Here is a 70357-nt window from a genome sequence, read left to right on the forward strand (position 1 = left end):
TGTCACTGAGGTTTAGAGGGGACCTTAAAAAGTTGACTTAGTCCAGGGATAGCAAGCCCTTGATGCATGAGTCAACACCCTCTCATCTGCACCCACGGCAGACATCATTAATCAGGGCACTCTTTCCTGTTTAGCTCAGTCTCAACCTCAGAATTCTCAAAATTGTGACTCAGGCAGCCGCTTCCAATCGATCACCCTGACACACATACAGAAAGCGTTTTCCCACTGGGCTGGCCCATATCGCACATTTTGCATGAGTGGAAACCAGGAACTAGAGATGTCAGGCGAGCCCTTGGCCTCTTGGTCCACATGTAGCCTAGGGCCTGCCCCCTGGTCCCTGCACATGGTTCAAGATGATCAGGATTCTGATTTGACTTGACCTTGGACTTTTAACCCTTTGCACTCGCTTGCTTTTTTCTCAATTCCTTTATTCTAATGCTAACCGTGTCGAGTCACACTCGACATCGGAGTGCAAAAGGTTAAAAGTCCCCAGGAGACTCTATCTTGCAGCAAAAGTTGGAAGTTTTCTGTCTATAATAGTGTTGACCAAAAAAAAAAAAAAAATAGTGTTGACCATATTTTCCTGATGTACAGAATTACCTGTTAAATGCATAATGCACATTGGTAAAGAGATCTGTCTCTCCCTGGAAAATAGGATTCAGAAGGTCTGCCCTGGGGCCCAGGGACCTGCATTTTAATAAGCATCCCAGGTGGTTCTCATTACTTGGGAAGCTGGGCCATATCGCTCTGAACTGGCTGAGCCGGACTTGCTTTGGAAAACCCAAAGAATGAAGCCAGTCAGCTCCTGAGTGTCGGGAGGCAAGGAATGATCTGGGCTTTGTCTCTTTAAACGGTTGCAAAGACTTCTGTCCATTTACCAAGCAGTTGCCTTTCTTCTTTAAGTTTCCAGACTACCTTATTACGTAATCCATCTTGAGAATTTATAAGAATAATATCATCCTCGTGCCTGGCTTATGTAGAAAAAGGGCCAGCAAGGAGATAGATAAAGTAGAGCACAGAGTTACAGATGAAATGAAAATTATTTGTCTAAAATAGACAAGCAATTTTCTCTAATGTTCTGTTCTCTTCTTTGGTTGTTCTTTTGAGGGCTCAAGAGCCTTTTAAGGTGGAGCAAATCTGGGGGTGGTTTTGAGGGAGACGATTCGCCTTGAGTGGCTGAAATTGTGGGTAGAGATCTCTGGGAGCAGGGCCCAGGGGAAACAAGCCTTCCATGCCAACACCTGGGCCCGGAGACACCTTGCACACCATCTGGCCCCAGGAGGGGTGGGGCGAAGCATTGAGATGGGTGCCTTTCACCCACGTGAACATTCTGCAAAGTACGGTTAACAGCTCCATTTTACAGACGAGTAAACTGAGGTTCAAGGAAATGACGCTGTCTTTGGCTTAATCTAGGAACTTCTTTTCTCACTCTAGAAGGGAAAGGCAGCAATTAACCCAATTCCCAATACGGTCAGGAAGAGCCAGGCCCTCTGGAACATCAGGGTGGGAATGCTATTAGCTTTTTAAAAATGGAAACTAGCCGAAACCGGTTTGGCTCAGTGGATAGAGCGTCGGCCTGCAGACTCAAGGGTCCCAGGTTCGATTCTGGTCAAGGGCATGTACCTTGGTTGCGGGCCCATCCCCAGTAGGGGGTGTGCAAGAGGCAGCTGATCGATGTTTCTCTCTCATCGATGTTTCTAACTCTCTATCCCTATCTCTTCCTCTCTGTAAAAAATCAATAAAATATATTTAAAAAAAAATAAAAATAAAAATGGAAACTAGAATCCTTTCCCCTCCTCTAATTATACGTAGTAATGTAAAGAAGTAGCCTAGAGAATTACAAGTAGCAGATTCACCACCTAAATATAATTTGTCCTTGAGCTAAGGCTAAAGTGGGTGGCAAATCTAGAGCACAAAAGAAATGGGTCTGGCATTAAGAGCAGGCCACGCACAGGCACCCAAGGCCTTAAAAACACACAGCCCCCTCTGACCCAGCAGTTTCACTTCTAGGAGGTCATCCTCCCAGAATAGCTGAGTAAATGAGCCAGGGAGTAATTACAAGGCGATACTGTTTACATTGGAAAAACTAGAAATAACGTAGTTGTTCAACAATAGACAATACAATATAGCACATTCATATAGGCAAGTACCACATCACTATGAAAACAGTGATGTGGAGGTGTGTCTGTTGACACAGAAAACACTTCTTCACACATTTGCTGAGGGAGGAGGAAAGCCTGTATATGTGATTGTGGTATGTTGAACAAACAAACAATATTCCAATAGTGATAAGAGATATATACATATAGGTGTCCCAAAAAAATGTGTACACACTTTAACAGCTGATAGCTCAATTTTGAAAATGAAATGTATTTTAATAAACACTGCCTTTATAATTTTTCAAAGTGCGTTATACATGTTTTTGGAGGGGGGTGGGGGGGAATACCCTATGTATTACATAGACACCAAAACTTTGACATTGGGTTATTGAATCATTATCTCTCTATGGTGGGGTTAGAGAACATTCTATTTGCTTCTTTTCCCCCCATTTATCCCAATAGGCTGATTATTTATACCTGACTCGATTTTTCCCAGCTTATTGAGGTATAACTGACATAGAGCGCGGTGGAAGTTTAAGGCGTACATGTACAGCATAATGACTTCACTTGCATGTGCTGTGAAATAATTACCACAATAAGTTTAGTTTACATTTCTCATCATATAAAGACTTGTTTTTTTCCTTGTGATGAGAATGCATAGGGTCCACTTTTGCTTATCTTTCAAATGTATCATATAACAGTGTTAGCTATAGTCATCGTATGCATTATATCCCCAGTACTTACTTATCTTATAACTGGAAGTTTGTACCTTTTGACCACCTTCCTTTAGTTCCCCACGCCCTCACCCTCCCTCCACCCCACCCCCCACCTCAAGTAACCACAGATATGATTATTTATGAGTTTGGGTTTTTTTTTTTTTGGTTTGTGTGTTTGGTTTTTATATTCCACACTAGAGGCCCGGTGCACAAAATTCATGCACAGGCGGGGGGGAGGGGGGAGGGTGTGTGTCCCTCACCCCAGCCTGCACCCTCTTCAATCTGGGACGCCTCGAGGGATGTCCGAATGCCCGTTTAGGCCCGATCCAATAGGATCGGGCCTAAATGGGCAGTCAGACATCCCTCTCACAATCCAGGACTGCTGGCTCCCAACTGCTCGCCTGCCTGCCTTCCTGATTGCCCCTAACCACTTCTGCCTGCCAGCCTGATCACGCCCTAACCACTCCCCTGCCAGCCTGATTAATGCCTAACTGCTCCCCTGCCAGCATGTTTGACCCTAACTGTCCTCCCCTGCAGGCCTGGTCACCCCCAACTGCCCTACCCTGCAGGCCCGGTCGCCCCCAACTTCCCTCCCCTGCCGGCCTGGTCACCCCTAACTGCCCTCCCCTGCAGGCTTGATCGCCCTCAACTGCCCTCCTTCCAGCCCTGGTCCCTCTCAACTGCCCTCCCCTGCTGGCCATCTTGTGGCGGCCATCTTGTGTCCACATGGGGGCAGCCATCTTGTGTGTTGGAGTGATGGTCAATTTGCATATTACTCTTTTATTAGATAGGATATAAGTGAGCCTCTTGGGACTAACCCCCACATCCCACCCGCACCGTTTTCTCCTGTGCTTTCAGTGCATACAGTATTTGTCTTTCTCTGTCTGACTTGTTTCACTTAGCATAATGCCCTCAAGGTCTATCCATGTTGTTACAAATGGTAGAATTTTCTTCTTTTTTATGACCAAGTAATATTCCTCTGTGTGTGTGTGTGTGTGTATGTATGTGTGTGTGTGTGTGTGTGTGTGTGTGTGTGTGTGAATTTTGTAAAAATATGTTTTTATTGATTTCAGAGGGGAAGGGAGAGGGAGAGAGAAACATCAGTGATGAGGGGGCTCTCAAAAAGATAGAGGGATTAGCACTGCAGGGAATAGAAATGGGGCTTGGAGCCAATAGGCTTTGGGCAATAATATTACCTGGTTATTCAAACTCACAGGTTAGTGAGGCTTTGGGGCACAGGGGAAATACAGATGGGGAATCTCCACTGTGCCCAGTGGCTAGCCTGGCACCTGGCCCTCAGTAGGCCAAGCTCCATGGACATATAGAGAATGACTCAAAGGAAGAGGCCTGGGCAAGGGGCCAGTGCATGGGGAGGGGGCGCCCCTGGCCCGGCTCCTTCTGCATGAGGACTGCAGGATCCCAGGAAACCAGTTGTTAAGGAGCCAGCAGCCAGCTACCAAGTTAGACAATGAGAACTTGCGTTTTCCTGCCCTGTTTACCTTGTGTTAAGTACACAAAATGATGTCATTTCTGTACTTATTCAACTGGTAGGGTCTCTCTGGGCCCCATCAGGGGTCACCCTCCCCACTCCAGTCACCCCAACCCTCATCAGTGTGGGTGGGCCTTGGGGAGAGCATGGAAGCCAGTCAGTGCCACACCATAGCTGTCTCCCAGCCCCCCATTTCCTCTCCTCCCCCTCGCATGTTATCGCTCACCAGGAAGGCTGCAATGGGGTCTAATTGGCCCCCCTGCCACCAGCCTGTCTCCTCCAAACGCTTCACCCCTCGGCCAGAGGAAGCTGCCTACATGGCATCCTGCCTGAAACCCTAGATTGGCTCCAGTTTCATGTTCCAAAAACTTAGCCTGACCCCGGCCCGGAGATCCACCCACCATCCAGCTCCCGCCCGCCTCCCCACTGCACCCAGGGCTCCACACCTCAGCCCCGAAACCAGCCAGAGCTGCTCCACATCCTCGAAGGCTGACCTTCCCTCCCCAAGATCTTCACTCCCCGGGACTCCTTTCTCCTTCACGCTGACTCCTCCTCAGCCTCGGGGAGCCTCTCGGGACTAACCCCGCGTCCCACCCGCACCGTTCTCTCCTGTGCTTTCAGCGCATCCTGCTCGGAAGAGAGCAGTCCGTGACATTCAGACACTGTCAGAGGCTGTAAAGCCTGTGAGACTCAGAGCAGGCCCTGAGGTCTGGAGGTCACCTGCATGGGCGGGGGGGGGGGGGGCGCGGGGGGGGAACGTGGTCAGGGCAGGCCGGTGAGGCTTCCAGGAGGAAGGAGGAAGGGGAGGAGCCAGGACTGCCAGGGGGGCCAGGAGGGGCCCCTCGGGGGTGAGGCAGTGAGACACCACCTCATGGTGACCCTAATGACCTTTACCCCTCCCCTCCCTCTCCCTCCCTCCCTCCCTCCCCCTTGCCTGGCTTTGGGACAAGGGCCTGAGCTCTTGGACACAGTCTCACAGCTGCGTCAAGCATCCTCAGGGTACAGCGTGCACTGGGTCAGGGAGATCGGGCAGAGCAGGAAGGGGTAACCTGCACCTTGGTCAGGAGAGGGGCACGGTGGACAGTGGGTGGTCACAGCAGCTCCGGAGACACTCAGCTCTGGGCCTCAGGAAGGAACCAAGGCTGGGGAGGTGCCCCGTGGAGTACAAGGAAGGAGGGAGGGCTCCTTGCACGCTGTCTGATGGTGAGGGCAGAGGTGCAGTGTCCACCGCGGCCCTGGGCTGGTTTCCTCTGAGGCGGCTCCACTAGGCTCAGCTGGAAGGTCCCCCCCTCCTCCCCGCCAGAAGGACAGGAGGGCCGAGGCCTGGAGCTCGCAGCCTCTCTGGAAGCAGCGTCCCTTCTTGGGTTTTGAGTGTCTGCTCCGGGCGCAGACCCCATGTGGCAGAGGCTGAGGATGGGGACCCTTGCTCTGGGCCGGCCCCAAGCCGGGGCTGGAGCTAATGGGAGAACAAGACACTCCCTCAGCCTTGTCCGGTGCAGAGACAAACACAAAGCTCAGAAACCCTTCAGTTCCGTCTGAGATGCACGCTCAGCCGAGGCGGGTGGGTGGTGACAAACACTGACAGCCAATGCACTACCCTCCTCACAGCACCCCTGACAGGGCACGGAGCTCCCATTTCACACACTCAGAACTGCCCATGCGGAATCTCAGCTTTGACTTCTGTTAAATGGGCTTATTGATACCTGTGTTACAAGGCTCAGTGAGACTGGACAGAAGCCCTCCTGGCCACGGGGCGAGACAGTAGGTGGGAGCAGGGAATTTGGACAGAGGAAGCGAGTTGGGACCCGGTATGGTAAGAGTAGGTTTTGTTCTCTGGGGCCAGACTTCAGGATGCCAGCTGGGCCTCTGGGCACTGCCTTCCCCTGCCCCCTCCCCGCCCTTCCAGGCCCAGCACAGGCCCAGCGCCTGGTGTGCCCACCACCTCCTCTGGCTCAGTTCCTGGGCGGCATGGGCTCCGGGCTCGTTGTCCTGGCCTGTTCTAGCCTTGACCATCCTGAAATGGGAGAGCTGGTCCAGTCACTGCGAGTCTGCAACCCCCCAGCAGGCGGAGGCTCTGGGGAGGCCTCCCTGCATCCAGGGCCTGAACTCGCTGCCCCCATCCCCTGCCTGGCCAGCAGCAGCGGCCACTTCCTCCCCGCCCGGCTGGGCCAGCAGTCGCACTGCCTATAAATAGAAGAGTGAGATTCCTCGTGGCCGGTGAATGGCGCTGACATCCTGCCTCGCCTGGCTGAGCCCTGAGTCACAGCCCGGCAGGAGGCCCGCCCGGGGCGGACCAGGCCTGCACCCCCGACCTGGCCTCAGAGGAAGCGCTGGGGCGGCGGAGAGCCCCTGGGGAGGCTGAGAGAAACACGCTGGCATTTCCTCCCCAAGAGGCCTGCGGGCTGGGCACTCTGGCTGGCTCAGGAGTGAGTGTGCACGGTGTGTGCCAGGTAGGGGTGCCGGGCTCCCCAAAGCACAGCACCCCCTCTCCTGAGTGGATGGGAGGGAGATACCCAGGGAGCCTCATCGGTTCTCTTGCTCTGGCTTTGCTAATGTCAAAGCCAAAGCCAAGCCCACACTGAGACAGACACACCCACACCCGCTCAGCGAATCCCTGGGCAGCCTGGGAAACAGGCCTGGGCACGGGTAGGAACCGGGACGGCTCCGAGGGCCAAGTGGCAGGAAGGGCAGGCACGGCCCAGAGCAGGAACCGGCGGCAGGAGGCAGAGCGGGTCTCCAAGCCTCTTGGTCGCTCTGCCCAAGAGTCAGAGAGACGGAGATTCTCACTGGCCACGTTGGGGTCCCATGTCCACACGGGCAGGGTGGAGGGAGCCTGGTGGGCTCTGTCTGGGGTGGGGAAGAGGTAACACCCCCAAAAAGCAAAGGCCTGTTAGGAAGCAGAGAGCTTTGGTGGCCCAAGCCCAAGCCCAGCAAATGTCCGTGGAGAATTCTCAGGCAGAAGAGCGCCCTCTCCGAGGTCTTCCCAGCCCCTACCCAGCGGTTCCCCCCACTCACCCCTCAATATTCTCCATCTCCCACTCCAGTTCTCTTCTTTCTAGCTCAGGGCACAATCTAATTTATGGAATGTGCTTGGTGTTGTTTTCTTGTTTATTTCTCTCTCCCATTAGATCCACTAGATTATGCTCCCTGAGGACAAGGGCCAGGCTAGTGTTTGTTCACTGCTGTGTGCTGGGCACGTGCTTGTTAGATGAATGAATGAATGAATGAATGAATGAATGAATGAACGAATGAACGAACGAACAACCTGTGTGCTTGAGGGCACACACACTCACTCCCACACCTATTCACCCACTCACACTCACTCACAGACTCACTTATACCCACATTTGCATTTCTCACGTTCATACACACACACACACACACACACACACACACACACACACACACACACGCCTCTTCAATTATTTGAGAAGCTTGAGCAGCCCCCTCCTTCCCTGTCACCTCCAAGTCTCCCCCACCTGGGTGCCCCTAGGACAAGGAATCCCAGCTGTGGAGATGGATACGCTGCAGTTTGGACCCTGAGTCCTTCCTAGGAACAGGGACACATTCTGACTCAGATGTGGAAGGCCAAGCGTTTCTCAGGCCAGAGGGACTGGGCTGGGGAACGTGCGCCTGCCCCGTCTGAAAATCCTTGCTGATCCCCTGTCGTCCACAAGTTGTCCGCACCTCAGTGGCATGGTTTTTCAGCCCAGGCCACAGCCTGGGGCCACGGGGAACATCTGCACTTCTCCACACAGGCTGACCCCGCCACCTAGAATGTGTTCAGCTCCCTTCACCCAGTCCCCGTATCTTACTCGCCTTGCAAACTCCTAGTTATACTTCAAGACCCATCCAAATACCATCTCCTTGCAAGACTGTGAGCAACATTAACAGTTTTGCCCCTTCCTTCCCCAAGTTGTCTTGAAAGTTCTAGAAACACAGATGGGCTTGGTGATGTCCTTAGAGACCCACATAGTGTGCATCCTAGGAGTGGCTGGAAATGCGTTGGGTACTTTTCCGTTGCCACAGCAACCAGGACTGATGGCTGGCATCTAATGAGCTGGGGACAGGAATGCTAACTACGAAGAACTGTCCATCCGAAAGGTCAGCAGCAGCCCACTGAGAAACACTGCGCTGCCCTGTCAGATGGGGAACCCAAGGCCCAGGGAGGGAGGTGTCTTGTGCTCACGCAGCAAATTGGGCACCAAGGTGGCTGGTGCCCACTCCCGTGGGGGGGCACTGGCCTGGCCACACTGCAGTGCCAGGGATGTCGTGGGAAATGTGACTGAATGCCATCAGCGGCTGCACCTTCTCCCGCCCATGCTGGTGGCTGACGTGGCTGTGGCCGAGGATGTGCAGGAATGTGGAGCCAGCATCCCCTGGGGAAGGGAGAGCTGGGCTTGTGAGCTGGGGCCGGAATTCTACAATTACAGCGTGAGCTCATCAGACACCAAGAAAGCCACCCTTTAGATCTGAGCCTGGGCACTAGTGACTGCAACACTCAGGGCCCAGACTGGCCACGGGAGGTGGAGAGGGAGAGAGGCAAGGCCTGGTACCCCCTAAGTCAGCCCCCCAGCCCTGTTCCCAAAGGGGTGGCTAGCCTTCCCTCAATTTCCCACTGTCAGCCTGGGTCACCTTGGAGCCCTGGAGGAACTTCTTAAAACTTTCTAAAAACTGCAAATTAGCCCTGGCCAGTGTGCTCAGTGGTTAGAGCATCAGCCAGTGGACCAAAGGGTCCTGGGTTCAATTCCTGGTCACGGGCATGTACCTCGTTTGCAGGTTCACCCTCAGCCCCAGTAGGAAGGGGCACATGCGGGAGGCAACCAATCAATGGGTCTTTCTCACATTGGTATTTCTCTCTCTTTCTCTCTCGCACACACCCCTGTCCCTCCCTCTCTCTCTTCATCCCTTCCACTCTATCTAAAAATCAGTGGAAAAAAGTATCCTGGGGTGAGGATTAACATAAAATAAATAAACAAAAAATCTGCAAATTATACACACAGCTAGAGATGAGATTATAATAAACCCCCACATCCCTATCACTCAGCTGTGACAGCCATCAACCTGTGGCTCATCCTGCCTCATCCAGACCCACCCTCCTCCACACCCCTCCTCCTCTGTCATTTTGAAGCAGATCCCAGGCATGATATCATTTCATCCATAAATATGTCAGCGGCAAATCTCTAAAAGGACTCTTCCTTACAAAAAAATGAAACCGTAATCACATCATCATTATCGCACACGCAAATTAATAGTAAATTCTATGTTAACAAAGAGCCGGCCCTGGTTGGTTTGGCTCAGTGGATAGAACGTCAGCCTGCGGACTGAAGGATCCTAGGTTCAATTCCGGTCAAGGGCACATGCCCAGGTTGTAGACTCGATACCCAGTAAGGAGCGTGCAGGACACAGCCCATCAATGATTCTCATCATTGATGTTTCTCTCTCTCTCTCCCTCTCTGAAATCAATAAAAATATATTTTTTTTAAAAAACACAAAGAGCTGGTATATGTTCAAATTTCCGGTGGTCACATAATAGATTTTTCACAGTTGGTTTAAATTTTGATCCAAATAAGGTTTGCACATTGCATTGCAATCATCAGTTTGACTCTATTAAGTCTAGAGTTTCTTTTTGTTTGTTTCCATTTATTAATTGGAAGAAACCAGTTGTTTGTCTTTCAGCGTTTTGTTCCAGCTGGACTTCGCTGGCTGCTGCCCTGTGGCGTAGTTGAATGTGTTCCTCTAGCCCATAAAATGGTAGTTCGAAGCAGAGGCTGGATCAGGTTCAAGTTTGATTTTTGTGTGTTTTTTGGCAAGACTACGTCATTAGATGGTATTGAGGTCTATTGGGTTGTACGTGGTGTCTGAGTCTCTCTGTTTTTGTGATATTAGCAGCCATTTCAAGCAATTAATTTCTGAGGGACTGCAAAATAGTGCCATATTCATTCTTTCTGCATTTATTAGCTGGAATCTGTCTATAGAAAAATTTCACTCTTTTCTATTATTATTTGATTATGCAGTGATTCTGTTTGAAAGGACTTTTCAAGTTTATCTACTCCCCCCGTGAGCCCTGGGGTGAGTGGTCCAGAGAGGGCAGGCCCCTCACTAAAGGGCACACAGCACATTGGGAGCAGGGCTAGAACTCAAACGCAGGTTTGTGCACAGGACTGGTCTGGAGGCAGCCTGCTGGAGCAGAGGGACTGGGTTCTGGGAACCAGAGGCCCGGCCTTGAATCGAGGACCTGCCACTGAGACCCCATGGGACCTCGGGCAGCTCATCCAGCCTCCATGCTCTCCGTCATGCGGGGATAATCCCACTTCCCTTGTGCAGCCCAAGTTCACCGACTTTTCCTTTTGTAAGAAGGGCCTAGGCCTAGGTCGCCCAGCCTCTCCAATGGTTACATTCACAAGCCTACGTAAGGTCTGCGGCCTCTCACTTTGATTTCTCACGGCTGCTTCAGGACCTGCCGAAGGACCCTGCCTTTCCTCCCAAGTGCCCAGCAGGTGCCCGCAGACAGAGTTTCCTCAGAAAGCTCAGGCCTCTATCAGCAAGGTGGTGAGCTCTGGACTGGCCACAGAATTGTGGGGGCTTTTGTGAAAAAAAAATGATTATGAATTTCAAGGCAATGACAGCAAAGCATCAGAACAAGCAAAGGGTCCAGTCTGGGCCAGACCCTGTGTGTAACTTGCACAGGTCCCTGGCCCGCAAAGCCAGCCCTGCTGGAGCTCTGTCCCAGGGGTGAGGTGTGTATGGGGGTCGGGGGGAGGGGCCCATCTCATCCATTTCAACAGAACGGAGAGTGTGTAAGTGGGGACACGCTAGCCATACCCAACTCAAACCCCAGTCCAACTGGCTTAGGTTAAAATAGAGTAAACAACTCTGGCCAGGTGGCTTAGTTGGTTGGAGTGTCATCCCGTGCACCAAAGGGTTACAGGTTCAATTCCCCGTTAGGGTACATATCTAGGTTGCAGGTTCAATTCCGGTCAGGGAGGCAACCAGTGTCTCTCTCAATCTTTCTCTCTTTCTTTCAAATCAATTAAAATATATCCTCGGGTGAAGATTAAAATAATAATAAAATACAGTAAACAGTATTTCACGATTATAGTCACGCAAATGCTTTCAATCTTTTCAGTCAACATGGGGACGAAGCAGGAAAAACTTGATTGTGGAGCAAAAGAAAACATGAATGTCAATAACACAGCGTGAAAACTTATTGCCAACCCAGGTGGCAGGCCAACAGGCAGAGGAGGTGGTAGGGACACCATGTTTACTCTTATCCTAAAAAGCGTGGGCCAAGAAAAACGCCTCAAGTTAAACAAAAGAAATAGATGTTTACGTACAGATAATCAGTAGGTACATAGTAGAAGTATTGTAAATTTCAAAGTCGAGAAGGAGGTAGGACTGTGACTTAAATTCACATGTACCTTATAGAGAAATCAATAGATTTGGTCTAAAATTATAAATGAAGAAATAACTATATAAGCATATTATCTAGAGTTATGGAGGTAACCATTAGAAGAAATAGAAAAGGAAATGTGTCAAATAGTTTGTGGAATGAAGAGGGAAGAATCGGGTGGAGTCTGCTGCGTTCCCTTCTAAGCTCTTTTGTACTGTATTTTGTTACCATGTTCTTATATTATTTTGATAATAATTAAAAGTTGAAAAGGGGATGAGAATCAATTATCACGCATGGAAAGCCAGAGGGGCTGATCTGAGCTGACTGCTTCAGGGCCTCTTTCTCCCAGACCACCGATAGCTGTGGAGTCAGATATTTATGGCTCATATTCCAAGAAGGGAAATTCAGAATATTTATTCCAGGGAAGGGTTTTGATTGGATCACATGCCCACCCCTTGGACCAATCAAGGGTGTGCTGGACTGTGATTGGCCTCACCAGGATCATGTGACCAGTTGGTTGCCAGGAAGGTTGAAAAACCCCAGGGCCAGATAGAGGGGTAGGGGAGCAGTTCTGGAGGGAAGAGGGGGGGGGGCGCTGTCATTGGAAGAAAGGGAGAAGGCACGCTGGGGGACAAACTAACAGATACCCATGACACTGAGACTACCATGGGCCAGACTCTGGTACAAGGTGTGGAAGATGTAGTGATGATTGCAACATGGAGCTCTTATTGGGAGTTAGGATAGGAGGTGGAAACAAGGGAATGAATTGCTGTTACCCAAGGGAGACTGTGGAAAGAACTACATGATATTCACCCAAGATCCTATGGGAGCCAACAGACCATGATACACTGCCAACTGGGGCATCAAGAAGTCTTATCGATTCCAATGGCTTCCCAGAGGCTCCCAGCTACAGCACAGTGACTTGGGGCCCGATCCCATTTCTTCTCAGGGAAGTTACTTCACCTCTCTGAGCCTGTTTCTCCAGAAGAAACAGATTTCAATTTAGCAATGAGATTGGTTTGGGAAGTTGAGTAGAGAGCTTGCACTTCCTCACCTGCCCAGTGTCCCAGGGCCACCTACCTACTTTGCCAATTTTTCTTTGGAGATAAATAAACTGCTTAGTTTCAACTTACCTTAAAACCAACAGACAACAGTGGCTTGATATCTGGTATTGTGATCCCTCCAACTTTGTTCTTCTTTCTCAGGATTGCTGCAGCTATTCGGGGTCTTTTTTTGTTTCGTATGAATTTTGGGGGAGTTTTTTCTAGGCCTGTGAAATACGCCATTGGTATTTTAATGGGGAGTGCATTAAATCTATTGATTGCTTTAGGTAGTCTGGACATTTTAATGATGTTGCTTCTACCAATCCATGAACTCGGTATATTCTTCCATTTGTTTATGTCTTCCTCTGTTTCTTTTTTTCAACGTTCTATAGTTTTCCGAGTACAGGTCTTCTACCTCCTTAGTTAAGTTTATTACTAAGTATCTTAATTTTTTTGGTGCCATGGTAAATGGGAGTGTTTTTGTTGTTTCTCTTATTGTGGGTTCATTATTGGTGTATAAAAAAGCCGTAGATGTCCAGGTTCTCAAAATTGCCTGGTACTGGCACAAGAACAGACATATAGACCAATGGAACAGAACAGAGAACCCAGAAATCGACCCAAGCCATTATGCTCAATTAATATTTGACAAAGGAGGCAAGAGCATACAATGGAGTCAAGACAGTCTCTTCAATAAATGGTGTTGGGAAAATTGGACAGATACATGCAAAACAATGAAACTAGACCACCAGCTTACACCACACACAAAAATAAACTCAAAGTGGATAAAGGACTTAAACGTAAATGGGAAATCCTAAAAATCCTAGAAGAAGCCATCAGCAGCAAAGTATCAGCCATATGTCGTAGTAACATCTTTACCGCTACAGCTCCTAGGGCAGTGGTCGGCAAACTCATTAATCAACAGAGCGGCAAACCGCGGCTCTCGAGCAGCATATGGCTTGTGAGCCGCAGTTTGCCGACCACTGTCCTAGGGCATTGGAAACTAAGGAGAAAATAAACAAATGGGACTACATCAAAATTAAAAGCTTCTGTACAGCAAAAGAAACCATCAACAAAACAACAAGAAAGCCCACTGCATGGGAGAACATATTTGCTAATGTTATATCCAATAAGGGCCTAATCTCCAAAATTTATAGGGAACTCATACATCTTAATAAAAGGAAAATAAACAATCCAATCAAAAAATGGGCAAAGGATTTAAAAAGACACTTTCGAAAGAGGACATACAGAAGGCCACAAGAGATATGAAAACATGCTCAAAATCACTAATCATCCGAGAGATGCAAATCAAAACAACAATGAGGTACCAGCTCACACCTGTCAGAATGGCTATCATCAACAAATCAACAAACGACAAGTGCTGGTGAAGATGTGGAGAAAAAGGAACCCTCCTTCACTGCTGGTGGGAATGCAGACTGGTGCAGTCACTGTGGAGAACAGTATGGAGTTTCCTCAAAAAATTAAAAATGGAACTCCCATTTGACCCAGTAATCCCACTTCTAAGGATATATACCAATAAATCAGAAACACCAATCAGAAAGGATATATGCACCCCTATGTTCATAGCAGCACAATTTACAATAGCTAAGAGTTGGAAACAGCCTAAGTGCCCATCAGCCTATGAGTGGATTAAAAGACTGTGGTACATCTACACAATGGAATACTATGCTGCTATAAAAAAGAAGGAATTCTTACCATTTGCAACATCATGGATGGACCTGGAGAGCATTATGCTAAGCGAAATAAGCCAGTCGGAGAAAGATAAATATCACATGATCTCACTCATTTGTGGAATATAATGAACAACATAAACTGATGAACAAAAATAGATCCAGAGACATAGAAGCATCGAACAGTCCGTCAATCTTCGGAGGGAAGGCAGGGGAGGGGAGGGGTGAGGAGGGTAAGAGATCAACCAAAGGACTTGTATGCATGCATATGCATGCATATAAACATAACCAATGGACACAGACATTAGGGGGGTGAGGGCATGTGCTGGGGGTTGAGGGTGGCCAATGGGGGAAAAAGGAGACATATGTAATACTTTAAAGAATTAAAAACAAAAGACAGTCCTTAGGGTTGTTTCATTATCCAGCCTGTAGGAGACTACCAGAACATTATCCAAATGCCTAAAACAACCTAATTATATAAAAAATGTCAACATACATCCCCATGAGAATAGAAACTCCCTGAAGGCAGGCAAAGCATTATTCGTTTTTTTGCGTCTCTCCCTGGGGTACCTCGTGTAAAGGACAGCCTCCCTCCCACGCAGTTTCCTTGAAATGTAATTAAAACATAGCACTGTGTAAGTTTAAGGTGTACAGCATAGTAACTTGTATATATTATGAAATAACTAGAGGCCCAGAGTGCAAGCTCACTTCTGCTTGCCTCAGCTGGCCGCCCCACCCATCGCCACTTGTAGCTCTCGCCCTGCCCTCCACTGCTGGTAGCTCTCAGCCACTGGTAGCTCTCCGCAGCCAGTAGCTCAAGCCCCGCCCCGCCCACCGCGAGAGTCACTGCTCATTTGGTCCTGATGCTGTTACAACGTCAAGACCACAGGCCTTTTATGATATATATTAGAGGCCCGGTGCACGAAATTCGTGCACGGCGGGGGGGGGAGGGGTGTCCCTCAGCCCAGCCTGCACCCTCTCCAATCTGGGACCCCTCGAGGGATGTCCAACTACCAGGATTGGGCCTAAACAGGCAGTCGGACATCCCTCTCACAATCCAGGACTGCTGGCTCCCAACTACTCGCCTGCCTGCCTTCCTGATTGCCCCTAACCACTTCTGCCTGCCAGCCTGATCACCCCCTAACCACTCCCCTGCCAGCCTGTTTGATGCCTAACTGCTCCCCTGCCAGCCTGTTTGCCCCTAACTGCCCTCCCCTGCACGCCTGGTCACCCCCAACTGCTCTCCCCTGCAGGCCTGGGTCCCCCCCAACTGCCCTTCCCTGTAGGCCTGGTCACCCCCAACTTCCCTCCTCTGCCAGCCTGGTCACCTCTAACTGCCCTCCCCTGCAGGCTTGATCGCCACCAATTGCCCTCCCTTGCAGGCCTGGTCCCTCCCAACTGTCCTCCCCTGCTGGCCTGATAGACCACAACTGCCCTCCCTTGCAGGCCTGGTCCCTCCCAACTGTCCTCTCCTGATGGCCATCTTGTGGTGGCCATCTTGTGTCCACATGGGGGCAGGATCTTTGACCACATGGGGGCAGCCATCTTGTGTGTTGGAGTGATGGTCAATCTGCATATTACTCTTTTATCAGATAGGATAGAGGCCTGGTGCATGGGTGGGGGCCAGCTGGTTTGCCCTGAAGGGTGTCCCGGATCAGGATGGGGGTTCCCTTGGGGTGTGGTGCGGCCTGGGAGAGGGGCCTGTGATGGTTTGCAGGCTGACCACGGCCCCCGGCGACCCAAGCAGAGGCCCTGGTATCTGGGATTTATTTATCTTCTACAATTGAAATTTTGTAGCCTGGAGTGGAGCCAAGCCTCCTGCTTGCTCCGTGGCGGCAGCCATTTCTGTTGGAATTTATTTATCTTCTATAATTGAAACTTTGTAGCCTTGAGCGCAGGCCAAGACAGGCCAGGGCTGCAGAAGCTTGGCTTCCTCCATCACTGGGGGCAACCCTAGCCTCCTGCTCTCTCCAGCTTTGTGGCTGCCGCCATTTTTGTTGGGATTTATTTATCTTTTATAATTGAAACTTTGTAGCCTTGAGTGGAAGCCTGGGCTCACCAGGGTGTGTGGAAAGCTTGGCTTCCTCCATCACCAGGGAAACCCAAGCCTCCCTCCTGCTTGCTCCGTGGCTGCAGCCATCTTGGTTGGGGTTAATTTGCATACTTGCTCCTGACTGGCTTGTGGGCATGACTTGTGGGTATAGCGGAGTGATGGTTAATTTGCATATTATTCTTTTATTAGATAGGATTACCACAGTAAGTTTTGTAAACATCCATCATCTCATATAGATACACATACCAAAAAAAGGAAAAAAATGTTTTTTTCTTGTGATGAAAATTCAGGATTTACTCTCTTAACTTTCACATATACTGTGCAGCAGTGTTAGGTATAGTCATCATGTACATTACATCACCAGCATTTATTTATCTTAAAACTGGAAGTCTGTACCTTTTACCACCTTCATCCACTCCTCCCAACCCCCACCTCTGGTAACCACAAGTCTGATCTCTTTTTCTATGTTTTTTTTGTTTTTAGATTCCACATGTGAGATCATATGGTATTTGTCTTACTCTGGCTGACTTACTTCACTTAACATAATGCCCTCAAGGCCCATCCATGTTGTCACAAATGGCAGGATTATGGCTGAATTATATTCCCTTGTGTGTACACACACACACACACACACACACACACACACACACACACACATCCATCTTACAGCTTCTTTATTCATCCATTTCTCCAAAAGAATGCGACAAAGATTGTCTTGGCTATTGTAAATAATGCTGCCATGAACATGGGGGTGCATATATCTCTTTGACATAGTGTTTTCATTTCCTTTGGATAGATTCCCAGAAGTGGAATTGCATATAACCACATGGTAGTTATATTTTTTGTTTTTTTGAGGAACCTCCATACTGTTCTCCATAGTAGCTGAACCAATTTACAATCCCACCAACAGTGCACAAGTGTTCCCCTTTGTCTGCATCCTCTCCAGCATTCATTATCTCTTGTATTTTTTAGGATAGTCATTCTAACAGGTGTGAGGGGATATCTCATCGTGGTTTTGATGGGCATTTCTTTAATGATTAGTGATCTTGAGCATCTTTTCATGTATTGTTGGCCATGTGTTGATCTTCTTTGGAGAAATGCCTATTCAGGTCCTTGGCCCATTTTAATTAGATTTTTTTTATTTTTTTGCTATTGAGTTGTGTGAGTTATTTATATATCTGGGGTATTTAGTTCTTATCAGATATACGATTTGCAAGTATTTTTTCCCATTCTATAAGTTGTCCTTTCATTTTGTTGACCATTCCTTTGCTGTGCAGAGCTTTTTAAATTTTTATTTTTAAAAAATCTTTACCATTGAGAGTATTACAGATGCTCCCCTTCAACCCCCCTTTGCCCTCCTCCACCAGGTTCCAGCCCCGCCCCAGGCCTTCCACACTCTATTGTCTGTGTCCATAGGTAATGCATATATGCATATAGATCTTTGATTAATCTCTTCCCATACCTCCTCACCCCTTCCCTCTGAGATTTGTCCATCTGTTCCATGTTTCCATGCCTCTGATTCTATTTTATTCATCAGTTTATTTTGTTCATTAGATTTCTTGTTCGTTTATTTTGATTTTTAGATTCAACTGTTGATAGATATGTATTACTAGTATTGCCATTTTATTGTTCATATTTTTATATTTTCTTCTTCTTTTTCTTCCTCTTCTTAAAGAATACCCTTCAGCATTTCATGTAATATTGGTTTGGTGGTGATGAACTCCTTTAGCTTTTTCTTGTCTGTGAAGCACTTTATCTGACCCCCAATTCTAAATGATAGCTTTGCTAGGTAAAGTAATCTTGATTGTAGGTCCTTGCTATTCATCACTTTAAATATTTCTTGCCACTCCTTTCTGGCCTGAAAAGTTTCTGTTGAGAAATCAGCTGACAGTCGTATGGGTGCTCCTTTGTAGGTAACTCACTGCTTTTCTCTTGCTTTTAAAATTCTCTCTTTGGAGCTTTTTAGTTTGCTGCGGTCTACACTTCTTTTGTTGCTTGCGCTTTAGGTGTCATATTCAAAAATCATTGTCAAGACCTATGTGACAATTTCCTATGTTTTCTTCTGTGAGTTTTATAGTTTCTGGTCTGACATTTAAGTCCTTAATCCGTTTCGAACTAATTTTTTTGACTAGTGTAAGGTAGGGATCTACACTGGACGTTTTTAATAGATTTTAAATCTGAATATACGAATGGGTACAGGGAGAAAGGAGGCCCTAGAGAGAACATTGAAAATAAGAGCTCAGTTTGCCAAGACAGACTCCTGGCAGACGCCCCAGTGGGTTCAGGTATCAGCCAAGGACAAGCAGAGAGGGCAAACGTGGACCCGGCATGGGGGCTAGAAGGCAGGGCACTTTGGAGGAGACAGTGGGCAATGGGCCTGCTTCATTTGTTCATTCAACAGATGTCGTGAGCCACCTACTCTGTGGCAGCAGCAAACATGAGTCCCCCTGCCCTCTGGGAGCTGAGAGCCAGGGTGTCATGTGTGAGAGTGGCAGTGGCCCCTGGGGGAACCTGGACGGTGCGTCCCCATGGTGGCATCTTCCTGCTAATGTGCTTACACCGGTAATAGGAATTGTGATAACAGCAGCAACCTTTTACAGGGAACCACCTGTATTAGTCAAGACCATTTCAGTTTTAATAGAAACTCAACTCGAACTAGCTTAAGCAAATTAAAAAGGACATTTTTGGTTTAAGTATTAATTTCTAAAAATACCAGGGGCTAACTAGCTTCTGGCACGACTGGGTCCAAGCGCTCCGAAGATATCATCAGGCCTCCGGGTCCGCTCCATCTCCTGGCTCTGCTTTCTCCTGACTTCACTCTACTGGCTTCCTTCTCAATCGGCCGCATGGTAGCTCCAGGCTAATGATCTCAGCAAAGAGGAAGCGCCTCTCTCCTTACTGTCCCAGAAACTTTGGGGCGCTGTTAGAGGGACCGGTTCAACTTAGGTCTGATGCCCAGGCCTGAGCCAGTACTTGCAGTCAATCCTGGGATGTGCTGATTGGCCGGGGTCTGGCGGTAGGTGTGGAATGGGGTGGGATAGGGGACAGGGATAGGCAGGATAGGGACTGAGAACGAAGGAAGGTGGTTTCCAAAAGAGCGCAGGGCTGTCATTAGGCCGCCTCGCAAGGCCCTACACCTATTCTCCAGGCACAACACTAAGTGTCCATTACGCCTCCCAACAGTCCCATGTGATTGGGCCATTGTGGACCCATGTACAGATGCAGAGACTGGCTCAGGGAGGCTGAGTACCTGCCAGCGTTGCACGCCTAGTAAGTGGAGGATCAAGGAGCATGGATTCCTTTGTACCCGACAGAGCAGGTAGTGGGGGAGGCCACAGCCTCTGAACTACAGCAGGAGGTCAGAGACAATGTCACTGACTCGACCTAGTGAATGAAGGGGGAGAGGTAAACGGGAATAATCTGATGAATGGGGCATCATCCTTGTCCCCTCGCCACTCCCCAAGCCACGGCGTCTATCCTCTCGTTCAACGTTCGCTGAAGCAGGTGGTGCAGACCCAGCAGCCAGACTGTTTGGGTTCCCTAGAAAACAGAGCCTTTAGCAAGGGATTAAGTGCTGATACTTTTAACTTGGAGGTGGAATTCCAGGGCAGCAAGTGAGGGGAAAGAGGGGAGGTAGAGAGGGATGGGAAGGAGCGCAAGATGACGTATAACCATCCTGCCACCGCTTTACAACAAACCACATATGGAAAATGTGCCTCAAAGGGCCCCAGGCTGGGAGAAGGAATTCTTCCTCCCACCTCGGCTCCTGCTGCTCAGAGGTCGTCCCAGGAACTGACTCTCTGCACTCTCTGGGCGGAGTTCTCCAGCCCCTTTGGCGGCTGTTCAGGAATCAGCCCCCTTAGCTTGGGATGTGGCCTGGGAGGGCTCAGCCTCTGGGAAGGCAGCTGCTCAGCTTCAGGTGTGGATCTGTGAGGACCCCATGGAGTCCTTCAGCCACAGAGGCAGAGCAAACAGAAGTGATGGACAGGGGAGCGGAGAGAATCTTAGAGGGACGCAAGATGTGTGCTATACACCCACCTTCTAGCTTCGTGCTGTGACTTCTCCGTGCCCCAGTTGCCCTCCTAGTGAAAAGGGAGTAACAGTCTGTCGCCTGAGTTGCTGAGAGGGCTGGAGATAATGCATGTAAAGCACTGAGTAGTGTCTGACCCCTAGGAGGTCAGCTGGACTGGTGGTCTTGATCTTGCCTGGGGGGATTTGGGGGTGCTGTCCTGGCTAAGCTGTGTTAGCCTGGACTCTCCATTGCACGCTGCCTCAGATGAAGGAAAGGATGTATTGGCTCACAAAACTGGAAGGCCTGCAGGTGGGCTCAGCACAGTTGGACCCAGGGGAGACTGAGTCCCAAGGGATGTGGCCCACGGTAAGGTCACTACATGAGCATCAGGAAAACACGCTCCTTGGTCTCCAAGGGCTACCTGAGCAGAGAGACCTGGCTGAAGCACCTGTGAGATGAGAGGCTGGACTAAATTGGGAGTTATCAACTTGACATCCTCTGGACTTCTGGGATGGGTCCATGATTTGTTGGTCCCATGTACAAAAAAAAAAAAAAAAGACAAAAAAGATCTTCATGTTTTGGCTGGATCTCAACTCCATGACTTCATCCGAGCTTGCTCCAGTAATTGTCAGCTCAGACACGTAGTTCGTCTTTACAAGTTTAAGAAATACATTTGGGGAAGTGGATGGTGGCTTTATGAATGAAGTCCGTTTAGTAGATGCAATCTTTCAAACCGTGGTATCCATACGGGAAAAACAACATCGGTCGAGGGGGATGAAAAGGTGAGGACCGTGGCTACAGCTCATCTCGACAGTCCTTCCCAGCAGCCACCATTCTTGGGCACCACGGGGCCCATCAGCTGTGTGACCTTGGACAAGTCATTCTACCTCTTCTACCTCTCTGAACCTGTTTCTTCAGACTATAAAATGAGACTGGAACTGGCATCTAGACATAAAAATCAAAACACATACCCACACAAAAGACTTGTACGTGACTGTTGTAACAGTTTTATTCATAATAGCCAAAATCTGGAAATAGTTCAAATGGTCATCATCCTATAAATGGATAAGCAAACTGTGGTACATCCATACAATAGAACACTACTTGGCAACAAAAAGGAATGAACTATTGGCACATGCAACAACATGAATAAATCTCCAAACCCTGTTGACTAAAAGAAGCCAGACACAAGAGAGAACACCCTATGTGATATTTATATGGAATTCTTAAAAAGGCAAAGCAAACCATTAGAATATAGGTAGGTCAGTGGCTCTCTGGACTTGGGAATATGTGCCATAAAGGGGAAGGGGGGAACTTGAATGCTGGTGATAGTTACAAGGGTGTCACTACTTATGAATTGGACACTTAACATGGGTGAAATCTATTGCATGTAAAGTATACCTCAATGTTGACTTTCTAAAAATGACATCAAAGAACAGCATTGCCTTTCTTAGGACCCTTTCTATGATAGAAACCCAACTCCAGATAGTGTTGGGGAAAAACAGCATTGGCTCACATAATCAGGTTAGTCCAGGGGTGCAGCTGGCTTCAGGCATGGCTTGATCCAGGGGCTTACTGATGTCTGGATAGAATACACTCGCCTTCTCTTTCCTCCTTGTTGGCTTTATCCTCAAGCAGAGAACAGGATGGCCACCAGCAGTTCCAACCTTGGCAACTTCTGTCCACTTGGCAACTCCCACAAAAACCGAATGCCTCTTTCCTCATTAGTTGCTGCAAAAGTCCCAAGGGGAAGTCTCAGTGTCCATCCTGGGACCCATGCCTGCCTCTCAAGCCTGGGGGTAGGACTGGCCTCATCTGAACCCCAAGGGTACTTGGTGGGGGAGGGGTGACCCTCTGAAGAAAAAGACAGGTATTGTCAGAAGGGCCATGGATGCTGGCCAGCACCTCTCTCCACATACCCAGGGGCAATGTCACCCACTATTCCTACCTCCAGGCACCTCTGCAGTGGCCAGGTCTTCAGGGACAGGCCCCAAACTCATTCGAGGTCCAAGGCTGCTTTTCTGTGACGTCACAGGGCTCTGCCTGTTAGATACAAGAGTCAAAACAGAAATCAAGTGCTAATCTCTTCCCCACCAGCCACGCCAAACAGAAAGCCCTTCCCGCCTGTGCTGGGCTGTCTGCACCCCGAGGAGGTGGGCGGGTGGAGTGGGAGGAGCTCGGTAGCAGCTACTCTGGCCCAGGCCCAGAGGGAATGCTTTGGAACCGAGCATCTGGACTTGTAGGATGAACTTGAGGTGAAGGATGCCTCTGTGGGCCAGAATGCAGGGCAAAGGGGTGAGGACGATAGCTTATCCATTGAGAACCACCATCCTCACAGGGTCTGGGCAGGAAGGCCAAAGAGAAAGCTGACCACAGGGGATCCCTTCAGAGAGCAAGGATAATCAGGTGCCATCCAGCACGCTGACACTCAAACCTCACTTCCTGAGCAGGGCACCTAGCGTTAAGGGAGCATCTTCTCCATGCGGGACACCACCCAGAGTTCTTGGTTGAAGGGGAGGGAAAGGGAGCGACAACTTCATATCTATAGTCTGAATAAGCCTACAGTGTAGCACCTTCCTACGGGCACTATTGTGCCCAATGAGGCAACAGGCTCAAAGTGACGGGGCTCTACCCAGGGCCCCCGCCGGGGTTCTACCCAGGGCCCCCGCCAAGTGGCTGCCCTGGATCAGACTCCTGGCAAAGGCTTGCCTCCCCGGCCCGGCCCCAATTCCAGGAGCTCCAAGCTCGTGGCTCAGCCTGATTGCTCAAGGCTGCTCATTGAGCTGAGATTATTCCTGACCTAGGGAAGCCAAGGCCGTGCAGAACTGTCTCCCAACCCAGCCCCCAAGGAATACGGGCAAGAGAAGCCTGAGTGGGGCCCACCGCCCTGTTTTCCATCACGGGGCTGGCTGAGTCGGCCTGCCTGGCCATCCGGCTTTCTGGGAAGCAGGTTAAATGGGTGTTGTTGCCAAGAGTGTGCACTCTGCCGCAGAGAGCTGGGCGGGGAGCAGGGCGAGAGCCAGACTGAGGAAGGAGAGAGCCAAGGCCCAGCGAGGGAAGGTGTGGCCAACGCCCGGCCCTCCCTGCCAAAGGAAGCCGCTGGGCTCTGGGAAAGTGGTGTTCTGGGCTCCCACCTCCTGTCTCCACCCGCCATGTCCGCGGCACGCTGGCCCTCCAGCCTGCAGCCCTGCCCGGGGCACCGCCGACCGCTTCCTGGAGCTGACAATGAGCCTGCCCGTTAGTTCCCTGCACTGGCATCCTGCCCAGCTGACCCTCAGCTCCTGGGAGTCCAGCTCTGTAGAAAGAGGGAGGGGCAGGCACAGCGTTCTGTAGACCTACGTACCCCAGCAGGGGTCCTGATCCTTAAGGGCCGCCAGCTTGGAGCAGGGCCCAGGCGAGCAAGCCCCACGCAGGCTGTGCTCCTGAGACGCCTCTGTCCAGGCAGCGAGCAGGGAACCGGGGGCCTCGTGCCCCTTGCATGCTCTGAAAATGGGGCTAAACCCTGCCCTCCCCAGATCCTCGGCAGTGCAGCGGGCTGAGTGGGGCAGGCTGTGGGTCCAGGCTGGCCACTGCATGCAGCACTGGGGAAACTGAGGGACAACCCCCCAGTCTCCCTGTGAGGCACCCACCCTCCCACCCCCAGTATTTCATCGTCACAGTAACCTAAGTGTTAGCAAGCACTGATATGCTTGTTATAATTACATAAGCTAATGACAAATAACAATTACTGATAGAGCACTGACCTTGGGAGTCAGGAGCCGCAGACCTCAACCCCACCTCTGCCACATCCTGGCTGTGTGTCCTCGGGTCAGCCTCCTGATCTCCTTGGCCTCGGTCTGTCCTCTGTAAAATGAGGATCAAAGGATGACGCTGAGCAGCCGAGAAGAGACAGGAAGTGAAAGTCTGCCAACTGCAAATGGTCACATCGCCTGATCGGCCTCTGGGGGCACAGCTGGAGGAGCCAGCCTTCTCCTGCCTCTAACTGTGGGCAGATAGCGGAGAGGGCTCTGGCTGCTTAACAGCATCAGCCGAGGACCATCCGGAAAACAAACACAGATACCTACCCCAGCTGCCCCGACAACCCCCGACAATTCAGAGCCAAGTGGTCGGAGGGGGGCCTGGGCCGTGGAGTGTGTGTTAAGACTCTCTCAGTGAGTCTTGGGTGACTGAGGTGGAGAAGCAATGCAACAGCCCACGTTTCTAGCATCCTCCCCAACAACTTCATCCATTTGGAGAGACCCAGTGCTGCTCCAACACCCCCAACCAGGTCTCTGAGCTCCCTGGCCGGAGGCATGCTTCAGCCCATGGCCCACCAGCCCCCTTGGCAAAGAGAAAACAGAGACCTTCTGGCTCCCAGGGGCACAGCGCCATCACTCAAATGGGTGACGAGCCTCGCCCGTTTTAAAAGCCCCAGTCCTGCTAACTGGATGGGGGTGTACATGCACAGGGGGAAAATGCTGGAAGGATATACTTCATTAGCAGACATTATCCCCAGCTATGGGCATGTATGAGCCTTTTTCATCCTTTAGTATTTTTGAAATGTTCTACCATGCAAGGCAGTTCTTTGGTAACGCGGGAGGTGCGGGGAAGGGGGGGGGGGAACAGTATTGTTTTATTTTTGATGTATTGCCTTTTCAAAAATTGATAGTGTCTCTTTGGGGTAAAGACTGAAGAGCACGCTCAGGAACAAGGAGTTTTGGGGGAGATGGCAGGTCAGAGGGGCCACAGGGACAATTAATTTGAAGTTAGCAAATGCTTAGCTGATGAGGATGGGACGCGGTGTATTACCCTGTGTCCATTGTAATCTGTGAGAATCTCATTCCACGAAAGCTCCACCTACCGCTTACCAGGGAGGGATAAACACTGCTCCCACAGTCCCTGGATAACTTTACCTTGGAGCTGCCCCGCCCCCTGGGCAGTAAAACGAGGAGGATCCGGTGCAAATCCAGCCCCTTAGAAACTGTCTGGGAGAGCCGGTGTGGAGGCAGGCTCAGACAACCGACCGGGGCCCGGGCAGCAAGGGGCCTGGCTGGCCAGGAATGAGGATCATGGCGGTCAAGGTTCCACATATGGTCTTCTTGAGTGATGAGAGCTTTCGAGTCGGCACCTGGGAGGGAACCTGAGAAATACCTGGAGGGTGAATCTCCCCTGCGGACCTGTACGGTCAACGGGACACGAGATGGGGCTTGCTGCCTGTTCACTGCCTCGTCTGTCCATCCACGGGCAGGCCAGTGCTCAGCCTCAGCTAGACAGGAAGCTTCTGTTGCTGTGGGATTTGGTGACTTAAAAAAAATGTTTTCATTGATTTTTAGAGAAACATCAATTAGCTGCTTCCCGTATGCATCCAGACCAGGAACTGAATCTGCAACCTAGGTATGTGCCCTCACCGGGAATCGAACCAGGGACTTTCTGGTGCATGGGACCACACCCACCCAACCCAGGCACAGCAGTCAGGACGGATTGGTGACATGCTTGTGGACTGGTGTTCCTGGGTTAAGAGGGGGGGGGGGGGGCGGGGGGGAGGGGCATGTCACAAATTGATATTTGGCTGTTTAACCAAATATCTGTGGGGTGGGATAGAAAAGGTGGGGTTGGGGGACCTACTGAGAATGGAGGAGATTCAGGAAGTGAAATAGGGATAGAAAACACCCAGCAAGCTCCAGGGTCGCCTTAGCGGGGAGGGGGACCTTGAACCCACTGCAAGCGTGTTTGCGAACTGGCCAGCTCACTGGGTCTCAGGGAGTGGGCTGGGGCTCTTTCTGTGTTAAAACACAGCGCAAGTTCCTGCCCAGGGGCCCCTCAACGGTTCCAGCTTCTCAGGAGAGTGGGCACCCGGCCAGCCCAACACTGTGGCCCTCGTCCGACCTGGCCCCAAGGCCGCCCCCTTCCTCGTGCCCTGCACGTGCAGCTGGGCCCTTCTGAACCTTCACCCACACACGCCCAGGAGACTCTCCAATGCATGCAGGAATAGCTGGATGCCCAATCCTCCACCAAAAAAAAAATGGTAAAAACATATGCAAGGCAATGCATCGGCCCAACGAAAGCGTTTTAATCATCAGCAAGTCTCAACTGGACCCCTGGGAGCCCTTCCCATCCCTTAGCGGCCCGGTGGTGAGGGGTGGGTTGCCAGCCACTGCCCGATGCCCACTGCAAGAGCAATAAGGATTTTTAGGGGCATTATGACTTGAGTCAGAAAACACAGCTGCCCCTGAAAGTCCCTTATTTTTCTTGCTGTCCTTGGCTGCTCCAGGAGAGTCCGCAGGCGACTGGCTGGCAGGTGAGTGAAGATGGTGTCCCCTCACTTGACCCTGGCCCACCTCCCCACCGCTCAGGGGACACTCTGCCGGGTAGGGGGCCGCGGGTCTCCACAGCGGCACCCTTTTCCCCAATGCCTGGTCTGGCCAGTGGCCGGCCTCACTGCCCAGGGCACGCCCAGGAATGACTAGCCTTTGCCCCGCCCACAGGCAGCCGTGGACCAGAGTGTTGGCGGAATCGCAAGTGGACAAGGGCAGCCCAAGAACCAGAGCATCAGTGTGACCGGGAGGGGGGGTGTCGGGCCCCGTCTTCCCAGGCAGAGACCCACCTCCTAAGGGACAGTCCCGGGCCCGACACCGACGCGCAACCAGAAGAGAGCCGGCGCTAACTTCCCCAGATGCCAGGCCTGGTTCAGGGAGGAGAGAGAACCCTGGGAGGTGCCCCGAAGACCGACCCCAGCCAGACACCAGCCGCTCCTCTCCCTAAACCCTCTTAAAACAAGAGCTTAAAGACACAAGGTTCTGAGAGGGACCGGCCCTGGCTCAGCTTCCCTCCAGCAGCCGTGGCCTCAGTCACCCTGTCTGTAAAATGGGCCCAGGAGGCCACTACCGTCTCTCCCATTTCAAAGAAAAAGCATAAGAGGAAGTGAGGGCATTTCAGCTCTGTCACATCCAAAGGCACTGATCCTGCAAAGCTTAGGGTCACGAACCCTCTGTCCCCGGTGGGAGGCAAGAGGCTGCAAACCGGGAAGCAGCACGGTCTGGGGGAGCCCAGCCCGCCCTCTGCTCCACTCCGCAGAAGGCAACAGCATCCCAGGGGCTGCAGTCGGAAGTCAGACACTCCCCCTCCTCCACCAAACAGCCTATGCTGAGCAAAGACTTCTGTGTGTTTCCAGGTCCAAATCAGTGAGCCGGGAGGTGCGGGCTGGAAGACACTGGGGTGCGGTGAGGGGATGGTCAGTGGCCAACAACACAGGGGCGGGGCTGTGACCGATTGTGCTGCTTATGAGAGGCTGAAAGGGCTTCCGGAATCCACGCCTGATCTAGGGTCCTCCTCTAAGCCGAGCTCCCCTCTGCCCCCAGGTCCTCCGGACAGCAGAAGCTCAATTCCCAGCATCAGGGGCCCCGACCAGGAGGCCAGTCCGCAGAACCCAGGACGCGGACTCCTCTGAGCTCCACCACAAGGAATGCCACCCACTGACAGGTAACTTGTCCCCTGACGCCAGGCCATTCTACCCTGAGCCCAGGTGGGGCTGGAATCTGCCCAGCTGACCACCAGGAGCCGCCCCACCCAGACTGGCACCGTACCCTTGGGGCCTGGTCATTGGTCCAGCTGTGTGGCAGGACCCGAGGCCACTCGGAACATGGGTGGCCCCACTATCTGCTTATCAGCCTTCTCTCTGCCGTCACACCTGTAAGTAGGAATAGATATGCCCAGGTTGCAGGGGGATGTGAGAACTAAAGGGAAGAAGTATTCAAAGCTCTTAGCTGGCTCCTTAAGGAGAGCGGAGTCCCTCTCCCAGCATCTTTCCCCTTCCCCCTCAGACCCAAGGGCTGGGCAGGGCTCTGGCCATGGAGAATTCTTCCCCCTGGCTGCTTCCTGAGCACTGCCCTGCACCTTCACTCCACACCCCGGGCCCTGTCGTGTTCAGACGGCGAGGAAACATGCTGGGAACCACAGCCATGGCCTCAGCCCTCTCAAAACGACATTATGGCAACTGTCACCTCACCCAAAGTTTTCTGCCCTAACCGAGATCACGGCCATATACGCCACCAGCAAACCCCAAGCTGTCCACGCACAGTAGGATCTGAGCCATTCAGCAACACCACCGCATCATGCTTTCCCTACTCCACAGCCCCCGCCTGCACAGCCTCCGTGTGAGCTGGTGCCAGGGCCCCAACGCAGTGGGACGGAGTAAGAGGGTGAGACCCGGCTCACCACGAACCAGCCACAGAACCTTGGGCAAGCTGCCCCACCCCTCTGGGCTTCAGTCTGGTCCTTTCTGAGATCAATGGGGTTGTTGGAGGATTAAATGAGTTCATTCCCATCAGAGGCTGAGAGGGTGCCTGGTACGAAGCATTTGATTGGGTAAGCTATCATGACCATCCCCTGCTTTGTTCTTCAAGATTCACTCACCTCTTCTGGGAGTTTTTCCGGGCACACTCATCATCACACTGCTTTACCTATCCGCCCCCAGGCAGCATGGTCCTGGGGGACACCTGCATCACATACACCTAGTAACAATGCCGATTCTGGAGCCCCTGAGGTTGGCTGGGGGCTAGGGAGTCTGCAGTCCTAACAGGTTCCTCAAGTGGTTCTCAGAGACACCCGAGTTTGAGAACCACTGCTCTGGGCCACCTTATGGCCATGGTATAGGCAGTGTCTGGCCTAGGGGCTCAGTAACAAGGTGAGGTCAGCAGGGCTGTTGCAGGTTATGGTCAGAGGCTCTCCCATCCCCGTGCCGTGCTAAGTGGGTAAAGGTGACCCACCTGGGCTTGGCTCTGACAACCGAGTTAACCCATCACCAAACACGCCAGTCCCCAGCCCAGCTCCTCGGGCCTTCCCTGAGCCCTGGCTCTGCCCGGCTTCTGCCGAGCACATCGATGAGCAAGGAGCTGCCCCCTTCTGCTGGGGGGCTGAAAAGCCCTCAGGATTTCCAGGGGCGGCTGCAGAGTGAGCAGGCTCCACTCTGCACAGTTCAGATATCACCCTTATTGGGAATTTGCTCTAGAAAGGAAACTCTGAGCCATTCCCACCCTGACTGGGGAAGGAGGTGGTCGGGCAGTAGTCCCGAAATAACTTGGGGAATCGCTCCGACAGAGAAGCCGCCGGGCACATACAAGGCCTGAGGCTGGGGCTGGCTGTGAGGGTCTGGCCCCAGGGCCTGAGGAGCCAGGTCCGCTTCTAGTTAGGGGCCAACGTCCCTGGCACAGAGAGCTGGGTGGGGCTGGGCAGAGGGATGCTGGCACTCCCAGCACTCAGCTTAGGGGGCTGGGCTCTGCAGGGTCCTGCCCCAGGCCAGCTCACCGTGGAGGTGGGAGCTAGCGGGCCTGGCTGAAGCGGAAAGCCTTCTTGGACTCGCTGCCAATCAGACCTGGGGCGAACAAAGCCTGGAGACCTGAATCTCATCCACCAGAGCCCCTGAATTTACGATAACCAATCTCTCCGCCAGAAAGTCTTTTGCTAAGAACACCTTGGCTCTTAAACCCTCACTCTCACCCCGTCAGCACCATGCTCTGCAAACCCTCCAGGCCTGCTGGCCTGGTGCTGGTGGCCAGTATTCCTTGGGGTTGGCTCAGCCCCCAAAACTCATCAGTGGGTGGAGGTCTGAGTGCCCCTCAGCCAGGCTGGATCGGCGCCTGAATGCATCTGCCCACACGAATGCACACTCCCACTGTCGAGGCCAGGCCGGGGAGGGCAGCGCCTTCCCTGGCCCCCATTTCCAGGCTGCCCAGAGCCTGAGCCAGGGGTGAACGCTGGCATTACAGCTGCAACATCTACTTCCACTGTGGGGGCTGCAGGGGGGAGTCAGACAGGCATGCAGATAGCAGGGCTAACATACGGGGAAGAAAAGAGTCTATGGTTAAGGACCCATTTATCCTTCTCACAAGGAGTCATCAGACTGTGGCCCCAAACCAGGCCCTCCGCCTGTTTTTATAAAGTTTTATTAAAACACAAGGGTACTCATTTATGTATTCTCTATGGCTGCTTTCACGCCACAACAGCAGAGCAGAAGAGTTGCAACGGAGATCCCGTGGGCCTCAAAGCCTAAACTATTTAAAGTCTGGCCCTTAACGAATAATGTTTGCTGACCCCCGGCTCTGACCAGTATAGCATTCACTCAGCACCTAGCATGCGGTGGGCACCGAGGAGACGACAGTGAGTAAGACTGGCTGAGCCTTCATGGAGTTCAAGGCCCGGTGGGGGCAGGGCTCCCAGGCCCCCCGCTCAGCTGGCCCCTCCTTCAGCCACAGGCTGCTCCCAGAGGGAAGGAGCAAAGCCCTGGCCAGCTGCAAGTCTGCCCCCAGTCTCTGGCACAGAGCTGCCGCCGTCTTCACTATGTTGATGCTCCTGCAACAGGGCTGCTCTGTTACCCCTACCCTTTCAGAATCTCCCAGGTTTTAGAAAGCATCGTAGTACACATACCACATAGTATACAACACCCCACCCAGCAGGGCAGCACCATCATCAAACGCATTACTGTCTCTGCAGCGAGACCCATGACTATTCACACTCACCGAGATAAATAAAGACTACACTACGCGGAGTCTCACGTCAGTTTGGGTCAGGTTTCCCCACAAAACTTGTTTCCAAATGACCTTTGGTTTTCGTAGTTTTTTGGAGTTCAGAATTTCGGATGAAGGATTGTGGGTCTGTACCAGTTACAAGTGTGAACGCTGGGTCTGCACTCTGTTCCTTGGTGTCGGTTGGACATCCCCCTGCCCCCCCGCAGACTGCCCCGGGGGCCACCCCCCCCCCGCCCCGCACACACACACATACACAAGGCACACAGAAAATACGAACTGAATGAACTCACGTCCCCAGGATTTCTTATCCAAAGAACAGCTACCACCATTCTTACTGAAAAATGTAGCAACACACCTGTCTGCCTGCTCCACGGTCAGGGGCAGAGAAGAGCCAACATAAGTAATTTTTCCAACTCCATTTACCCGGGACGAGGACAATAAAAACATTTTCTGGTCCCTGCTGCTGCCCGACGGGCAAGCACATCGGGTGTTGGGGGAGCGGTGAGTGGGTGGTAGCCAAAACGAAAAACCCCTGTTAATTTTCCTCAGAGCCTCCCTGTGATCTAAGTTTCATTTGGAAATCTAAAATAATTTATCTCATTGCAAACTTCTGACAGCTAATTAGAAAAATGTACTAACTGTATAATCTGGTTTCATATGTGGTAATTATACTCCTTAGAGTGAAATAAACAAAAAATATATTTTATATATACACGTATATACACATATATGTATATATATATACACACACATATATGTGTGTGTGTGTGTATATATATATAGTTTAATAGCACTTCTTCCAAAAAGTGTAAAATATCCAGGAGGGTGAGGGCCTGTGCTGAGAGGGCAGGAGCGGGGGGAGGGGAGGGGACATATGTAATGTAATACTTTCAACAATAAAGAATTAATTAAAAATGTAAAAAATAAAGGTTTCATCTGAAACTAATATATCAAATGTCAACTGTAATGGAAATATATAGAATTTTAAAAATTCACCTCAAAGTTTAAGATAGTCATACTGAAAAACTACCTTAATACACACCATCCATAAATAGACGAACCACCTGCTATAAAATGCAGCTCTTCTGCATTAAAGGATGATCTCTGAAAAGATATTTCAGTAACGACGCCCATCAAGACACCCTGGAATTAAATGGGTTCCCCCCTTTTTAATGCACCCTGTTTTTAGCATTCTGAAATGTCCTACTCTCTCTTTCTTAATAGAGCACTCCTACGAAGGACTCCCAGAAATTTCCTCCGTGCCTGAGATTTCTAAACCCCCAAATTGGGAAAGAGGTTCTGGACTCCACTGAGGATCTCTACCGAACCCTGGAACTGGGAAGATTTTTGAGGGATGGGGAAACGGTTTTTTCGCCTGACCCAACAGTGTCCTCTGGGGGTAAGTTAGGAGGGGATGGCTGTGTGGGGAGGGGACCGGGATGCCAAATGCCTGGGAGGTGTGTCTAGTGACCGTGGGCAGGGACTGGGTGAACCCTCCCAAGCCCGGGAAGCTGCCGGAGGCCTCCAGCACTACCTTTGGTGGGGGCTGCCTGCCGGGAGAGGCAGAGAACTGCCACCTGCAGTCCCGCCATCACGGGGGACAAGGACACATGCTGGGAACTCAGAGCTCCGGGTGGAGAGGACACAGGCGGATCCCGCCTTCCCTCCAGCCCCCTGCGAGGCGCGTGGCTGCACTGACCCTGGCCGGGAATCAGTTTCACTTTCTGGTTTGAATCCTGGGTCACTTCTCACCCTGATGGAAGACCATGTCCTTTAAATGCCAAGAGAGAAAATCCTCCAAAACGTTTCTTGTTTTCTTTCTTTCTTTCTTTTTTTTATTTCCCAAGGACACAGTTTTGCTCTGAAGCCGGGGGAACAGGCTTTGGTGAAAACCCTAACTACGTAACCTCAGTCCCCGGGGCGGCTTCGTCTAATATGATTACACATCTAAATGCAGTAAACGGGGCAAAGTGGTAATATTTTTCTGGGAAAAATCAACATCATAAAAGGGTCTTTATTGAATCAAGGGCCCGTGAACTCTTCTGTTGCCTAATGATGGCTCCCCAGTGAAGGAGGCTGGGTTTCCAGGCACAGCTCCCCAGCCAAAGGGCAATGGGTATTTGTCACAACTTGTCTAATTACAACAAAATCCACCCAAAGGACGAAAGGGAAGATGCCAGAGCCTTCCCAGGTTGGCAGCAGCCCCTCCCCCACTCAGGCTCTGGAAATGGGGGGCGGGGGGGGTGCTGGTTTGGGGGCCGACTTCTATTTTAAGGAGCAGGCCCCCAGCTCCATCCCCACCCCTTACATTCAAAGTCGGGATCCTGGACCCTGCCCCTGTCCACACCTAAGAGGCTCTCTAGCACCCAGCACTGCCCCCCCCCGCCACCCCCATCTACAGAGAAAAGGCCCATTGTCGAAATGTGATATTTTGCCAGCTGGTTTAACATTCAGCGATCTGGCCAAGGTTAGCGGGCACCCAGACCTGAGTGACAATCAACGCCTGCTATCACCAGACACAGGTGGGGGGGGGGGGATGGGGGGGGAAGCCTTGGGCCAGGGGAGGGTGAGCCCTCCGCACTCACCAGCTGGGAGCAAGCGGCTGACTTTTCCCACATAGACAGTGGTCAGCCCAGGCGAGTTGGAGACCAACATTTTGCTTATATACAAAGTCCTGCTTCCAAGAAACTGTTTAATCGCCCTCGAAATTCCAAAAGCAAAGACACATTTTCTTTAAAAAAAAAAAAAAAAATTTTTTTTTTCATGTTCTTAAGCTTAAAACAGCAAGCTCGAGTAGGAAGACATTCAAGAGAATGTTGCCCTGACTCTCCCACTAACCTGTCCCCCCAGTGACTGCATGAACCCACCCCTGGAAAAGTGGGTGATGTCTGGCCCAGGCCTGTCTCTAAGGGAGCAGGAACCCCCTCTCCCCCCCCCCCCCCCACACACACACACACACACTCCCCAGCGTACACAGCAAAGACGTGCTTTTCCTCCAAAGTTTTCTCCCAGACGTGAGGCCAGCAGGCAGGCTTGCCAGGCCCAGGTTGTCCTTCCCTGACCTCCCTGGGGTTGCTTCACGGGCCCCACAGGCCCTGGGATGAACTGTGGGGTCCCCTGAGAACAGCTACCACGGACTCCCTGCTACCACAGGCCCGGCCATCTCACACAGGACTCTCATAACGCCCTCAACGCGGGCATGCATTATCACACACGGGGAAACTGAGTCTCAGCGAGGCACACCACTGGCCCGAGGGCACCCAGGGAGTCCGAGAAGGCGCCAGGTTAACACCCTGCGCCTGCCGCCCGCCCGCCGTATGCAGGAAAGCATTTTCTGCCTTCCGCCCGGCTCTCCCCTAAGGCCAGGTGCCATGAGCCTAGAAGCCTTTCAGAAGGGTGGGTGGGGGGGTGAAGGGGAGGTCTACCTTGCACCAGTCACGGAGCTAGAGGGTTCTTTCTTAAACGTTTGCCTGGGAAGACCAGAACGTATGCCTGTCACCAAGAAGGAGAAGCCAGTGTTTCTCCTTGAACCCCACACACCCCAGGGCAGAAATCCAGTGAGAGGAAGTGAGTTCCATGAGAATGAACCACAAAGTCTTCACAGATGGATCCAAATTTCCCAGCTGCACGTCTCTGAGTCCTCCCCCCTCCGACTCCTCCCAACCACAGCCCCACGTCCCAACCTCCTGCATGCCCTTCTCTGCACCTCCTGGCTCAGAGTCTTAGCAGATTCTCCGGGGGTGCACGCTGGATTCGGGCCAACGCCCCAGGGAACAGCGAAGGGGGCCCCCAAGCCCAGAGTGGCAGAGCTGAGGTTGCAATCAGGCAGTGGATCTTTCCACATAGCACCTCCCTCCCCAGTTCTCCTGGGCAGCGAACACCAGGGGTCTGGCTACAGGGCGATTTCAAAATTCCCACCCTGTGCCAAAGGGAGGAGGAAGGGAGCTGCACAGTGGGTGAGAAGTCACCTGCTCTGTGTCCGTCTCTGCGTCCTGCCCACTGCCCAGGGCCAGTGAGAGGGACTAGACTAGAGGCTGTAAAGCACGGAAAAGGTGATGGTCTATCTCCACCTCCCATTTGAAATCCAAAATGAAAACATCACTGAGCCATAAAAAAAGTATAAGGAAGCCAGGCGGGCTTGGCCCAGTGGTTGAGTGTCGATCTACGAACCAGGAAGTCACGGTTCGATTCCCGGTCGGGGCACATGCCCAGGTTGCAGGCTTGATCCCCAGTGTGGGGCGTGCAGGAGGCAGCCGATCAATGATTCTCTCTCATCATTGATGTTTCTATCTCTCTCTCCCTCTCCCTTCCTCTCTGAAATCAATTTAAAAAAATGTTTTTTAAAGTATAAGGAAGTCCAACGAAATTCTGATTTTTTTTTTCCATGACGATCACTCTTCAGTCTTTTTTGGAATATCAACTCATTTCCTTCCCCCACCCCTCCATCCCTTCGATTCTGCACCCTGCTTGACGGGTCCCACTGGAGCGTGTTTAGCTTGTCCACTGGGTCAGTGAGCGAGCAATCCAAGAGCAAACTGTGGCAACTCACCTTTCCTGGGGACCCTTCGTGAAATGTGCTCAGTGTCAGCACCGGAACCTTTGGGCCTTTCAGGCGGGCTGCACTGCGGAGCAGATGGGCGAGGTGGCCGCATCTGCACACCCAGGGCTAATCCAGGCCCGTTCACCGCCTGTGCCACAGCTCAAGCTTGCCGGCGCCCAACCTGGGAGGCCCTGACGCACCTGGAAAGCTGGGCGTCGGGCTCCTGGGGCACCAGACGTAGCTGTGAGGCCCTGGGAGAGCCTGTCCCCGCTTTGCCTCAGCCTCAGCTACCACAGAGGACTCACACTACTTACTCATCTGCTCTCAGGGCTGAGGTAAGGCGTGGGCAGCGAGAGGCCATCCCTCCCATACCCACGGTTGGAACCCCAGCCTGGCCCAGTCCCCGGCCGTGGTTGGTGGACAGTAAAAACTAAGAGGCCTGAGACTCGGGGGAAGGGGTTCCCAGACATTATCCCAGCCTTATGATTACAAAGCCGCTGTGGCCAGTAGGTTAGGTAACTTGCCCAAGGCCACACGCTAGCAAGCGACAGAGACCCACAAGCCCTGAGTCCCAATCACTCTGCATCCTTCTCAACCAGCACGTACGCACAGGCAGATTCTAAATAAGAGAGCGGAGGGATGAGGGCTACCAGTCAAAGGTCTACTGTGGGGTGCCAGGCGCTGTGCCTACATTTTTCATATAAGCCTCACCACAAGTCTCCAAGGTCGGTATCAGAACCCTCGTTCACCAGGGAAGAAATGGGCACAGAGAAGTTACTTGTCAAAGGCCACCCAGCTGGCAAAGAGCAGTTCGGACTCCAACCCCAGCACATCTGGACCCAAACTCCACCTTCACGGCCCTCGCCCTGGGCTGCTTCGAGAAAAACCCTCCAAGGAACCCAAACTGATCCCTTGCTTCTGACAACTCTTTCATTAGATATGGCACCGATTAGGAGCGCTATTCTTTTCTGTAAAAGAACGGAGACAGGCCACAAATATTTACCGTCCCGCGCAGAGAGGCGCAAACTGGCCTGGGAGCAGATTCAGCTCCGCGCAGGAATGAGGGCCAAGCTGTCACTACACCAACTGCGGGACAGAATCAAATCCTGAACCACACAGAGGGTTCAGACAGCTTGGCTTTGGGCAAAGAGGCATTGAGGGAGATCTGGGGACGCAGCTCAGAGCACCCCCTCTTCTCCATTCCCCACCCCCCAGTGCCACCAACAAAACTCTGGAGGGATTTTTAAGTCTCAGAATTTCTGGAGTTGCTAAGACAGGGGTGGGTGGAGATGAGAGGGTTGGCTTCTCCCAACACCTCCTAGGTCAAGCCAATCCTCCTGGACAAAAATTGATCTTTAATCTTTCATAGGTTGGGATCTTTTTCTTAAAAAAGAAAAAAAAAAGCTAAAACAGCTACAAGGGTGAGGTTAATTATTCACCAGGTTGCAATTTACTTAAGAGTTGAGGGAATGCAGGTAGGCAGGACCTGGCCTCCAGCTGAATTTCAGGAGTCCCCCCAGGATCTGGTTAAAACCCTTCCCTCCCACCAGCTTTCCACCTTGCATCTTGCTGCTTCCTGAAGCCGGCTCCCGGGCAAACAAGTCTGACTTCACAGAGCCTAGAGGTGCCCATCTTAGAGGAATGGGGGGGGGGGGGGGGGGGGGCGGGGAGGAGGCATCTGCTCCAGGAAAGCTATGAGAATTCAAAAGGGACAGCAAAATCAAAAAGCTCTCAACTAAAACACAATTCCTAAACACAATGGCTTAAGTCAACGCACAAATCAGCTGCAGGAGGGCAGGCCAGCCTGCTGTGTAACCGATTCAATCCCATTTTGCAAAGGAAAAATCCCAAGAAGGAAAAACCTAATTGCTCCCTTCCCCCCAAAGAAATGAAGCACCAAGCCACTTCCTAAAAATCCCTAAAACCCGGTCAGCCCCAGAGGAGGGGGCACAGCCTGAGGGAAAGCTGCCTGTGGCTTGGACCAGGGCAGGGGCGCTGCCAAGGCTCCTCACGCCTTCTTTCCGGAGACTGAGGTCCCCAGGCCTGTCCTCTGTTCGCAGCCACCTCTGCTTGCTTTCCTGTGTCTCCCTGTCTCATTGCCGCAGCCCAGGTCTGCGGGTGTTTTACGACCATGCCTTATTCTGGAGATTTCCACTTCATTTAATTTAAGACACTGACTCCCGGGGGCCGGGAGAGGCATGGGTTCAAAGGGAGAACTTTGTTTTCCCAGCCTGATTCAGTGCTTCGAAGAGAGCATTTTTCTTAATTAGGGCAAGGCCTCCTCTTTGAAGCGCCCCCAGTCCACCCATAGACAACTTTGCCTCAACACTGAGAACTGGTCAAGACGCATGCACACTTCAGTAAGGAGCCAACGAAATTCTTTTCTCCCGTAATCCTGGCGCCTGCACGTTCCACGGATGGGAGCCTTTAGGACAAACTCGCACTGCGCCAACTGCAGTGAGTATCCAGGGCCATGCCCTCTCCTGGGCTCCTGGACCCAACCCCGCTTCATTTAGTGACTCCACAGCCCATGGGGCTCCCCTCCAGACCCCTCAGGTCCAGCACCCCACACGGCCACGAACATGGAGACAGAGGTGCCGAAGGGCTCCTGCCACGTGGAGTCTACACTGGCCCACAGACGTCAGGGAAGACTGTGGAGAAACCTTCCAGAATGAGTCTCTGCACAATTCCGAGAGAGGTGGGCCAACCTGGCTGAGCTGGTCCCGCCCCCCCCCCTCCTGCCGACACCTAGAAACCCCTCCTGTTTTCCAAAGCCAAGAAGAAGGGGAACCAAGGGGCGCTGTTTTGTCAACGTGCCCTCCTCCTCCAGTTCAGGTCACCTCACAGCCGGCTCCCCAGTGTGTTTCCAAGACCCCCCACTGCCCTGACAGCCAAAACACAATACAAAATAGAAGTCCCACCACCAAGCAGACTGGGGCTCCCAGGGGTTGCTGGGGGTTTTCTTTGAAGGGGATAGAAAAGTGAAGTTATTGGGTAGAACAGCAGTTGTCAACCTTTTTGCCGTCTCATGGCACACATAACATTATTACTAACCCCCTGCGGCACACCATAAATGATATTTTTTGCCGATCTGACAAAAAAATAGGTATAATTTTGATTCACTCACACCAGGCGGTTGTCATTTTTTTTATTTTATTTGACAAACCCGAGGGAAAGAGGTCAGTGCCCCTGACTAAATAGTCAGGTATTGCATAGATCAAAAAGTCTTGTGCCAGCCGGTTGGAAATCGCTGGGCTAGAGGGTTTAAGAAAGGAATCTCAGCATAAACCCCGAAGAGAACTCGGGGCGGGCCAGCCTTCTGTGGCATCTGCCAGGGAACAAAAGACTCGCCACTAGGAACACACCCACAAAGATGTATCTTTTTAAAAAAAAATCATGGTGGGGGACAGGAAGGGACGGGGGCTTCGGGGTCTACAGGGGCTAAACCTCGGAATCGCGTCCCATCTCCCCAGGAGCAACTCCTTAGAAACCAGGAGGTCCTCCTTACCCCCAAGCTCAAGGTTGCCGCGCTCCCGGAATGCGCAGCGGGGTAGGCCCTGGGGGGCGAAGCAGCGAAGCAGCGTGGCCCGTTGGGGAGAAGGGAGCCACCTCTCCGCCCTCGCGCCTGGTCGGCCCCGCGGGGATCTCCCTCCACCCGGAGGACACGAACCACACACGGTGACCAACTCGAATTTCCCAGCGCGTTCCCGTGGCTTCCGAGACGCGCAGGGAGCCGTGGAATCGCCGCACCGAGTCCGAGGCCAGCGCGCCTGGCCAGCCCCGCTCCAACGTGGACCCGGGAGGTGGCGGCCCGCCAGGGTCCAGGTCCCAGCCCGGGCGCTGAGCTCGCGCGCGCGGGCCGGGAGCTCGGAGGAGCCGCCGGTCCCGGGAGCCGAGGACTGGGACTTTGTAGGCCAGTTGAACCGACACCCTCATCTCGCCCGCAAAGACCCAGCCCTCAACTCCCGCCCGTCTTGTTGTTCGGAGTTCGGGGTGCGGGCGCGCCCCAGACCGTCTCCCTCGGGTTGGGGCCGGCCAAGACGCCCGCACGCTATTCAACACACGCTCTCGGCCGAGGCTCCGGGTTTCCTCCGAGCGGCGTCCCCCGAAGAAGGCACCCGCCCCGCCCAACCCCGGCCGCCGGACTCCGAAACCAGCCCTGGAAGGGTTACACGACGAAGCTCGGCGTGCGGCAGCTTCCAGGCCACCCCCGCCCCCCGCACAGGACAAGGGGAGCGGCTAGGGGAGTTGCGGGGACCTGGCCACCCCACGCCCAGCAGCCCAGCAGCCCAGCGAGCACGAGTTACACCAGGAACTTCGCCAAGATCCCACGCCGCAACGCGAGGCCCAGCTCCACGCCGCCTCGTTACCTGCGCTCAGATCCGAGGGGCGCAGGGCGTAGGGCCGGGCCGAGCTGGGCCGGGAGGGGGTCGAGAAGTCGCTGCGAGCCGGGCCCTGCACACCCCGACGTCCCGTGCGCCCTGCGGTGGATCTCCCCGCTCAACCTGCCCGGGACCTGGGGGCCGCCGCCCCTGCCCCAAGACGCACGCACGAGCCCAGCGCAGCAGGGAGAGGAGCGAGGTGTGGAGATCTCTCGAAAGTTGGGTGAGTTGTGCCCGCTCGCTGGAGCGGCGGAGCGGGCTCCACGTGCTGGTGACACATCAGGAAGGCTCCGCGCCCCACGGCTCCCGGAGGACGGACGCGGCCAGCGCCCGCCTGCACCACCTCCGGGAGCCAAGCGGACAGCGCCCCGCCCCGGCCCGCCCTCCGCCCGCCCCTCGGTGGCGCCACCCGCCCCAGCCTGCGGCGCCCGCACCAGCCTGCGGCACCGGCGCACCAGCGGGAGGACACCCGGGCGGGTGGTGGGGTTTAGGGGGTGGCCTTGGCGCCTTCTCCCCGGCTGCTTTAATGGCCCCCGGGATCGAGTCGGACCGCCTGCCTCTACTCCCGTGCCTTCTTCCCAGTCCCGCAGCCCTTCCCGCCTCGGAGCTCCAGTAATTTTCCCCTTTCCTCGGACTGGTCCCAGCCCGGCCGCTGCTGGCGCTTCTTCCCAGGAAGGCCAGAGCCGGGAGCCCCCTGCTGGCAGCTCCGCTCTGCTCCTGGGTCTTGTCGCGCCTCAACCTCCCCATGGGAACCGGAGCTGGCCAAGCGGTTCAGCGGGGCTTTGGTGGCAAAACAAGGAGATACATGTAAAAGGCCAAGCGTAGTACCCAACAGCATAGCTTCCTAGATGTTAATTTTGTGTTTTCCATTCCCGTTCCAGGTGACCACAGATAACCTCTCTTCCTGGCTGTGCTTTCTGAAAACCTGGGCTCTGCAGGGGTGGGGAACTTTTTCTCTGCCCAGGGCCTTTGGATATTGATAACATAATTGGCGGGCCATACAAAATTATCACCTTAAAAATTAGCTTGCGCCCAAACTGGTTTGGCTCAGTGGATAGAGCGTCCGCCTGCGAACTGAAGGGTCCCAGGTTCGATTCCGGTCAAGGGCATGTACCTTGGTTGCGGGCACATCCCCAGTAGGAGGTGTGCAGGAGGCAGCTGATGGATATTTCTCTCTCATGGATGTTTCTAACTCTCTATCCCTCTCCCTTTCTCTCTGTAAAAAATCAATAAAATATATATTTTTTAAAAAATTAGCTTGCTGTCCCCTGCGTAGCCCCGTGGTTGAGCATCGATTTATGAACCAGGAGATCACGGTTCCATTCTGATCAGGGCACATGCCCAGGTTGCTGGCTGGATTGGGGTGAGGGTGGTGTGGGCGTGCAGGAGGCAGCCAATGGATGATTCTCATCATTGTTGTTTCTACCTCTCCCCCCCCCCCCCCAATCTGAAATCAATAAAAATATATTTTTTAAAATTCGCTTGCTATATTTGGTCAAGCATTTAATGAACTCACCCCTGATTTCAGACCAAATGATTTCAAGGGCCTAATGCTGCCCGCCAGCCAGATGTTCCCCTGCTGGGACTCTGGGGAGGTGGAGGGGACTTTCCCAAGATTAGAGCGGAGTCTGAGCTGCCTGGAATCCCCTTTCAACAGGCTGCCCCACCCTCTGGAGACCAGGTTGTCCCCCTCATCTGAGACCAGTCTGGAGCACCCACAGGCCTCTGCCAACACCTCCATCCTCAAGACGGCCAGGACTCCAGGCACCATGGAAGAGGGAGTGAAGGGGAAGCCTGAATAGCACTGAAATTAAGCTCCCTGGCGCACTCCCATCCCCCACCCCACACCTCTCTTCAGATAGAGCCCTTGAGTTGGATTTAATTTAAAGAAAATAATGAGACATACCTGTTTGTGGCCTGACAGGTATTGGCTGTGTGCCTCACCAATCCAAATCATGCCTTAAACCCTCACTGCTATGGGGGCTGAGTGGTTTCTCTGCTTAATTTGCCAGCTCCTCACCCCTTCCCCAACACACACACACACACACACACACACACACACACACACACACACACACGGAGATCTCAGAGCAGGACGACAGACAGATGTGCAGGATCAGGTGCTCCCAGGATAGAGGGGCTCAGAACCGGGGCAGGGCAGGCCGCTGGCCCCAAGCCTCTGTAATCCCCATTTTGTGGGAGCCCAGGATTAAAAGAGAAGGAAAAAAAGATGCCCTGACATTGCTGGTGATGCTGCGTGTGCTGGAGGGGGTCTGGGGTTTGAGCTCTGCTTTCTCTTCCCCTTTTATTGCTCTCTCTAAACCTGACAAACCCTTCGGATCTCTGAGACCCGAGGAGCCTGGAGGAGCCGGTGTCCTGGGGGGATGAAAGGGCAGGGATGTAATGGGTTTACCCCAGCGCTGATCCCAGAGAAGCCTGTGGAAGATTACGATTTGCTTCCTGAGTTTGAAATCTCCTGCTACCCCCTGACCACATCAAAGGAGATGGCCATGGGGGAGCACCTAATCCCATCAATAGCATCAGAACTGGACAAGAAAGGAAATTCGGCCAACGTGGTGCAGTGGGGCACACAGTTCACAAGAGAAAGATACATCCCAGGGCCCTGGCCTCCACCGCTGGCCTTCACACTGGATCCCGAGCCAGTCCAGAGGCAGACAGGGCCTGTCACTCACCAGGACTCAGCCGGGCAGTGGGCGGGCCTAGCTCCAGGGGCAGGAAGGGACCCTGAGGGCTTGGGTGCTGCTGGCCCCCAGCTTGACTTTGAGCAAGGGTGTTCACACTCACGCTTCTTACCACCAACGTTTCCCAAAGATGCAAGATGGTTTTAAGTTTTAAAAGAATAATTAAAAAACGAATATATTATTTAAATGTAAACTTCATGAATATTAATGTTACAATGTGGCTAAAGTGGTTAAAGTGAGCCCACTCAAAGGCAAGCATTTAGTGAGTAACACAACTAGTATTCTGACATGGCAAAAATGGTGACAGTCTCGTGCAAATGACGAAGCTTAGAAAAACCTTACAGCCACCTCGGCCTCAGAACAGTGGCTTTCACATGTGCAGGGATGCCCCATGGTAGGAAATGTCTGTATATGGATATAAGTGTTTTATGAGACAATGCTTATGTACTCGAATATGTTTACGTTATCCTCTTCTGTTTCATTAAAAAAAAAAGCTGCTTGCAAACTGTCACATTTATTTCATGATCTACCGATGAGTTACCTCTGGAATTTGATCAATACTGCCGTAGAGATGACGCTATGACGCTGATGGCTCTCGGGGAAACATTCCTAGGTGCCAAGCCTGTGTGCTAAGAGCTTTTTACACTCCCACAAGGACCTAGGAGGGAGGTGGTATGATAACCCACCTTCACAGGTGAAATGACTGGCCAGGATCCTGAGACCAGCCCCTCTCCACCAACTCCTCCCTGGTCTAGTGCACTTTCTACCAGCCCCCCCCCCCCCCCCCCCCCCCCGCCCGCCCTCTACCCCATCCCAAGTGAATATCTCAGGGAGGCCCAGTCTCCAGGGCATCCATGCACATTTGCCCTTCCCACCTTGTAGTATTTGGGTCCTTTTTGCCCCCTAAAAAAGTAATCTCTCAGGAGTCAGGTTCCTTAGCAAGCTGGCTTCAGAGCCCCTGAGGTGGGGTGTGGTGTGACGTGGACAATCTTAATGTCCCAGCTACCCTGCCAGAGGGCTGCACACACCCATCTCTGCCACTGGGGAGGGGGAGGGACCAAAATCCCCGAAAGCTGGAGTCACTGACCTTGCTCCCTGGCTTGCCTTATTCTAGATTCTTCCCTAGGTCTCCCCTGGCTGCCCTGTTTTATTTTTAAATATGATTTTATTGATTTTTAGAGAGAGGAAGGGAGAGGGAGAGAGAGATAGAAACATCAATGATGAAAATCACTGATCAGCTGCCTCTTGCCCACCCACTACTGGGGCTCAAGCCCACAACCAGGAATTGAACCATGACCTCCTGGTTCATGGGTCAATGCTCAACCACTGAGCCACACTAGCCAGGCAGCTGCTAGGCTGCCCTGTTTTAAATTGCAACCCACTTCCCCACCCTGTCTTTTTTTAAAAATATGTTTTATTGATTTTTTACAGAGAGGAAGGGGGAGGGAGAGAGTTAGAAACATCAATGAGAGAGAAACATCCATCAGCAGCTTCCTGCACACTCCCTACTGGGGATGTGCCCGCATCCAAGGTGCATGCCCTTGACCGGAATCGAACCTGGGACCCTTGAGTCCACAGGCCGACACTCTATCCACTGAGCCGAACCGGTTAGGGCTCCCCACCCTGTCTTATCCCCCAACCCAGATATTTTCCCCTTTCCGTAGCCCTTGTCCCCTCTACAATGCCACACATTTCACTCGAATATATTCTGTCTCCTGCTGCTGATCTCTGCTTCCCACTCCCAGGATGTGGGCGCCACAGGGCGGGAAGTCTTGTCTCTAAAGGACGCTACCTCATCCCCGCGCCTGACACAAAACACATCCTCAGTCAATATTTGCCGAGAACCCAGCTTTGCCACAGCTGGATGGGATTGGCTGCCCCAAACCCTCCCCACAGCCCCCCTGGGCCTGAGCCCCAGGCAGGGGCCCTCCCTCCAACACCTGTTGATTTCACCAGCTTCCTCTCAGAGGGGGACCCCGCCCCCCAAGGGCAGGACAGCCAACATGCACAGTGGCCTCCAGTCCCCGTAAACCGTTCACGGTGTGAAATAGCAACACCACGGAACAGTATTGGCCCCCTGCTCACGCTGAACACCTGCCCCATCTCCAGCAACACAGTAACGTGCTGTGAAGCGGGAGGGAGGAGAGCCCCGTTTTCCTGATACGGAAGCCCAGCTTGGGGAGATGAAATGATTTACTCAAGGCCACTGGGCACTGAGCCCTTCCCAGAGGTCCGGGGAAAGCCCGGCTGGCCGTGAAACCGGCACTGGTGTCGCTGGTCTTATCACGTTTGGGGCCCGGGTCAGTTCCCGACTCCTGGGCGACCTCTGATAAGGTATCCCTGCCACTGGGCCTCCGCTCATCACTGGCAAGCCTGGGATGTGGCTTTTCTCTGTGATTTCTCCCAGCGTGACCGTAGGAAGAAAAGTTTGTGAAGTTTCTGACCTTGTTGTTGATGATCTTCCTGCATTCGGCCAAGGTCACTGGATAAGACACACCCCTGGCCCACAGGCAGCAGCAAAGGGGTAGATTCCCGGGAAAGGAGTCCGTTCTCTCCAGGTGTGGTAACATGTTAGCAAGGCTGAGGCAGCATTCGATTCGGGTTTCCTGCCTGGTGGGAGGTGGGGGCAGGCAGGGGGTCTGACACCCTATGCGTGGGCTCCGCCCTCTGAACATGACCTAAGGCGTGAGGCTGAGAGGGTGGTGAGCTGCAAGGTCACACAAGGAGCCCTAGTGGCCCATTGTCCCCGCCATCTCCCTCGGGAATCTCTGCGAGGCTCTCAATGGCGGGGTACGTGCCTGGAAAATGTCAGCACGCGTGCTCCGGAGAAACTAGGAGTCCGTCTCCTGGGGACCCAACCTGTGGACTGAGTACTTGGTCAGGCCTGGAGGCTTTGGTCACTCCGTGCTCCTCCTGTTGATCAGGGTGAACATGAGACAAGCGATGGGCGGCTTGGCTCACAGGTTGGCAAAGAGATGGGCCCTCCCCTGGGTCCATGCCAAGTAACAACGAAGCTGACTTTCCCAAACAGATGTGTGCTCGTCCTGCGGGAGAGCTTCATCTATGTGGTAAAGGGAGAGCTTTCTGGATGGCCTGAACGAATCACTTCCCTTCTCTTTGCTTGTTTCTGTGGCTGTAAAAGGAGGGTTGGATGGTTGCTGCCATTCCTAATTGGTAACTTTTACCCAGAAGGATGGGTTTGGACCTTTTGCGTTTACTAATAAAAACTATTTACAGAGAATGAGTATTTGTTTCTTTTTAAAAATATACACTGAGTGGCCAGATTATTATGATCTCTGAACGCATAATAATCTGACCACTCAGTGTATATCCTATATAATAAAAGGCTAACATGCAAATTGTCCCCTCAACCAAGAGTTCGACCAGCAGGCAAGCCGGCCAACCACCCATGTCCCCTGGCCAGGCTGGCCGGACCCCACCCATGCACGAATTCATGCAACGGGCCTCTAATACACACACACACACACACACACATATACACTGAGTGGCCAGATTATTATGTGTTCAGAGGTCATAATAATCTGGACATGCAGTGTATATGTTTTTATTAATTTCAGAGGTAAAGGAAGAGGGAGGGAGAGAGAGAATCATTGATTGGCTGCCTCCTGCAAGCCTCCCACTAGGGATGGAGCCCGCAATCCGGGCGTGTGCCCTGACCAGGAATTAAACCGTAACCTCGTGGTTCATAGGTCAACCCTCAACCATTGAGCCACGCCAGCTGGGCAGTATTTGTTTCTTAATTTGAAATTCCATTTTACGTGCAAGGTCAGAAAGTCCACGGGAGAAAGCAGAGTGCCCCTGCTTGCTCAGCTCCAATCTAGTCATGATATTTGAGTGTCAGGGATGATTGAATGAGGGCAGGAACACCCAAGAGCTTGTGGTGCTCGGGCAAATTCCTGGGCATCCTCGAGCCCGACCACGATGTCACTTCCTCAGGGAAGACTTCCTCAATCCCTCACGTGGGGCCCTCTCTTGTCCAGGTCTCTGTCTCTGTACCAGGTGCTGGAAACAGACCTGAGTGAGACACTGTCCCAGCACTAAAGGCGCCCAGCCAGGATGTGAGACGCACCGGGGGGTCCCAGACAAGAAGCTGACTCATTACGTGGGGGAATCAGAGGAGATGACACCCGAGCCTTGTCTAAGGGATTGAGCCGACTCTGATCCAGTGTCTGATCTCGCTAATTTGCAGCAAGATTTGAGGAGGACAGAGGAACTTGTTGAACTGCATCAAGAGCTTGCAGGCAGGAAAAGTCTAGATTATGGGAAACTCGACAGGTCAAATGGGCCAGATTCCTCAACAGATACATTGCAAGGGAATGAAAGGGAAGAAGAGAATCCTCGTGGTTGAAATAAAAAGCTTAAAAGATAAATCAATTTTCAAAATAAGCAAAGTTAAATTATAGGTATAAAGATGCGAAGATGCTCTAGGTCAGTGGTCGGCAAACTCATTAGTCAATAGCCAAATATCAACAGTACAACGATTGACATTTCTTTTGAGAGCCAAATTTTTTCAACTTAAACTTCTTCTAACGCCACTTCTTCAAATAGACTAGCCCAGGCCGTGGTATTTTGTGGAAGAGCCACACTCAAGGGGCCAAAGAGCCACATGTGGCTCGCGAGCCATGGTTTGCCGACCACGGCTCTAGGTCATAAGTAAAAATGTGAGGAAGTGATTGATTCCTATTAAAAAAGTAGGGGGCATGGCTACTTCTGGCTATGAGGAAGTGCAATTGGGAGGGGGCAAATGAAGGAGGTTTTGGGGTGTGTGACAAAGTTCTCTCACCTGGTTGGTATTCTTATAATTCATTGACATTCGCTTGATTTGTGTGGCTTCTGAATCAGTTTTATTATAAAACTAGAGGCCCAATACACGAATTTGTGCATGGGTGGGGTCTGGCTGGCCGGGCCCCAATTGGGGCAGGTCAGGGGCTGGGCCTCTCAGAAGGAGGAGATGGCGGGAGGTTGGCCAGCTGGCCCGGCCCTGATCAGGTGATCAGGGCCGGGCCAGCTGGGGGGAGGGGCCACAGGCAATTGGTGGGTGGGTCCCACGCCCAATTGGTGTGTATGGGGAACTGTTGGGGGTGGAGCTGGCTGGGGGGAGGGGCTGCAGGAGGTTGGCTGGCCAGCCCCGCCCCATATTGGGGTAGGGGGGTGATCAGGGGCAGGGCTGGCCAGGGGGAAGGGCCGAGGGAGGTTGGCCAGCTGACCCTACCCCCAGATCAGGCCAGTTCGCTGACCGCAGTGGGCGTCATAGCGACTGGTTGCTCTGGTTGTTACAGCGTTCTGGTCGCTGGCTTTTTACATATATAGATAAGAGATTTAAAAATATATCTCTCGCCCAGTCTGGTGTGGGTCAGTGGTTAGAGAGTTGGCCCCGCACACTGAACCGTCTCAGGTTCAATTCCTGGTCAAGGACACGTACCTAGGTTGCAGGCTCAATCCCTGGCCCTTAATGTATTTCCAGGGTGGAATACTGGACTACACTGACAGCATGAGGCAAAATATATATATATATATTTGCCAAATTCTGCTTTTAAGTTAAATAATATCCACTCACAGGAAGAAAGAGGCCTGACCTAAAGTAGTTTATATTTTTAAAATATCCTAGAGGTTTTAGCTGCCTGCAGTGTCTGTGTCTGACTACATGGCTCTCCAACTGCAGTACTATAGAGGCGCTGAGTCTGTCCTAGACCTGGCAGCCAATGGCGATAGGCCTGCGCAAGAGGAAACTGGCAGGGGGCGGGCCTTTGCAGCTCTAGTCCTGCCCATCACGGAGCACTGATTGTGACTCTCTGGATGGGAGAACCAGGGTCCCATAGACCCCGTCATGAAGTCGAAATGACCAAGCCCCACTGTGAAAGGGGGTACCATGACCCGCCACCTTTGGCAGCCATGAGCGAGACGGTGAGGCCGCTTGAGGTGCCTCTCCTTGTCCAAGGCCCAGGCTCTGAGATAGAAGGTAAAATTTGAGGCCACAAGGCAAGTAGGAAATATCTTTTTCAACTTTCGAATTTTGCAACTAAGGAAGTTGAAGTCCAAGGTATATAAGTGGTTGAATAGAGGTCGTGCAGGGAACTCAGCATAGGTGTCTCCTGCCTCTCCCCTCACCCTTTAAGCCAATAACTACCTCCAGCCCCACAGAAGTGAGTGTAGATACCCGAAGGCCTTCACGGTAATTATAAGACCTCTCTGCTCCCATGTCCACCCTGGTGCTTAAATCTGACCCACCTTGACCTGGGGTCCACAGTTGACCCCTGTCTCTGGCTCTTCACCTTTGGGGGCCCACATTTCCCCCAACATCTGTATGTTGACTTCTTCTGTACCTTGACCCTCTTTTATTGACTTTGGCTTGGCTCATCCATCCCCCTCTGTTGGGTTGGAATTCTCACCTCCAGCTACTGCAGGAAACCCAATGCCCAGCCTCAGGTTTCAAGGATCGGTAATCCAAATTCAGAGATAGGATCTAAGGCAATGCCCAATAGTTCAGGAAATTTCCCCTTCCTATCCCTGGATATTTGGAATCTGCCTTTATTTGCATTTAGTAACAAGTAAGTCCATGTTGACACTGACACCTAGCTCAGCATTCCTTTGAAAAAGCCAAGCATCTCCTCCATTATTGGAATATTAGGGAAATGGTAAATATATTTCCCTGCTGCCTGAGCCCACATCCTATCTTTTGATAACCCTAGACACTATTCCAAAGAGACTCTGCTGACTTTCAATCCACCTGAAGTTCCCTTTTGTGAACTGCATTGAAAGGTAATGTGACTTCTGGTCACATTAACAGAAGTATGGAATGTAGAATGAGGGAGGTTAAGTTCCATTAGGGAGACTATATCTGGAGTAGTATTTTCAGTGCTGAGTGTCATAATCGAAGAAAGGGACAGACAGGCTGGAGTGTATCGAATGGGAAGCACTCAACATAATATCCTATTAAATCAGGTGGTCTAACCCTAGAGATGACTTGGCGGCGGGGGGGGGGGGGGGGGGGGGGGTGTCATAGCTGGCTAGGGCCAGATTCAAAGGCTCAGTTCACAAGTGCTGGGAAAGGAATAAGCACCCACCAACTGAACAACGTGGTTGGCTTCCTGACTCAGACAGAAAAAGCAGGGGGCAAGCACGGTGTGGTTAACTCACCTTTCAAGGAACCAATAGAAACCATAAAACCTGTCTCCAGAAACCCAAAATGCCCTATCTGGGAAGTCCTCCCACCATCAGGACATACAAAACCAGCATGACAGGACCATACTCGGCTATTCCAATGCTTAGTGCGAGCTGTTCACCTTGGGTGTAGGTGCCCCATCAGCAACACAGGGATCCCAGGCATGCCTGCCCTGTGCAAGGCTTAAGAACAAAATCTGAAAGGTTAAAAAAGCCAAGTAGCAGAAGGTGGGGGGCAGCATATAAGAGGCCACCAGAGCCCCACTGCCTAACCCCAACCTCAACCTCAAAGCCCAGGCACGGACGGGGTTCGAACCCGCGATCTTCGGTTTACGAGACCGACGCCTTACCACTTGGCCACCGCGCCTGACAGCCAAGCTGGTGTTAGAAGCTCTCAGTGGAGGGGAAGTGGCGCAGGCGCGGAGGGGCGACGCCCCGCCTCTGGCTCCGCCCCGCCCGCCCGTCAGCCCGCCCCACTCCCCCGCCCACCGGGACCACAGCCAGGCGCCCGCATCCTGCTGGCTATGGGGCTGGACCGTAGAACGTGAGAGCCCGCCGTCCTCACCCTGCCGCCGCCAGCGCCCCCAGGGCCCGGGATGGGGCCCAGAGCCCTGGTGCAGAAAAACCACGACCTGATGGAGAAAAACCACGACCAATGCCAGTTACTGCGGGAGCGGCAGCGGAGACCGCGGCCCACAGCGAGCCAGGGCCAAGCATCTGCACTAGCTTCTCTGCCCGATCTGTGAGCCGCCATGTGACCTTGGCCGGGTCGTTTCTGTCCAGACGGCGCAAGCATGAACGGCCCTGGAGAAGGCTGCAGGGAGCCAGGAGGGATGGGGCCAGGCTGCAGGGGTCAGGGGAAGTGACCTGTCCTCACTGATCCCGCAGGAACCACCCGCTGTGTAAACAAAACCTTCCCCGGTTGCTTTTGCTCCTGCCTGCCTTGCCCTTCAACCCCTGGCATTAGCCTTGGGCACGAGACTCCAAATAAACATCATTTTAAACAAGGCGGCCTTGCCCAGGAGGAACCCATGTGGGCGCACAAGGCGATGCCTCACAGGTGTTCCTGGTGACAGTGCTAGCGGGAGTGAACAACCGGAGGCGACCTGGATGGAAGAGTCTGAGTCTGTCCATACCATGTGTCAGGTCACGATTAAAAGGAATGAGCTAGATTCACAGGGATGATTATCAGCATAGAGTGAGCAAGCATGATGTAGGACAGTACATAGCATTTGTTAAAGTAAAAGGAAAGGCAAAGTAGAGTATAAAGGAGACTGGATAGGAGACTTTATTGGTAATGTTTTTATTCTGTAAATGGCAAAAAGCTGAAACAGTGAACATATGAGTACTTATACTATATATTTTTGTAGATTTTGTATTTTTGTTAAATTAAAAGAAGAAGAAATAAATCCCTCTGTGCTTGTTTGGCCTCTGGCCACAGCATCTGTTCTGAGAGAGATGCCTGGGGATGGGCTCGGGAGGAAGAGCCCTCCTCTGGGGGGGGGGGGGGGGGGCGGGGGGCGGGGAGGGCACCCGCCAGCCTCCCTTTGGGCCCAGCCCCTGCACACCGCACCCACGGAGGTACACAAACCCAACCAGTCCAGCCACTGCCCACCCTGCCACTGCCACAGCCATTCTTGCTTACTTGCAGAACTTTTAAAAAAGTATAGATTGTGGTGATTTGGGAAAACCCAGAAAAGCTATTCTTGTGTGTGGTAAAGAACATAAAATGTATCATCTTAACCATTTTAAAATGGACACTACAGCAATGTTAACTATATGCACAGTGTGTGCAACAGATCTCTGGAACTTTTCATCTTGCAAAACTGAATCTCCATTCCCATTGAACAGCAACTCTCCTTATTCCTGTATCTCCAGCCCCTGGCAACCCCCAATCTATTTTCTGTTTTTAGGAGTTTGACTACTCAGGGTACCTCAATGAGTGGAATCACATAGTTTTTGTCTTTTTGTGACTGGCATAATGGCACTTAATACAACGTCCTCAAGGTTTATACATATTGTCACACGACATGACTTCCTTTATTAAGGCCCAATGATATTCCATCCAATGTTTCTTTATCCACACATCCCACTATGGACGTTTAGCTCACTTGCACCTCTTGGCTATCATGAATAATGCTGCAATGAACACGAGTGTGAAAATATATTGAGATCCTGTCTTCAATTCTTTTGGATATATACCCAGAAATGGGATAGCTGGATCATATGGGAATTCTATTTTTAATTTTTTGAGGAACCTACATACTGTTTTCCATAGTGGCTGTCCTAATGTACATTCCCACCAACAGTGCACAAGGGTCCTACTTTCTCCACATTCATGTCAACACTTGTGTTGTTGTTTTATATGGCCATCCTAATGAGTATGAGATAGTATCTCATTGTGGCTGGATGTGCACTTCCCTAATTAGTGATGTAAGGCATCTTTTCATGTGCTTATTGGCCATCTGGGAAAATGTCTATTCAAGTCCTTTGCCAATTTTTTTATCCAGGTTGTTTTTTTAATTGTTGAGTTGTAGTTCTTTATATATCCTGGATATTAGCCTCTTATAAGATATACTACAGACCTGGTGCACAAAATTTGTGCACTCAGAGTGGGGGGGGTCCCTCAGCCCGGCCTGCGCCCTCTTGCAGTCTGGGAGCCCTCGGGGCAGGAGAGGCTGCTGCCACCGCTGCTGCACTCACCAGCTGTGAGCCTGGCTTCTGGCTGAGCAGTACTCCCCGCTGTGAGAGCACACTGACCACCAGGGGACAGCTCCTGTGTCAAGCGTCTGCCCCCTGGTGGTCAGTGTGCATCATAGTGACTGGTTGTTCCACCTTCAGTCGATTTGTATATTAGCCTTTTATTATATAGGATGGTTTGCAAATATTTTCTCCCATTCTGTAGGTTAATTTTTCATGGTTGATTGTTTCCTTTACTCTGCAAAATTTTTAAGGTTGATGTAGTCTCATTTGTCTATTTTTGTTTCTGTTGCCTGTGCTTTTGGTGTAATATCCCAGAAGTCATTGCCAAGGCCTATGTCATGAAACTTTCCCTTTTTTTTTTCTTCTAAGAGATATCAATTCAGATATTATGTTTAGGTCTTTAATCTATTTTGAGGTAATTTCTGTATATGACGTAAGTATCCAACTTCATTCTTTTGCATGTGATCATCCAGTTTTCCCCAGCACCATTTGTTCCAGAGACAGGAGCATTTTTTAACAGCACTTTTAAAGAAGAGAATTCAAAGGACCCGCAGTCTTACCACCAGAGAGAAGCACAGTGCCTGCACTCTCGTGTGTATAAAACACACTGTACTTCATTTATTCTGAGATGCATGTTCTTTTCACATTTTAAATTAGAAATCAGGGTGACAACAGATTTACAAGTGATGCAGTCTTACAGTGTTGTTTTTTTTTTCCTTTTCAGGGGCACATAATGGTTCTTTTTTAAAATCAATGAATCTGATGAAAGAGTATTTACAGTACAGTTAGGAGCGTCAGACTCATGTTCACCTTTGTATGTTTCACTTAGTGGGATGAACATTTCCTTAGAAGTGGATCATTTCCTTGAGCATTTCCTTGACAGATGTAAGGCTCAATGCAGGGTGTTGATGCTGGGGAAAGCTGGGGGAGGGGCAGGGTAATACGGGAACTCTCTGTGCTTTCCATTCAGTTGTGCTATGGACCTAAAACTTCTCTAAGAGTCGATTTAAAAAAACACACGAACACTAAAAAAAAAGTAGATAATTTTTGAATCCCTTGCTTTCTGACCCACCTGCTATGGGTCATGGCCAGCCCTGGGCTGCACTTGGGTTGCTCCCGGACGGGGGTCACTGTGGGCCGCTCCAGGTCTACTTCTTAGCTGGGTAGGCCCAGGAGCCTGGTTTTATCGCTCTTCCAGGAGTAAACAGCTGTAAGCCCGTGGTCTAACTTCTGTTTCCTAAACTTATGTGTACCGTTTTTAATAGAGAGCTTTTGCATTGGCCAAGATGCTCTGAAATTTGACCCAAAAGTGAGAGCTGGTTCCGGAACGCCGAGCTCCTCCTACTGGGCAAGAATGAGGCCAAACCCACCTCCACCTCCATGCAGTGCGGTGGTAAGAGCACCCAGTCATTCATTCCTTCAATGAGTCTTCATGGAGCACCTACTACCTGCCAGACCCTGTTCTCGTGCTGGGGCTATCGCAGTGACTAAGCAGCACAGGTCCCCGTCCTGGTGGCACTTCCATCTTAAACTAAATAATCAAAACATACAGTATGTCAGAGAGTGGTAAGTATGAGGGCGGAAAACGGAGCAGGAAAGGAGGCTAGGAAATCCTGGAGGTGTAGACTGAATGCAGTCACAAATTCTTTGCTGCTTTTCCCACCGAAAAGTGGAGTCTGTTCCTCTCCTCTTTGGACATGGGCTGGCCATCTGGCTTGCCTCGGCCAATAGGACGTGGTAAAAGTGATGCTGTGTAAATGCTGAAGCTTAGGTCTCAAGAGGCCTTACAGCTTCTGCCTCTACCATCTGAGCACCCTGTATCTTAGCACCCTGTCCTGAGACCACTGAGTGAGGAAGACAGACTAGCTATTGGAGGATGAGGGGCCACGAGAAGTTTCGCAGCTGAAAGCCAGCACCCCCTGCCAGACAGGGAAGAGCGGCCATCTTGGCCCTCCCCGCCCAGCGGACCCTGCCCGTCGAATGCAGCCACATGCACGCCCAGCAGAGGAACTGCCAGCGACCCATACAATCCCGAAAATAACACACTGCTGTGTTGTAAGCCACTACGTTTTTTAGGGTGGTTTGTTACATAGCAATCACAGCTCATTGATACCGGAGGTTACATACAAGGAACACCCCTTTTGGTTCTAGGTATGTAGACTGGTGTTCTTTGCGGGGAATAGTTGAAACTTTTTTTTTTTAAATATTTTTGTTGATTTCAGAGAGGAAGGGAGATAGATAGAAACATCAATGATGAGAGAGAATCATTGATTGGCTGCCTCCTAAACGTCACTTACTGGGGGTGGGATCAAGGCCGCAACCCGGGCATGTGCCTTTGGCCAGAATCGAACCCAGGATCCTTCAGTCTGCAGGCCGACACTCTGTCCACTGAGCCAAACCAGCTAGGGCGGAATAGTTGAAACTTTTGGGATGCTGGATGTAACATGGGCCATGCACAGTGCCTCCCAGCGGCTGTTTAATCTGTTTCCTGATCCACAAAACGGGAGCGTTAGCTCTTAGCCACCACCCTGCATTAGTTAAAAATTGAACCACCTTCTTCATTATTCGCTCTCAAGTTAGCAAGGGAGTGAAATGCTGGCACCACCCTTTTCCGCGGGTGTAGTGGCAACTTGACACTTGTCCCTTTGGTCAAGTTTCACAGTCCCTTTGCCAGCACAAAAGCTCTAAATGAAGGCTGCCGTTAATAGGAGAAAAAAGGTAAACGCAACTTGAAACCCGCTGGAACAGCACGCGGCCACGCTTGTGGACATTTAAACTAAGCCTGCTTTTCATACTCAGGTTTAGTGCAATTGGGCTTTTCTCTCTCTTCCCTGCCCCAGTGTTTAGTTCGGTTACTTTTTCCTGACTCCTCCACTTGTGGGTCTCCACTCTGAACAAAGTGCTTGCAGGTGGCTGTGCAATTTAAAGGGCCGGGAGAGCTGGCAGGTGGATCGTGGGCTAAATCACACCAAGCTCCTCAGAAGCCCCAAAACAAGGCGGGAGCCTCGGCGAGCACCACCGCGGAGCAGCTGCAGCCTCGGGACTCTCCCTGGGCACGATCCTGCTCCCTCGGGCAGCAGGGTCCCCGTGGGGCTCCCGGACAGAGAGGTCTACCTGGTTGAGGGCAGAGGACTTGTGGACCAAGTCACCCCCCAAGATGGACCCTCTGGGGAAAGATGGACCTTCTGGGAGGAAGCCCGGTAGAGAAGAAAGCACTGAAGATCTGTGTTGCATGCATCGATGGCTGTGCAATCACAGAGGCTTGAAACAGGAACTTATTATTTGTCACGGTTCTCTGGGTTGGCCGGGCAGTTCTGCTCCAGCTGGTGTTGCCGGGGCGTTGGGACGGGGAAGGCCCAGCGTGGCCTCACTCCCATGGCCGACACTAGCCAGGAGCTTAGCTGGGGCTGTTGGCCATGGGAGTGAGGCCACGCTGGGCCTTCCAGCTGTTCTCCATGTGGCTGCTGGGGCTTCCTCAGCGTGGCAGCTGGCCTCCAAGAAGGTGCCTTTCCAGAGGAAGGAAGCAGAAGCTTCCTGCAGGCTTCTTAAGGCCAGAGCTGAGCAATCCCAGAAGGTCACCTCCGCTAGACGGGTGCAATTTGTATATAGTGATCAAACAGTCGCAAAGCCAGCCACCTTCGAGGGGAGGGGAAGTCAACCCCGCCTCTCAACAGACAGTGGCCGACCCATAGGGAGAGAGTAAGTCAATGGTGGCTATCTTTCGTTTTAAAAATTTTAAATATGTTTTTATTGATTTCAGAGAAGAGGGGAGAGGGAGAGAGGGGCAGAAACATCAATTATGAGAACCATCCATCGCCTGGCTGCTGCATGCCCCCTCTTGGGGATTGAGCCTGCCACCCGGGCATGTGCCCTGACCGGGAATCGAACCATGAACTCCTGGTTCATAGGTCGATGCTCACTCAACCACTGAGCCACACCGGCTGGGCACAAAATTTTTTTTTTTTAAACCTAGAGGCCATACCAATGTCTTGGAGCCCCAGTCGGAACCCAATAATAAAGCCAGAGCTTGGAGTGAAAGCAGGGCCAAAGCAGGGATAGCAGGAGCCAGAGAGGAACTCCCTGCAGCCCCAACCCAGCCCCTTGGTTAGTCCCAGGCAGGACTGGCTTGAAGCTGGCTCTGGACTCCCTGGGCCCTAAAGTCCACAACCTCACCCCAGGGCCTTAGAGCACAACTGACCCCTTAGCCCACTTCATGTGCAGCCCAGCCCACGAGGCTGACGTCCTCCCTGGGCCTCTGCTCCTGCTCCTCATCAGAGCCAACAGGGTGCACGAGGTCCCACTTCCAGGCTACCGCGCCCACTGTGCCCCGCCAGGCCCTCTGCACAGCCCTCGGCCCCCGGAGAGCCCCCCAGTCTCCAGGCTCAGCACGTGGCTGCCTTCTCTCTGAAGTGCCTCCCCCCGCCTGAGCAGCCACTCCTGGGGGAGCCGGTTGAGGCTCTGGGATGATGCTTTCCACCCCGGCACCTGAGTGTGGATCCTGGGTGACCTGCGGCTAGTTAGGTCACCTGTGCTGGCGAGTTTCCTCGTTGGGAAAATGAGGATACTCCTACCACCCACCTCATGGTTGTCTGAGGATTAAATGACGCAAACATGGCAAGCACTGAGAACACTGCCCGGCACGCGGCAAGCCCTAAACAGGTAAACACTAACATGCACCACTCCTCGCAGCCCCCGCGGGCCAAGCAGCGGGGAGGGGCTGAGAGGGGGCGGCATCATGCCAATGCCCCGGGCTCCAAAATCAGCACAGACATCCAGATGGCCTGACTGGAGGGGAACCTGCCTTGACCCTCACGGAGCACCCCCTGCTGACCACCAACCATCCTCCTGTTGTCCAGCGAACACCCCTCTGCTGTCCACCGAACACCCCTCTGCTGTCCACCGAACACCCCTCTGCTGACCAGCGAACACCCCTCTGCTGACCAGCGAACACCCCTCTGCTGTCCACCGAACATCCCTCTGCTGACCAGCGAACACCCCTCTGCTGACCAGCGAACACCCCTCTGTTGGCCACCGACCGTCCTGCTGACCACGGGTCTCTGGACCCGACGAGGGCTAGGGTGCTGTGCCTGCCTGCTGCCCTGAGGACAAACGTGAGGAGCTGGAGGAATAGCTTTCCCACTCGTGGCTGTAGTCGAGTTGTTCTCTGGAGACGGGTGGCTGGAGCCCCCTCCTAGGAGGGCTGTGAGAAGCCTGGCTCCCCTGCCCAAGTGACCACCAAAACCCAGTGATTCCAACTCCCCGTCTCACTCAGCAAAAAAACACTAAAACCAGGTCTTACCTGAGTCCAGGCTGCCTTCCTCTCGCCTCAGCACCCTACCTGGTCGCCTGCTGCTCTGAATCTCAGGTCTGAGATGGCGGCTCCCGGGTAAGATCCTTCCGTGGCGGGCGGTCCTGCTCTTCTCTTGCTGGTTCTCTCAGGCCTTTGCACCTTCTGTTCCTGCTCCCGTGCCCTCCCCAATCGCCCTCACCTGCCCCCCCCCCCCCCTCCTCCTCCATCCTCAGCTGAACTCCCTTGACTCCTCAAATGGTTTCAGGAGTGAGTATGCATCGGTGATTCCCATCCCTGGAATCACCCGGGGACTTTGAGAAAAACAAAAAAGCCCCCACACAAGTGTCCAGCCCCACCACACCACCGAATCCACCGCGCTGGGCTGGGTCCCCCTACACACAGGCGCACCCACTTTTATTGTGCTTCGCCTCGGTGCTTCACAGATGTTGTGTTTCTACAACTTGAAGGCAAGACCCTCCACCATCAAAAAGATTACAGCGCGCTTGACTGTGATGCTCGCTTAAGTGCCACGGTCTGGAACCGAGCCTGGAATGGCTCCGAGGTCTGCCTGCACCCACGTGGCTTAAAATCCCCCCAGGTGATTCACATGTGCAGCCAGGATGGAGACTCTCCCACCCAGCATTCTAGACGCTCCTGTGTCACGGGTATGGGGGTGGGTCGGCTTTGCTCACCATCACAAGCCCAGCATCCAGCCCCGTACCAGGTGCTGTTGAAACAAAACATTTGCTTCATGGGTGGCTGAGACCCACCCTTAGCCCACCAGGCTCTGTGCTGCCTCACCAGCCCGCCTCCCAAGCACAGTATCCCGAAAGGGCGGAGCTTTCTACAAGCCTCCCCCACGTGCAGCTCCTGAGTCCTAGGCCTTAGGGGCCCTGCTGAAACACCCCTGCCTTGGGGCAGGCGTCCCTGGCCCCAGCTCCCGCAGCCCGCTGGTGCCTCTCCGCTCCCCCCGCCCCCCCCCCCCCCCAGGACAGAAGCCTCTGCTGTCTTTTCTGTACCAACTCCCAGCGCTGGGCACAGAGCTTGGCACGCACAGTGAAGTTGGCTGGTGGAGTGATTCCGTGCTGATATTTTGGACCCATTCGGGAGACTCTGACCTGGTCACAGACAACTCCAAAAGCCCCTACATGTAAGGGCCCAGTGAGTTGGTGGGATCTGACAATGGAACACTTAGCAGGAACTGAGGCTTTGGGGGGCCGTGGGGATGATGTCATCTGTCACAGCGCTCAGGAAACCTTGCCCAAGACTGGTGCGTGGGCCCGGGCCTGTGCAGAGGGCACAGCCTGCACACACAGCGGCAGGTGCTCCCAGCTCTCTCCAGATCAGTAAACTTGTTTGAATTGTGTCTCCCCATGAAAGATGATGAGGCCCTAAGCCTGGTGCCTGTGAATGCAGTCTTATTTGAAAATAGGGTGTTTGCCGATGGTAATCAAGTCGAGGTCCTACTTCAGTGTCTGGCGTCCTTATAAGAAAGGTGAGCCCAGCCGGTGTGGCTCAGCGGTTGAGCATCGATCTGTGAACCAGGAAGTCACGGTTCCATTCTCGGTCAGGGCACATGCCTGGGTTGCAGGCTGGATCCCCCATAAGGGGTGTGCAGGAGGCAGCCAATCAATGCTTCTCTCATCATTGATGTGTCCATCTCTCTCTCTCTCTCCTTCCTCTCTGAAATCAATACAAATATATATATATTTTTAAAAAAGCAACATTTGAACACAGATACCCTGAAGGAAGATGTCCACGTGAAGATGCAGCCACAAGCTAAGGGACATCAAGACGCTGGCAAGCAGCAGAAGCTGAGAGGGGCCCGGAACCCACTCTCCCTAAAGCTTCAGAGGAACCAACCCCACCGACACCTTAATTTCCGGCTTCTGGCCTCCAGAACTGCGAGAGGATAAATTCCTGTGGTTTAAAGCCACCCAGTGGTGGTACGCTTTTATACGCACCCTAGAAACTAATGCAGTAGAAGAGACGCTTTGATAATCTGTTGGGGAAGAGGAGTCTTACCTCCTGAAAGCCAGATTTTGATTCTGCGGCACCGACTGGGTCCCCCCCTGGGGCCTGGACACACGCGACGCAGGCGCTCCTCGTCACCGCGTCACGGGAGGAACTGTCCTTGCCTTTGCTCACAGTCCAGGCAACTGAAACTCCCAGAGAGGAGGACCTGGCTCCGTCACACAGCAGGAAGTCAGGGCTGGGGGTCCAAACCTAGGCCTCTGATGTCAAGTCCAGGAATCTCTCCGTGAACCGTCAGCGCTTAGAACATGGTTAATGGCTTGATGATTGTGAAACGTCAGCACATTAGAAGTCAATACTGGGGTCCTTTAGCAATGCCTGTCCCCACCCGGGTCCCCAGGACACCACTCTGCTCCCCTCCACGTCCCTGACTATACTCCGCGTTCACCTCCATGTCACGTTCTTTTCAGGGCTCCAGATGTCTACACACAACCCGAGGCAGGCTGTGAGGGGCCAGAGCTTCCGGAAAAACGCTAGCAGCTGTTTCTGGAAGGCTGGGGAGAAGGCAGAACCAGACTCAAAGGAAGTGGGGGCGCCCGGCCGGTGTAGGTGTGGTTCCGTGATTGAGCGTCGACCTATGAACTAGGCCAGTGGTCGGCAAACTGCGGCTCGGGAGCCACACGCGGCTCTTTGGCCCCTTGAGTGTGGCTCTTCCACAAAATACCACGGCCTGGGCAAGTCTATTTTGAAGAAGTGGTGTTAGAAGAAGTTTAAGTTTAAAAAATTTGGCTCTCAAAAGAAATTTCAATCGTTGTACTGTTGATATTTGGCTCTGTCGACTAATGAGTTTGCCGACCACTGAACTAGGCGGTCATGGTTGGTCAGGGCACATGCCCAGGTTGCAGGCTCGATCCCCAGTAGGGGGCGTGCAGGAGGCAGCTGAGGGATGATTCTCATCATTGATGTTTCCATCTCCCGCTCCCTTTCTCTCTCTGAAATTAATAAAAACATACCTTTAAAAAAAAAATAGTGTCAAAGTAAGAAGGAACCTGTTTCTGAAACTGGGGTGCAAGGCCACACTCAGGAACTGGAGGCACCTGACTGGCAGCAGAGGCCCTGGGGAGGGTTGGGAATAGGACTGCCAGTTTTAAAAAGTGCCCGGCTAAATTCGAATTTCAGACATACGCTGAGTAACGTGTTAGTGTTGCATGGCACATACTTAAACTAAACAACTTATTTCTGAAATTCAAATTTAACTGGGTCTCTTGTATTTTTACTTGCAAAATCTGGCAACCCTAGTGGGGAAGGAAAGAAGGCACCTTAGGAGGATGGAGGGAATAAGGTCCGAGAGAACACAACCCCTAGTGTTGGGAGGCGACTTCCCCGAGAGCCCAGGAGGCCATGGGAAGCCAGTGGGTAGGGAGCAGGCGCCTGCGCTGGCAGACCCATGGCAGAGGCCTCCCTGGGGAAGTGCAGGCGTCTGGTCCTGCCTGCCCTAAAATTCCGGCCAACAGGGAGGGCAGATTCATCTCCAACAGCTGGGTGACCTATGAACCCCTTTGACACCTGGAACCCTATACTAATGAGGGGGGTAAACAAGGAGAGGGTAGAAATCTGGGGGTCTGGCCACCTACCCTGGAGCCACCCCCCTACTGGGCTTGGCAGGCCCAGCGCTGGCAGGGCAGTGGGAAACCAGGCTGAGTGGGGGACTTGGCCTGTGCCCCAGGGGTCGCGGTGGCTGGCCCGGAGGAAAGTGGCACTGGGACCTCAGTAGAGTGACCGGAATAAGCTGAGACCCTGAGAGGCCCTGGCTGGGGAGGGAACCTGGTTGCAGCGAGGACACACTTCTCAAACTCCGCCCTGGGGCTGGACTGGTGGTGGCAGAGCAGCTCTGGGATCCACATGCATCTCGTAGGGACAGCGGGCTACAGCAAGAGTCCGCGGGGAGACCCCCAGCCCCTGCGGGTCAGCACCAGCCACCGGCACACGGGATGAGGCCTGCTCTTTGTAGGAAGGTGGTCTATCCCCAGGAGCCCTGGAACCAGCCCCCGCCACCCCGCCTTCCTCCCTCCCTCCTCCACCACAGAAACTCACCGTTAAGTCAGGCAAGAAAAGCAAACTGTTTATTTACACCGCGGTCTGTACATTAGTTCCCGAGGGAGCCCGCCTCTGAGAGCCTGCTTCTTTTTGGCTGGAAGCAGGCTGGAGGTGGAGAGCTCGGGACCCTGGCTCACAGCCTTGGGGCCTCACCCCACTCTCCCCACCCTGGGGCCTGGAGGCGGAGGTCTCACCTGAGCCCGAGGGCTGAGAGATAAACCTGCTTCCAGATGGAGGCTCCTGGGGCTGAAGACTCAGGTGGAATCCACAGCGAGTCAAAGCCATCAACCAACCCTTGGACCTGAGGCCACACATGCAACTTATTCCAGTGAAACCCCCTCTTCCCTCCCACCCCCCAGGAGACCCAGCCAAGAGAGCGGTAAGAGCTGGGACGAAGGGAGCCAGCAGGCTGCGAGGGCGTCTGCAGCCACGCCCGGTCTGACCTCGGTCCCGACATCAGTGGGGGATTTAATGGCACCCGGGTCTGAGCACCTTCAGCAGATGAGGGAGAGCTTGGCAGTTGGTAACGGCAGGCGGGGCGGCAGCGAGAAGCCTCTTCCTTCTGCCCACCTGTCCGCAGCTGTTCTAGACGCCAGAGGGCAGCGGCTTCCCCGGGGGCGGGGGGTGCATCTCGGAGGGGCCCACGGAGCTGGCAGACCCGGACCGTCCCTGCCGGGCGGAAGCCCCAGGCTGGGAAGGTGCGCTCTACTTTCTATAAATATTGACACCAACACAGGAGAGGTCTGTGGGAGTTTACACAAAACCACCCTTGCTGCTGTGCGAGGCTTCTACACTAGCGGCAGGCTAGACGAGGGACTAAGTGGGCCCGACCCCCAAGCTTCAGACCATAATGGAACATTCTGTACAAGTGACCACGTCTGCACGGCTGAGTGACGAAGGGCAGCAGAGCCTGGTCCCGGCGGTGGGCGAGCCGGGACACTGGGGGAGCAGGCCGGACGTGGCGGAGGCACGCGGACACCAAGTGCAACACTATGTACACATTTACAGGCTCGGGAAGGGCCAGGGGAAACGGGAGGATGTAGAAAAGGGGGCAGTGGCAACGTGGAAAGTCCTGTACAGGGGTGACAGGGAAGAAAAAGGCACAAGGACAATGACCCCAAACCATGCAGACAAAACGCAGCCTGTGCAGCACAGAACAGCGGGAGGCTCGGGCTCCTGGGACAACAGCACTCAGATCCTGCAGGGGTGACCCTGGGGTGTCACTCCCAGCCACCCCTCCTGGGGGGCTTGGGGCAGGCATCCCCCCGTAACAGTCACAATGGGAAGAGAAGCACAAGGTCGGAGAAACAAAATCATGGCGCATCAAGCTTCACCAGGGTTTACGCTTTTAGAAATAACTTTCTAGAAAGTAGTCTATTTTTCCAGGTGGGCAGCCTTGGCATTGCCCTGCCATGCAGGTGGGCAGCCGTGGTGCTGGCCCCCCCTGCTCCCCGCCCTCTCATGCACACACAGACAGAGCAGGAGGGCAGGACCCAGAGGTCCCAGGGTCAGGGAAGGGGAGGGACTTGCTCAGAGCGGCGGGGAGGGCATGGCCCCCTAGCCTGAGGCCCCGCACGCAGCAGGCATGCGGTCTCCCAGCCTGAACCACAGCCCTAGAGGGGCTGCCTGGTCAGAGGAAGAAAGGCTGGGAGATGAGAGCGGAATGGCCCTCTCCTCACTCTAACACCCACCTCGGGCCTTTAAAAGAGTCGCTGCAGATCTGCTGGGACAACAAAGTCATTTCCTTGGCCTGGTGACCATCCAAAAACTTCCCCTGTTTCCAATCACATCTAAAATTAGCCTCCGGGTTTAAATTTGCTAATGCATTAAACACCCACCCACAGAGCACAAAGAGGGCTCAGGCCCCAGGAGTCCTTGGAGGCCTGTCCCTCATTGTAACAAAAGCACCCACACTGCCCTCCTGTGGGGCCAGCAATCAGACTCGCGGGGGCAATGGCACCTGGGCCTCCTGACTGTGGGCCGGTGTTGGTTTGGCTACTCACAGGGGAGGAGCTGGGGCAACTCTTACCCTCCCGGGGGGAAAAGGGCCCGAGGCAAAACCCACCGTTTCTGAGGCTGCTTGTGGGCTCCCTGCCACTCTGTCCTGCTCCTCCTCCTTCATCCCCACTCCTGCCACCCACTGACTGCGGGCACCAGGCACGCCTGCCCACTCACGACTGCTGACCCTCAGGCTGCTGAGAACAGCTGGATTCGCCAGCTCCTGAAGGCATCTGACCTGGCATCCTGGGGTCAAGGGATCTTGCCATTGGAAATCACCTCAGGAAAACCCACCAGCCGCCCAGCAGGAGCCCTCCCTGGTACCCAGCACCTGGATTAACAAGCCCGGCAGCCACGTCCTCCCTGGCCCTGGCCAGCAACCTTCCGGGACAGGCCCCAGCCCCGGGCTGCACATTAGCACAACCTGGGGAGCCCTCCCAACATCTCCACGCCTGGGCCACACCCGGGACAATTAAACCCCAGCTTGGAAAGGGGGTGAGGGGACTGTCAGCCCCGTCAGAATTTAAAAAATCTCCCCGGGCGTGCTAATGCCCAGCCGGAGCTGAGAACCACCCTGTCAGGTCCAAGGGCTTGGGAAGGTTCTCGAGCTTTGAGTTCTTAATAGGTCAGAAGTCAAGTCACGCTAAAGAAATGCCCCTCTTACAATTCGGCGAGAATCTAACACATTTAAAATAAAACGTCGAACTCTGGCCACGTCAAAGTTATTATTTTTTTTACTAGAACTTTATTTCTTATACCTTCCCACAGAGTGGGGCCTCCGTTCTATTAGATTCTGTAGATAAAACTAATGTGCCGGCTCAGTGAGTTCTGTCTGGCTTTGAGTGCAAGGACAGGCCAGTGTCATATAAAGTGGGCGTCTCTGACGAAGCCCCTCTAAGGGCAGCGGTCGCCAATGGGTGGTCCGTGAGGTCCGAAAGGTTGGCTACCGCTGCTCTAAGTAGTGCTGGCCCCTACCTGGGTTTAGCAAAAACCAAAACCAAAACCAAAACCCACTCAGGCCACCCAGGCAAATCACAATCACCTGGGGAATTTTACACCTCCGAAGCCTGGGCCACATCCACACCCAGGAAATCAGAACCTCTGGGGATCAGAATTTCAAAAATCTCTCCATTTTAATTATGTGCCAACTATTTCGTGGACTATACTTCTACTAAAAGTTGTTTACCTGAAACTCAAAATTAACTGGGCATCCTGGGTACTGTTCACCAGTACTGAGAACAGATGAGGGAGGAGGAGACACAGGAACAGGGCAGACCCAGCGTGAGCGCAGCTCTGGGACCCCTAGGCACCTGCCCTCCTCAGGGTAGCTTTCAAGCACAGAAGAGCTTTTTAAAAAGTGTGATCTTAAAAAGCCAACTGGACAGACGAGGTTTTGTAAGAGGTATTCTTGCTGATGTCAGAGGCTGGATTTAACTTGAGGTGTGTGTTACATGGAATTCAGCCTCGTTTTAAAGTCCGCCCTCTTCCAGAGACCCCACGCCCCAGCACCAGGTCCTGAGGGCCTTTCAGCCCCGGTGCTTCCTCGGGGAGTGTGCCTGTGGCGCCCCCTGCAGGACGAGGCGCAGAACGCTGCGGGCTGACGGCTTTTCCCGCCCCTTTCCCCAAGGCAGAAATCCCTTCCCACGCTGTGACTGCAACTCAGGCAGTGGCAGCCTCCCGCCTCCCTGCAGCTAAAGAGCTTGTCAAGTTTTACACATAAAATGCTCATCCCTGGGGCCAGCCCCCAACAGACCAGGCCCGGGACCTGGCCGGCTTCTCTGCGGGACTCCTTCCAAGTAAAACCCAGACCAGAGCCAGGTCCTGATTATCTTTCCTTTCCTTTCATTCGTGGCCACTCCTTCCCATTAGCAAGTTCTCCAGAGACCGGCTCCCTATGCTTTCCTTCCACCGCCACTTCTCAGACCCGCGGCGGAGCCCGAGGAGACCAGTGTCCTAACCAGTGTCCTAAGGGGTTGAGAAGCTCCCAGATCAAGCCAGTGCAGCCCCGTTACTTGCAGCAAGAAACAAACCCCACACATATGCTCGAAAAGAAATCACACAATCCAGCCAGAGCAAAAGCTGACGGGACTGCAATGAGGGTGGGTCGTGGCCACAGCCTGCCTCTGTGAGCAGGGAACCCCCAAGTCCCCAGGGCCCTCTTCACCCTCCACTCCCCCACCTTCCCGGCACACTCCCCTCCACTCCCTCCCCAACATGCCCAAACTTTCCTTTTACACTAGAAGTGCTAACGAAAGCAAACTTGAGGGGGGGGGGGGCGGGAAGACCATCCATGTTTATAGATTTGGATCGAGGAAACGAATCAGCCACATAAAATGGAGAACCACTGGGAAAACGCAAAGGAGAAGTACCCGATCTACTCCCAGCTGCCTGGAACAGAAGGTCACACTGAAAATCCAGAGTGTGAACTCCCACACGTGTCCCGAGGACGGACGACTAAGGTTGCCCTGAAACTTCCCCAACTGTGTCTCCCGCCAGGACAGCATTCGTCGCCCACTGGCCGAGGACCGAAGGCAGGTGTGCTCCTAAAAGCTGGGATGCCGGGGTCTCCCTGCCCCGCTGAGCCCAGCCCAGAGGCCTGGCCCTGAACATCCGTGCCCGCGGCTGCCGTCCCCAGGCTGCGGAGAACGCAGGGTGGTGAGCAAGGCCCCCTGCCAGCCCAGCAGCAGCTGACGGTCCATCCCGGCTTCTCTTTCCAGATGCAGCCAGCGGGAGGAAGCTGGTGGGGAGGCGAGCATGCTCCTCCCTGAAAACCATGTCTTTGGTTGCTCAATGCCAACACCTGCCTGAAACACCCATCCCTCAGCCTCCTTCTCCTTCCTTTAATCCCTGCACGTTACAGCCGAGCGAAGGCTGCTTATTTTCATGGTCTTAAAAACAAAACAAACACAGGAAGGGAGAGGTAGGTAAGCAGGGATGGGGAGTGCACGGAGGACGCTAAAGACACTGAGGATTCTCAGAATGAAGGTGGCTCGGCAGCAAGCCCGAGTCCTTTGGACACACGGCGCACAAGCATCGCAGGGGCTGCCATGGGGAGGGGGCTGGGGGGGGCCCCTCCTCATGTTCCCCTAAACATCACTTCCTCCTCTCTGAGCTCCAGCACCTGGACTTCAAAGGTGGCTACAGAGGCTGGGGAGGCCACCCCTGTTGGACGTTCGAACTAGAAAAGGTCATAACTTGGCTCCTCCTCCCAGAAGGAACGGGCGGGAGAAAGAGCTGTCTCCCCAGAGTTCTTGACCCTCACCCCCAGAGGTAGCATCTTTTTATCCAGTATCTGCAACACAAGCTTCCAGTTCTTGCTATTACAGTCACTCCTGATTGCAGACCTTGCCCCCCGCAACCCTCAGGACGCTCTGCCCCGGCAGAGGGACCGCAAAGTGCACATGGACAGCCAACGGCGCCGAGTCACCCCCAGCCACGGCCCCACGCTCACCCCTCGCTGTGTGCTCAGCGTCCCACATCCACACCAGCACACATTACATGGTGGCCAGAGATACGTTTTCAGTGTGTGGGGGGGCTGGCTGGGGCCACATCCTCAGGCAGGGTCTGCCCTTTGGTCCCGGGGTCCCGGGGTCCCGAGGCCGCTCTGCAGCCAGCCCCCGTCTCAGTGTTTGATCTCGAGGATGGAGGGGTTATGGTCCAGGATGGCGAGGATGATCTTGTCCATGTACTGCCGCAGCCGGAAGTTGATCTCCTCCTGCTCCTTGAGGGCTTCCATGAGCTGATGGTAATGGGAGAGGCGGTCAGAGGCCGGCCTGGGCGGAGCCAGGTGCCCGGGCTCACAGTGAGCCAGTGCCCAAGGACAGAGCTCAGGAGACCCAGGCAAGGCAGCCCCAAGACCAACCTCAGCACTCGGTGCCAGGACACGAGTCTAAAGCACGGCTCAACTCACACCCAAGGGGTGTGAGCCATGCAGATGCCCAGGCCCACCCCAGAGACCCTGACTTGACTGGTCTGTGGAGGGGCACAGGTATGGGTAAGTTTTTGGTAAAAGCTGAGAACACTGGCCAAAGGCATTTATAATCAAGACTGACACCCAAAACCCCAGGGCCCTGAGATTTGTCAGGTTGTTTCTTCAGCCTGAAATGGCCCCCTTGCCACCCCGGGCCCTGCCACTGCCCCTCTCCGGTCAATTCCTGACAGTCCTTTGGGGCGTCACTGAAATGCTGGAGCTCTCCGAGGCCAGGGGGCCCAGCACAGGGTAAGGGGTTCAGTGACTGTCTTAGATTCGTGTTTAAATGTAAATGGAATATTTGGAGACCTGAACTTTATAACCATCCCCCGGTGGGGCTGGAAGAGGGGGCTTTGGTGCTGGAGACCCGGGTCCCTCCCCCTCCACAGGCTCGGTGACCCTGTGGCCTGGCCTCCCAGTCTGTTCAGACAGCCCCCAAGTTGTCAGATGAAGTGAGCGCATACTGCCAGCAGGTGCTCCGGAAGTGCTAGTGCCCCGCCCTCCTGGCTCCGAGGAGGGGAGTGACAGACCCCCTGGGGGACATGTTAATGAAATCAACTGGCCATTTCAGCACGTGTGGCTGAGCTGAGACTCAAGCTCCAAACCCGGAGCTCCTCCCACCACCTGCGGGAAATCAGAGGGATCAAACCCTCCCGCAGCTCTGCCCTCACTCAGGCTCGTTGCAGATGGGGCCAGGCCTGGTCTGCTTTCCCTGCTCTGGGCAGCCTGGGGCTCAACATTGCAACAGGTGGGGATGGGGCAGGGCTCAGAGGACCGGCCCGAAGCGAGAGCAGGAGTGAACGGCACGCTACCTCATCGCGCGAGGCCGTGTCGATTTCCGAAGCCAAGGACTGTGCTTTGGTCTGGGTGGCAAAGAGGCTCTTCGCTTCGTAGAGGCTGAGGCTCAAGATCTGCCCATTCAAGTCGTCGTTCTGATCCCTCAGCTTATGGTTCTCCTGTGAGGAGGGCAGAGGCACTGTCAGCCCGGAAGCATCCAGAACCCACCTGCCTGCATCCAGTCACCTGACCCCACCAGTGCCCTCCCCTCAGGCGGGTGTCATGTCAGGACCCCATAGATGATGTGGCCGCTGCCAGGCTTGGGGGGCGGGGAGGGCTGGGGCCTGGGAGGTCAAGGGGTTCTCAGAAGTCACAGCCCTGCTCGGGGAGCCTGGTTTCAGGCCACCCCTTCCTCCCTGGGGGTGCATGAGCCAGAATGGAGCCCCTGAGGCCCTGTGTGGGGACACTGCCCGCCCACGGCTCCTCCAACACTGGCCCCTCGGGGAGGAAAGCGAAGCCCTGGGTGTCTGGGCTGGCAGTGGCCCTCTTCTCAGCTCCTCCTGCAGCCGGGCTCAGGAGTCCTGCTCTGGGAGCTCTCCCAGGCGCATCCTCACTCCCCAGACCCCGCCCGCCCATGCCCTGCCCTGCCCAGACCCCTTCACCAGCCCCATAGCTTTTGCCAAAGGCTTCTAAGGACTCACACCTGGGACCCCGGGCGCCCCCTGGTGGATGGAAAGAGCTGGGTTTAGTACTGCCATGGGAGGGCGAGCACCAGCATCGGCTGCCTTGATGGACGGAGCCAACTCAGGGGTGTAATTTGTACGGCGCTCTCCCACCCCAGGCCGGGCTAAGCGGGGGGCTTCAGCAGCCATCACTCCCTCACTTGGTCACTGCCCCTCCTGGTCCCTCGTCCCCGACCCCTGACGTATGAGATGGGTCTGCTGGGAGACCCCACACAGGGAGGCACTACTATTCGGCTGGGGGGAGTCTCATTTTCCACCGCACGTGCCCAGGACAGAAGAGGGGTGTCTATCTCTTTTTAGGGATGCCAAGGAAAGCCCTGGAAACTTCCCTCAGCCGTGGCCGCCTTGCCTGAGCTGAGATGAGGGCGCGCAGCCCTGACAGCCAGGCTGTTGAGTGGAGCAGGCAGGAGCGTGTGGGAACCCACCCCTGGGGCCTTGGACACCTGATCCCGCCGCACTGAGGCTCCCAGGCCGCACCTGCTTGAGTCGCTTGATCTCATGCTCCAGCTCCACCTCGCGGGCCCTGGCGTTGAACTCGCCCAGGCCGGAGGATGCGCTGCGGCCCCTGCCTGGCCGCTCGCAGTCCAGCTTGTACATCTGCAGGTGCTCCAGCTCCTTCCGCAAGTCCTCGATGAGCTGCGTGGGAGAGAGGCCGTTGGTGGGAGCAGGGCAAAGGAGGGAACCCGGAGCCCTCTGGCCCGGGACCCACCTCCTGCGTGGCCTCCCGCTCCTTCTGGAACTCGAGGCGGTTCTGCCGCAGCTTGTCCATCACGCGCTTGTACAGGTCCATCTCATCCTTGAGCCGCAGGCTGGTGTCCTCCAGCCGGTCGGACATGCGCTGCCGCTCCTGGGCCCGGGGAAGACCAGGTCAGCGAGGAAGGTTCCTAGAGGGGCTCACTGTGCCCCGGGGCTTCCCTGAGGATCCGTGTCAGCCACCTCAGGCAACCAGCCCAGCCCCCGAGACAGAGCTCTCCGAGTCACACTAAAGAAACATCCGGATCCCT

The 70357-nt window shown here is 53.3% G+C and overlaps 2 protein-coding genes and 1 long non-coding RNA gene across 4 annotated transcripts in view; 1 reads left to right on the forward strand and 2 right to left on the reverse strand.

Moving 5' to 3' along the window:
- Positions 1-21082: 21082 nt before the first annotated feature.
- Positions 21083-31182, reverse strand: LOC307114949. Its single transcript, XR_013815054.1, has 3 exons — positions 24237-31182; positions 22442-22536; positions 21083-22224 (listed from the first exon to the last, which is right to left on the reverse strand). It is a non-coding gene; the product is annotated as an uncharacterized lncRNA (long non-coding RNA).
- On the forward strand, positions 27831-41730 carry LOC307114948 (uncharacterized protein). Its single transcript, XM_079797861.1, has 3 exons — positions 27831-27951; positions 32220-40140; positions 41575-41730. The coding sequence occupies exons 2-3, from the start codon at positions 38932-38934 to the stop codon at positions 41614-41616; spliced, it is 1251 nt and encodes a 416-aa protein (XP_079653987.1). The 5' UTR covers positions 27831-27951; positions 32220-38931; the 3' UTR covers positions 41617-41730.
- Positions 41731-61875: 20145 nt separating this feature from the next.
- The window catches only part of RAB11FIP4 (RAB11 family interacting protein 4), a gene marked incomplete at its 5' end in the record, with an annotated part of 105464 nt that continues 96982 nt past the window's right edge, over positions 61876-70357 (reverse strand). For both annotated transcript variants that reach the window (XM_079799242.1, XM_079799243.1), the window contains 4 exons: positions 61876-67602; positions 68646-68789; positions 69831-69989; positions 70063-70200. In XM_079799242.1, the coding sequence (XP_079655368.1) occupies positions 67486-67602; positions 68646-68789; positions 69831-69989; positions 70063-70200 (558 nt within the window). In that variant the 3' untranslated portion in view covers positions 61876-67485. The remainder of the gene's footprint in view (positions 67603-68645; positions 68790-69830; positions 69990-70062; positions 70201-70357) is intronic.

The sequence above is a fragment of the Cnephaeus nilssonii genome (genome assembly GCF_951640355.1).
Source record: "Cnephaeus nilssonii genome assembly, chromosome: 19".
Taxonomy (NCBI): domain Eukaryota; kingdom Metazoa; phylum Chordata; class Mammalia; order Chiroptera; family Vespertilionidae; genus Cnephaeus; species Cnephaeus nilssonii.

What these genes read in the sequence shown, in the direction of transcription:
- LOC307114948 (XM_079797861.1), top strand. Translation starts at nt 38,932, where the DNA reads ATGGTGGGGGACAGGAAGGGACGGGGGCTTCGGGGTCTACAGGGGCTA. An exon ending in GGAGATCTCTCGAAAGTTGG is followed by an intron (nt 40,141 to 41,574) that starts GTGAGTTGTGCC and finishes CCCTTTCAACAG; the next exon opens with GCTGCCCCACCCTCTGGAGA.